The sequence below is a fragment of the Amblyomma maculatum genome, chromosome 1, assembly GCF_055883805.1.
Source record: "Amblyomma maculatum isolate TAMU_Amacu chromosome 1, ASM5588380v1, whole genome shotgun sequence".
NCBI classification, from domain to species: domain Eukaryota; kingdom Metazoa; phylum Arthropoda; class Arachnida; order Ixodida; family Ixodidae; genus Amblyomma; species Amblyomma maculatum.
This window is the reverse complement of record NC_139344.1, coordinates 378,113,419-378,185,507: the sequence shown is the minus strand read 5'-3', so window position 1 is coordinate 378,185,507 and position 72,089 is coordinate 378,113,419.

The following is a 72,089-nucleotide window of genomic DNA, read 5'->3' as shown; positions in this document are numbered from 1 at the left end:
CATATTGAAATGCAGTTGATGATCTAAGACTAGTGAAAAGGATAATCTAAGTCTAAAACCGACCCTTCAGGACGGGAGGCTTGAAGGCCGCTTGCACTGGACAAAGATGGGGATATGCAGGACCTGACCAAATTCATTAGCGAGAGCACATACGCGCCAGCTGAGGCACGTGACAGCGGGGTGCCGAAGTGCAGTCTTCATTCTGACATCCCCGCATCAACAGGGTTCCTTGTCACTTTGAGGAGATCAGGCAGGAGGACACCAAATGCGCCCTCTGAAATGTCCGGTCTTTATTTCGAAACGCGCCTGCACGTCATTTAGGCGGGCATCTCTTGGAAGCCACGTATAGGCTCCACTACGCTGTCTCGTCACAGCGTTTTTGCGTGAGTTGTATTTTTCTTGTCCACGTGGCCTGACCGAACAAGCATCCCCTTACCTCTGCCCCCCGCCAGCCCAACTAACCGGTCCAGTCTCCCACTTTCCACATACAATCCGAAATTGCAACTCCCCGGCCCGAGAAGATGAGAGTCCCTCCCGGCCGGAACGAAGGATACTAACTCGTCGAAGCGAGGTCTCACAGCGGGATCTGTCGTTTCTCCTCCGGTGCAGTGGGCTTACCAGCGAAGCTTCCACTGGGGTGAGCTACTCACTGCTAGCCGGATGCCGCTTCCATAGCCGACACTCACATCGTCTCTCGCTCCCCGCAGGACTAATCAAAATGCGTTTGCTCAGGCATATTGTGACAAAGCCATCAAGCTCGCGAGAAGCCTGTAATCCACAGTGCTTGCGTCGTTCTCCACCGAAGTCGCTTCCTATGTGCGTCTGTCGAGTGACGTTTCCGTTATGTTCCTGACGGTACTCTGCACCTAGAAAAGGCAGTGCTGTAGAGTTCGCGGAAACGAAAAGGTACGGCAGAAGTACTTTGCACTCGCTTCAGCGCTTTGGTCAGAAGCATTTCTTCGTCGGCACACTCCTTCTTCGAAAGCTTCGCGAGGAGATATGTTCAATACATTTTTTTTTCGTATAGACACTAAACGTAAACACAAAAATATTAGTAAGTAATCAACTAACTCTGTGCCGCGGATTTCTACAGAGAACATGTTAACATTTTTAAACCAATGAGAACCAAGGTGATAAGCAGTGGAGGGTAGTGGCACAACAAATACCCAACAAACTCGGACAGAAGGATGGCTGGCACATGACAAGTATTGAGAGCGCTCACCGAAATCAACACTAGGAAGTTAGTGGATTCTCAAACAATACACATACATTGGTTGGCTTGAATGTCTGCTTCATATTTTGTATTTGATGGTGTATTGCCCTGAAACCACGTTTTCCGAGGCAGATAAAAAAAGTTATGTATACATGCCGCAGATATTGTGCAATGCAATCGATGATGACTTCGATGCGATACACTGAGCATCTAGAACTTAAAAGCTGTTCCTGTAGCGACTATTAATTACAGTTGAGTTAACGATGAATTACGCCGCAGTGTAGTGCGAGTAGGGCGCAGCCGCTACATTTGTTGATCTTGATGTGGAGCCATGGACGAAGGTATGGAGCCAAGCATCAAGGAGCTGAAAATCATGCTTGCTTTTGGGGTCAGGTGTGTGACCCATTTTTTATTTACTCGCTGTTGTATTCATTGTTGATCTATAAAAACACGCTCGCAAAGCTTGCTATTTATCTCCTTATGCAGAAGCATAGGCGTGACACAGTAAACGCCTCCCGCCCACCCTCCTCTTCCCCTGCCTCATCAAACTCTACCGCTTATCCTAATTCACCCTTGTGAATTACGGAGGAGCTCAGCTGTTGAGCTGTTATATATTAAAATATTGATCTATAGAAATACAGTATTTTTGCTAATCTAACCGCCCCTATTTAACAAAATATGTTTGAAAAATAGAAGTTTGCATGTGAATTTAGGCATCCTTTTTTATGTCCAAGAAAAGAGACGTATCCTAGACCGCGAAGCGTTCTTGATCCCTCTGTCGTCAAGCCGGATTGTCAAAGCCCCGAAGTGGCGCGGCCTCATCTCCGGCTGTTGCTGTGTTCTCACACTACATGACAGATGGCGGCACAGAACGGCGAAACCCGGCCGAGAACAACCTCATAACTGTATCAACCTGTCACGTGCGTCTGGCATGGGCTGCGCTTGGCAGGTCCCACGACCATTGCCGGCGTGCGCTGTTTGCGTTTGGTGAGCCGTAACTTAAGGCGGAACGCGTTTGTAGATGGCTGCCTAGAGCCTGAATTTAAGCAAACTTTATTGTGTTTGCGGAAAACGTTTGCCAAGCCGCACAAGCGGGCATGCAGGTCCTTTTAAGTACCGTCACTTACTCGCCACCTTAAAATCGACTTTTCAAATTCTGACCAAAATCGTAGAAAGTCTTCCTTGAGAGGAAATTATTTGCATTACAAAGTTATATAATTCGGGCTATGTTGCAAAGCCGACGCTGCCAGCCGGACACCATCGCATTGCTCTTAAACCGGAGCCTTTACGCCCACGTATTAATACAATTCGATATGACAATCCAGATGATACATTGTGACGTAGTTGTGACAATGTAGTTGGTGAAAAATGATCAGGCTTGAAATTCACTGGCATGAATTCTTTATTAGGCTGATTTGCGCCCGCAAGAGAACTAAGCAAGCGTGCGCGGCGGTCGGCGATCTACGAATGTCCGTCTCACCAGTGAACGCTCACCTTAAAGGCGGCGAAGAAACATCTAGAGAAAGCCGCTAAATGTGACTAGCGTAACCGAGAACATTGTAGAAACACGTGCGAGTGGCTGGAATCTTCCAGATATAGCTCGGGGCACCTTGCGGGGGAAAGAAAATGATAAGGCTGCGTCTAGCGACAATGAGCATGAACAAACAATGAATACATAATTGATTCGTGCACTAAAATCACAGTTGTAACGCCGCATGTCAGCGGCTGTCGAAGAAGAACAAATAAAAATGTGAATGGTTCTTGGCAACATGGTACTGCAGAGAATTCATACAAATTGTGACAATATTAACCTGTTGAGATTGTTTTTACTAATACTAATACCACTGACGTGATCATCATCACCAACCTGACTATGCACACTGCAAGACTAGCTCTTCTTTCATATATTTAAGTAAACAGGTCTTCCTGCGTTCTAAGATAACTCTACAAAAATATACCTGCCACATTCGATGTATCATATTTGGTGTTTCGATACGTCGAAAGCACTCCCCTCAGGATCTGACGTGGAAGACGTAACTAGTATTGTGCGGAGCTTACTCGAGTTCTTTAATTCAGTACCCACTCTTCGATAACATTCATTTCGGTGAGAAAGAAACTGATTGTTAAAGATTTCAGAATTGCAAATATTAGTGCGAAGATTTAGTGTCCGGTTGGAAGCGTTTCATTTTATTTGACGACTCGTGATCGCATCGCACGGCGTTCCCGCGTTTAACTGAGCTTAAGGTGTGAAAAAGTAGGCCTCGAAAATTACACCTCTGTGAAAAGCACACCTCTTTTCACATACAAAAACCACAATCTGCGGTAAAAAGCGTGAGAGGCGAATTTGAAAGACGTATACGGTCAGAAGGAACTTCGCTGGCAATAAACTGGCAGACATGGAGACCAGCTATTCTGCCGAAAATCAGTTCCCCGCATTAGAAGCCCTGAAACCTTAACGAGTCTAATGAGTGCCATGCTTGCCCGATTCTTCGGATTTTAGGATATTAAACGTTCCATGAGACTGCGAGGAAAAAAAAAGATGAGGAGGGACCCAACAGAAAACCTGTCGCCCGGCGAAAAAATACTAGCAGGAAGCGGCACGGAAGAGGCGGAAATGGCAGCAGTGCTGCACCGCGCAACATTACAATTTTTAGTGTGCTGGTTCTTAAGAGGGAAGAGCAAAATGTCCACAAAACGGCAAGTAAAAAAGACAATCGCAGACTTCTTAAACTATATTTTTTTCTGATTACAAAACTGGATTTTACGTTATTGGAAGTATAAGCAACTTATGGTCGCAAATGACACATTCGCCTTCGATCTCTGTCATTAGCACTTCCTAGGGAAAACAGTAGTTTTTTCCTTTATGCCACATTTGTGTGGCCAATGCATTATATAAGGCTCACAGGCCATGAATACTGATGTAAAAAAATGTACCTCGGGCTATGAAAGCCTCTTGCACTCATAGCGTGAACAAGCGATCATGTGGCTGCTCTCGTCGAAGTTACAGTGCGTCGGAGCAGGTCGCGTGTCAATGAAAAGTACCAGCCTAAGCAGTTAGGGATAAGGGTACATGGATAATGCCTCAGTAATCTGCGATTTGCTGACGACATTGCCTTGATAAGTAACTCGAGCAATTAACTACAAGTAATGATTGATGACCTAGACAGGAAAGGTAGAAAGGTAGGCTTAAAAATCATTATGCAGAAGACTAAGATAATGTTCAACAGCCTCGGGAAGGAACAGCAGTTTACGTTAGATAGCGAAGCAGTGGAAGTAGTAGGCGAAGATGTGTACTTAGGACAGGTAGTAACCACAGATCCGGACCATGAAAAGGAAATAACAAGAACAATAAGATTGGGATGGAGCGCATTTGGCAAGCACTCGCAGATTATTACTAACAGCTTACCGGTATTGCTTAAGAGGAAAGTATAAAACAGTTGCATCATACCTGTACTCATTTACTCGCCTATGGGGCTCAAACGTAGAGGCTAACCAAGAGGGTTTTACTTAAGTTGAGGACAACCCAGAGGGCTACGGAACGAAAAATGGTAGGGGTCACAATAGATAGGAAGCGTGCTAAGTGGGTCAGAGAAATAACTGAAGTTACTGACATTATAGTGGAAATTAAGAAGAAGTAATGGGCATGGGCAGGACATGTAGTGCGAAGAGAGGATAACCGATGGTCGCCGAGGGTAACAAACTGGATTTCAAGGGAAGAAAAGCGTTGTTCCTTTCCAAAGGGAAGGAAGATTCCAACTCAGGCATTGTTCTATCAGCGGCGTCTCGTAAGTGGATGCTGCGTGTTCGCAAGCTGCCTCTTTCGGATACGAAATCTCGTGGTACCAGGACGAAATGTAATTACGCGCCGCCGCTTCGCTGGCGTTAATACCGATCGCCTTGTTTCACTCTGGCCGATCGGAACCAAGGCATGACGAAGAAAGGAATCTGTCGTCTCGGAGAGCAAGGAAAGTTGCGAGGACGAGGGAAGAGGAACGGGAAACCAATAGATCTCCACGTGTCCAATGATCAGATTGAGCCGGTCGAGCCACTGCGTCGATATACTTTCATGTTCTGGGTTTTAAATATATATATATATATATATATATATATATATATATATATATATATATATATATATATATATATATATATATATATATATATATATATATATATATATATATATATATATATATATATATATATATATATATATATATATATTTCCGGCAGTCTTGAAGCCATAGGTAGCGCAAGAGGGTTCTAGCACAGCTTTCGCCCTCGCTCTTGATCACGTTCCACGTGACGCTGGCGGTGCAAAGGACGTTCCACGTCCGCCGCTATGTCTGAGGGTGGCGCTGGTGAACACTCTCAAGGTTCGTATACACACAACATAAATACCCAAGAAAGTAGCAGGGGGGACAGCGGCCGATGTAGCTCAGTTGGAAGAGCACCGGACGCGTTATTCGGAGGTCGTGGGTTCGGTTCCCACCATCGGCACGTTGTTTTTTCTTCTACTTTGTGTTTATTTATCTTTCCCCTAAACAGATTACATTACTGATTTCTGTGATTTGCCAAGTAAACATAAAAAAAAGACAAAGTACCATCCCCAACGCTTTCCTTGGCCTCGCCGACTGTTGGCTTCTTTCCTTCATATGTATATATATATATATATATATATATATATGTGTGTGTGTGTGTGTGTGTGTGTGTGTGTGTGTGTGTGTGTGTGTGTGTGTGTGTGTGTGTGTGTGTGTGTGTGTGTGTGTGTGTGTGTGTGTGTGTGTGTGTGTGTGTGTGTGTGTGTGTGTGTGTGTGTGTGTGTGTGTGTGTGTGTGTGTGTGTGTGTGTGTGTGTGTGTGTGTGTGTGTTGGCTTTCTTCTTATTGTGTGGTAGTACATTTTGCGAACAGAGTGTAGTTGGTGTCTGTTCACGTTTGTTGGTACTGGTGCAGCTAACCGTCCTCGTGTCGCTGGGCGGCATTTACAGCCACGCGAGGACATGTGCCGTTCAAGAAAGGAAAGCATTCGATGAAGGAAATCAGGAATACAAAAAAAAATAACAACAAATATGATATAAAAGAACATGGAGCAGGCGCCGTGGGGGATTTTAGAAATTAATCTCCCGGAAGACTGTGTCTCTTTGAGGTTGCAACAACTTCAACACAGGCCAGCCTACTAGAGCCTCGTGCGATTGGTTGAAGCCCAGTTTAGACGGCAGGTAGAATCGTAGAGCTGCTGCTCAGGTAGGGATATTTCTTTTACTAGATGCTATTATTGAGCAGTCATCCGTTCACGTTTGCTTGTGCACCAAACGATGGAAAAAAATTGTAGCAGCTTTAAATTCAGCTTAGCTAAAATTTTGTTTCCAACAAAGTTCGTAATAGCATTCCTACCGGGGAATACTATCCCGAAAGGGTTGAATATGCTCCGGACCTTTACAATGGACCACTATGATGGAAACCGAGCACGTGATAAAGAAAAAATATGTTGATGCGTTGCCCAGTTTTATTATATTATATTAGCTTGCAAGCTACGCTCCCTGATTCTACCGCAGAAGCCAATCATTACTTATAAATGGTGCTGCTATCAGAACGTGACTTTATAAAAACTAATAAACCCGAACTAATTTCTTTTTTGCGTAATAACTTGAAGACGAAAAGAAGTAAAAATGCATCAACAATGCAAAACCTATGATGATATATGAGAAACATACATGCACTGCCTTTCTTGCGAAGGCGCACAAAAGGTCATTTGTTATTCATTAATGTATAGACTCGATGCTATGTTCTATGTAGATAATCACAAGCGGTGGTTCACACGTCGGCGTGAGGGAATTGAGTATCGCTGGGATAGTCTCTTGGTGAATAGTCAACTGTTTTCGCTAGTGATGATGTCGGTAGCGTTTTTGCGTAGCTGCGTATCTAGGGCAAAAAAGTTTTCATTCTGATTTTCGAGCTTTAAACTCATTCAAGACATATTTGCATACGGGAAAGTATGCAAAGATGTTTTGAATGAGTTTAAAGCCCGAAACGTGATTGGATGCTTAAAGAAATGAACAGGAAAAGACTGCTTTGTTGCACAGTTCTCAAACGCTAATCGTCGTGTTGTGCCTCTGCGGTCCTGCCGCCAAAGATATCTGACGTCATGCAATGAGCAACTTAAAAGCAATGCAGAAAACCTGTGTAACAGCATGCAAATATATGCGCATCATAGGCAGATGAACGACAAACCGAGAAAATATCGCGAAGACTGGGTGACTTCAATCAGCGAAGAAAAAGAAAAAAGATGCCCCTATCAAACCCCACGCTCACTTTATTAGAAGTCCATGAATAAGACACAAATCTATCCCAAAAATGTCACCAACGCTACGAATGAGGGATCGCGCACAGAATTTTGTAAAAGACAGAAGTTCCTCAAATTTAGGTTAGTGGTTCTCGTCTTCTATTCACTGCACATATATAACGAGCTCCTGGAATAAATTCCAGACACGTCTGCAGTGAGCGTTAGATAGCAAAATAACAACCTACGAAACACTGATAACTCTCTCTCCCCCCCCCCCTCCCCCTCCCCGCCTACCTTTACTTTCAATTAAAGTTTTCTTATATTCTCAACCATTGCGATGACGAGAGCACGGCAACTCGGAACTGTTTATCGTAGCACTGGCGATTTAATGCACTTATTTCATTAAAGAAGTGTCTCAAATACTTTCTAACCCAGGAGACGATGTCCACATCGACGGCTCGCCGTCACAGTAAACAGCATGTGCTACGGATTTGGTCCACAAGAACCATCTAGCAGTTTGCTACTCGTTCCTCTACAACACACTCTTTCTCCTTGGGACACAAGCTATATATAAAGGGACATATACGTCCCTTTAACTATGTTAACCACGTTGACGGCTACGGCAGGGTGACGAAGAAGACAGAAATACGGTAAAACGTGTCAAGGTGTAAAGGAGACAGGGAAAAAGAAAAAAAAACCGCATCTGTCTCAGCTTTTCCCATGGCATTGCCAGGATGTTAAGGAAGCCTGCTCAATTTCCCGTACTCGCGTCGCGTCCCTGAAGATCCTACCTAGCGCTTTCTCAACGTCCGTCTGAGTGAAGGCCGGCGAGGGTTGTGTTACAAGGCTCTTGGGCAACCCCGCCGTCTTATTTGCGTCTCCTGAGGGATTTCTCAACCTCGCAGACACCTTCTTCGCCGGCTATTGTGAGCACACACCTTCCGTAGCACATTTTTATTTTTTGTCCCTTGTGGATGTGATACCTTGTTGTCTCGTGACTGCAGTTACTCCACTGAAGGCGAATAGTTGAAAGTAGGCGTATCGTGACCAGGACGTTTCTTCACGCTATAATCTGGCTCGGCGCTTTTAGTCTGAGGAAAGTTGCAGCTAAGGTTCCAGGCAATGACAAAGCCAAACCGGGGAATGCGCGATATGACTATGCATCTCTTACGACCATCTAGGATTATAAAATCAGGTTAGCTCTTCGTGATTAGTATATTACAAAAACTGCTTCCTGCTATACAAGTCAAGAAAGCTGAAGAATGCTAATGGCTAAGGTCATCCGGCATTATGTTAAATCGCAAGGAGGATGTCAAATCGCACAAAAAGTTTTCAAATCCTAAAATATCAGTGTCAACCCAACAAAACAATTGCATAGATCTCGCGTTCCGCAAAAAACGAACAGCCAATGTTAACACATTTGTTTTGGTTTCTCTCGTTCCAAGGCTATATGTCTTTTATTTACACCGATAATGATATTGTTATGTGGTGTACCATGCTGGCCTTCAGCAAGGGAAGAATGAAGTGTCTGGGTGTGTGGACGAAGACTACGTTGAGTGTTGAGTCGTGAGGTTAAGCGGTGCCCATCGATTCTAGAATGGTGTTGCCCACTGCTGCGTGATTTCCACTCGTAACAATATAATCCTGAACCATACCATAGAAATGCAACGTTTGCGCATTGAGGCCGTATGAATCTAATTAGTGTTTGTAAAGATTTTTTTTTCATTCTTTCCTATATTTCTTCTTTTCTTTCATTCCTTCTCAATTCGTTTCCTTCATTTTTTTTATCCCTATCTTTATTACCTTCATTCTTTCTTTTTTTTTTTCATTGTACGTAGTGCACTGCTGTTTTTGTGGCGTTAATGCAGGAAAGCTTATCCCTGTTAGAGATTCATTTCTCCAGTGCCTACCAGCAAGCATACCCATTCCAAGATGCATTCACTTTGGAAATATGTACCCCATTATTTTTGAAACAAGTATCAAAATTTAATCACGAACCTGCAGGATACATCGTTGTGTGATATTAATGAAACCACCCCAAATTATTTAGCCAATTATGTTGAATATTCTTCCAGCATATTCTAATACCTATATTCGCAATCATATAATTCTGGCTCTCACCTTTGGTTATGAAACAGGGAAAATAATACCAATAAATTATTCCGGGGCCTCTCACAATCATTCTAATTATAGACCGATTTCTCTTACTTCAGTGCCTTGCAAAATAATTGAACGCGTCATCTACACTTATAATGGCTAACTTCCTTAATAAAAGCGCTTCTCTACTACAAACCTGCCCGGATTTAGAAAAGGCTAATCTTGCGAAACTCAGCTTCTCAAACTTAGCACAAATCGCGACGCATGTTTTCTGGCGGTCTATGTACTTCTTCGTTTCCCCAAGTCATTTCACAAGATTTGTCATTACCTTCTCTAAGATAAATTGAGCATGTTAAACATTGACCCCACTTTCTTTAACTGGATCCGGAGCTTTCTCACGTCTCGCGTTCGATAGATTTTTTTTTGCTTCTAAGAGTCTTACTCCTTCCTGCTGGTGGCCCGGAATCTCTCAAGAGTCTGTCTTGGGCCCAGTTTCGTTCTTTTGTTTTTTGTATATATTAAAAGCATGCTTACTAATATTTTCTTAAAAATGTGTTTGTTTGCTTATGACTGCGTCATTTATCCAACAATCTTTAATGGATCAAATATAGTAGATTTACAACTTACCTAAATAAACTAAGAGTGATGCCATGAGTGGAAAATGGCGGAGAGGCAGCGACACAAACCCCGAAAGGTTGCGATGAGTGGAGAAGCTCTAAGGAAAGCAAGGGACAAAGCTGAGAGATGGCAAGCACTGCTTGCTGTGTATCGCGTATTGATAAGTAGATGCGTATAGGCGACCACACGTGAAGCGGAAACCTTTCACACAAAACGACATGGAAATCGCACAGAAAGGCATATTTCAAATCCCTCACATAACTAAAAGAACAGAGAACGGAAGAACCCTATCTAGTCATGCGTGTTCGCTCTTTCGACCTATCACTCGTCAAAACAAATTAGAGGCGCGTCGTCACGGGCTCTACAAGGAAACATTAACAGCTTAAGCGGACTAGCGTGCTGGCCAACGGCTTTCGTAATTTTCTTACTTATGCCATGACCACCGATGTCCACGTACTGTTCTATTCTTTCTTCCTTGTTTAGGTCTGTAGATTTCATCTGAAACCCAACACAATCTCAAGGGAAGCCACAGTGTGACTTCTCTTGTGATGGCAGTAACAGATCATCTGTCAGTGACTGAAGCCTTATTTCTGTTTCATTGGGTGTAGGTCCTTTATTGTGCTCTCAACGACGCTTGCTGTTGCTACGATCAGTGAATAAGTGCGAAAAGAGCGCCATGCAAATGGAGTTTAATTAAATGCCATGATGCAATTATTCTAGTGCTTCATGAACGATGACAAAGAGATGCTGTGAGAAGTTCAGGTAAGTATAGGTGCTTAAGCTCGGCTGTCCACCTTTAAGGAATGGTTAGTTTGGGAGACGAGCAGCAGGTAAAAAGCCAAGAGCGACTCCTACAGAGCTCAAATGCCGTGAAGGATTTAACAAATATAACCTGAACGAGGTATACGACATCAAGCAAAAATATTGGAAGATCTGCTATTTACAGTTTCAACAGTATCTTATCCACAAGTGTTATTATTCTGACTCTAAGATAGCAACATTAGGACAAAGCTTTTATGATAAAGCAAACATATCAGTTATTAAATGCATCGAAGGAAAAATAATGAGATTAAACACGTGTTTTATATACATTAGTAAGTACACAGTATTATATGATACGAGCATTGTGCGTCAGTACATGCATTGATAAAGGTGTACCTAGAAAGTTGAAAGCAAAGAAAACCAAACATGTGATCAGTGTTATTTGTGATGAAATGAACGTGATATATCGAAGAAGATAATTTATTTTGTAAATACACACACCATCTAAGAGCCGTGAGATAATAAGTAGACTTTTAAAATTGTTTATCCACACGGGTCTGTTTTATGCAGTGGAGGTACATCGGATAAGTGAAATACCCTTCCGACCATCAGGAGAAAACTCTGTTATCCTTCTACTGTCGTAGTGATAATAGCCGTGCTATTTACGCTCGCCGGTTAACAACTTATGCTACCAGCAGGGTGCGTTTCACTTTGCCTGATTACAGTGCTTGTGCCCAGGCGTGCACTAAAGGGAACAAAACAAGCCAAACGAAAGCTGCAGCTCCCTTGCTCTATCAACTTAGGGCCTTTTTGTATCCTCCTATTTGTATGCACGCGTTTTTCGAACGCATGTTTTAGGAGGGCGTTGCTTTATTTACAAGGTATATTGCGCACCCGTCACACTAAGATCGTGAAAAGGCCTCGCAAGAAATAAACCCATTCGTATTTGTACAGCATTCGTCTGTATTCGTATTTATAGGGATGAAAAGCGTAGCAGGGGGCGGCAGAAAATTAGGTGGGCGGATGAGGTTAAGACGTTTGCAGGTGTCAAGTGAATGCAGCTAGCACAGAACAGGGTTAATTCCAGAAATATGGGAGAGGCCTTCGCCCTGCAGTGGGTGTAGTCAGGCTGATGATGATAATGATGATGATGATTTGTACCGCGCTTTCAAATGCACGGTGTAGGAGACACCGGTACGCGAGTTATACCCTCGGAGCCCATATTAGTGCACAGCCACCTTCGGCCGTATATATTGCCGCCGGCATAGCTAAGGCAGGCCTGAAAACCCTTTCACATCCGGCCATCGCAGAGCCCCGTTCTGGCTTGATCTTCGTAATCAATTGCAATCTATACGGCATGGACGTCACTGAACGGCGAGCAGGAGGGGGAACCAGCGAACGTTAAGACTGAGTACGTGCCCAATGTGAGCACAACTATCGCACACGCAGATGTTTGAAGAGGCATGCTTTGGGTTTTTAGGAACTCTCCTGTCTTCGCAGAAAAAATACACAACTGCATTCGCAGGCAAATGTTCGCTGTTTTCATTTTCGTATTAACACCTCCAGTAATCAATTTTCTTTTGCGTTACAATAGCCATCCATGATCGACGCCAAAGATTAATTACAATACCAGATGGTCTTCAGCGTATGCTAACATGCCTGTGTATGTCAAACTTCCTATGTTCTTTACTAAACGAAATTGCCTTTATTCTAAAATATAATACCAATTCGTGTTTTACATTTATTTCTTAATAAACAAAACTGCCGTGGTCTCATAACAACACACGTATTCATTTTTTCCTCCCCGCATTTCTCACAACAGGGGATGATCTTTAGGCTAAGCACACAAATCTGTCAATGTTTCACTCTTCGCATATTTTTTTTTAAACGACAAGGTAACCGTACCGGTATGCGTCAGGAAGCTATCAATGCTCGACTCTCCATATTTGTTCCACTACAGACCATGATCTTTCTCGTGCTTGGTCGTACCTGGCCATATTTGGTGACCATTATTATTTACTAATTGATGTGGGCTTAGGTCTACGTGAGCATACCTATTCATATTTGAATTCCCATATTCTGTTCTTGGGATGGTAGCCTTTCACTATGGAGTGCATATTTCAACCGCGCGAAGTGACAGGGACGAAGAAAAAGACACACACGACAAAAACGCGTTTGTGACCTGTGCTTTCTTTTCTTCGTCCCAGTCAGTTTGCGCGATTTCAGTATGTACTTCATAGTCAACCACCAACTAGCCCACCTTCGTTTGTTATATGAACCTTTCATTCACGTGAGAATACTGGAGCACATATGCATCCCCATAATCCCTATAAGCAGGATGGTGCTTCGCCAATATATCCATATCTGTACGTGTGTAACATTCTATATCCGTATTAAGCGAGATGCTCCTCAGTCCACTTGAGAAAACCCATAAATACTTGACTCCGCCTATTCTCTACAATAGAGGATGATAATTCTCCAGGTGACCCAAACTATTAGTTTTACACCAATGTTTCCCTAAACGGAATGATTTTCGGCATTCATTATCCAACCTATTCTAGCTTGATACCATATGACCTTTATTAAACCGGATTGTCTTTGAGCTACATGAGAATACTGGTTGATGCTTAACTTCCCAAGTTCTTTGCCATAATGCATGATCTTCCGCTTGCGTGAGTATATTCCATTCATGTCTGACTGCAAAGATTCTTTTCTAAACGAATGGTCAACGTCGGGTTCACTACAACTAGAGCATGCTGAGCACGCCAGGACGATTACGTAGATTCCTATTTCTAGAGGTGTGTTACTTCGAACTAAAATGAAAAGAAAAGTGTGTGCCGAAAACTAAGCAAGAGGTGTGTTTCTTGTAGAGAGGAGACCCTCCTCCTGCCGACTGGACACAGGCAACGGTTCGGAATGGTAACCTCAAACAACACGTCAAGAAAAATGTAACGTTAGTTTGGGTGGGCGTAATGCCCGTTTAGATCCCCAAAGAGAAATCGTTAAAGAAACAGAGGATAATGGGCTCACAAAACAGGAGAGGAAACCAAGGTTAAGAAAGAGCGCAGGTGTTATAAAGAGCACGAATGTCCATGCTCTGTTATAGGCCGTTTAGCGCGAGTCGTGCTATCAGCTCATATCACAAGCAAGCACGCACCGTTCATTCTCTGAGTATGGCTCGTTAAAGTGAGTCCTGTACGTCGCGACGACCACTCCATGGAAAATATTTGGGGGCTCATGCAGTCTTCCACTGAGACATTCCGCGACTTTGGCAACTGAATCATATATGTGGCGTGAACGTCACGAGCTTCAGACAGCTATAGAACACCTGGAAATGGGCACAGAAAATGTGGAGCTGGAATTTCGTGACGACCTTCCATCTGATTTCATTCCCGGGAATACAAACCGCTCTTTTGACAGTTCGCAAGACTGCGAGCTGTCAGAAAAACGAGATTAAAAGGGAGGGGGTGGAATGAAAAATAATTGGGCGGGGAGCCAGCGAAAAATGGCGTGAAACTTCACAGTTGGGGGAAGGACGTTAGTAACGGAGCATTGAAAAGCTTGATGACGAGGGATCGAAAAAGTATTCTTCTTCGGGGGAATGCGTCTATGGTTTTCGTGGGGCGGGAGAAGCAACAGTATAAAACTCGGGGCCTTTTCTTCTCCACGCAGCTGCTGCTCTTCCCATATGAACTTTCCATCAATTCTCGTGCGCCACACCGCTACGCGCAGTATTGGGCGTGCTCCTCTTGCCGGGTTCCACCCTACCACTGTATGGCGTGTACTCCTTTCTTTTCTCGTTTTTTTTTTATTTTTCTAGCTCGCGCAAGTCACTTCATGAGGAGCAAGTCACCAGGCAGCAAGTTTTAGGTGTACAATACTTTTTTCCCCAGTAAAAGGGTTTTAGACACGCTCTAGGCAGCGATTAGTCACCATAAGAGAAGAGACACCGGGACCGGTATGTAATCAAAGTCATATATGTAGACTTTAAATACGGGCTTAAGCCCCACTGGGCATGGCAGCGCATTTCAAGCGTGTAATGAAATTCCAGTGATTCGGCACTGCTACAGAGCATGGGTTAGGCATTCGTAATTTTCGTTTCCGCCACGCGATTTTTAAATAATATTATTCTTAATATTCTGTAATATTTGGCCCTTACACTTACAATTACAAAAAGCTGCTATTGTGCAGCTTTTTCTCCCATCCCCTTTTTTCACCATGTATTTTTTGTTTCGGTGAAAATTGATTGATTGATTGATTGATTGATTGATTGATTGATTGATTGATTGATTGATTGATTGATTGATTGATTGATTGATTGATTGATATAGCATAAATGACAATATTCTGATAAGTTTCGGCAGGGACTGGTTAAAGCTTAAATGACAACTAAACAGGCCTCAGTATTTCGTATAGAGAAGCACAGTGTATAAAACTTTCTCCCGAGTAACCACGCTGAAATGTTACAGCTACAAGGTTTACAGTGAACAGATTCGCTGAAAAATTGAAGCATGCCAAATTTACCGCGTTTTCTGTGGCTGCTGCATAAGGTGACTGTGACACGGGAGGCCGTCTTCTCCTCTTGTGGACATTGTGCACCTTTTGAAGCGAAAGGTACACTAAGCCAGGTAGTTCGAGCCGTTGGGTACGCATGCTTTTCACATTGAGGGAGATTTAGAGTTCAAACGTCTGTGTTAAGTCTGGTGGTCGCCATGTGACTGGGGCATCGTCATGTAGGCCATCAAGAGGCCCGTGACCACTTTCAAGGTCAAGGTCATCTGAGGTGACGCCAATGTGACATGCAAGTAGAGGGCGCTAGAGGGGTGATACTCTCAAGATGAAGGTCGCGTGAGGTGACCTGAGTGTGAAGTGGAGTAGAGACGCTGGAAGGGCGATAAATTCAAGGTCAAGGTCACGTTAGGTGCCATGAATGTGACGTGTGCGGCATAGTCACGTAGGCCACCAAGTGGTCCGTGACCAATGTCAAGGTCAAGAATACGTGAGGTGACGTCAGTGACATGAAATTAGAGAGCGCTGGAGGGGTGATGTCAAGAGCAAGGTCACGTGAGGGGTCGTCATTGGGACGTGGAAGTAGAGGGCGCTAGAGGAACGATATGTATATAAATTGGAGCCCCCGGATTTCTTCCTAAGTTACAACACTGCGCGAGATGGAGGAGGACGAACACCCTGCTACAGTAGCTCGTCGGAAAGAGAAAGAAAGCACGCCGGAATGAGGTCCTGAAAAGTCGGCTTGCCGGAGAGACCGATGAAGAACGGGGGTTACGTTCGGTGAAACGCAACATGTGTTTAATCCAAACTTCGCAATGAGCATAGTCCTGTACATGAAGCTTTCGCTTCCCTCCAGGGTTAACGAACGTTAAACCACCAGCTAATGTTTTTTCAGAGCCCATACTTACGGATTAAAGATAATGAAATTGTTTGCTTACATCTCATGACAGACGTGAATATTAGTACGAAATGAATGCGTAAACGAGCAACACTCACGCAGAGAATAAAACAAAAAGTTCGGAGAACTTCAGGTGTGTGGCTGACGCAAAAAGGGTGTGGTAGCAAAACTGGGAAAGAGATCAGTTGCTTGAAACTCATCTGAACTGCAATTGTGAACTAGGCTAAAATCAAACACTAGAGGTTCACGCGTTTTTCAGCAGGTCAAATTGCAATGATTGTATTTTATAAAAAAAAAGTCGCTTAAATCCGTAATGCCCCGATAAATTCACAAAGGTCTACATCCTAGCCAGAGGACTATTTAAAAATTTAGTTTCGCGTCTGCGTTACATCGGGCTAGTTTTCAAATATATAGTCAGGGGCTTGTACACATAGCTCTCGGGCTGATGTCGGAACCAAAATATGGACTACGACACCAGCGGATGGTGAAAGTACAATATACAGACAATTAAGTACACAACCGGAATTTTGCTACAACGGCACAATTGAATATGTATAAAAATCGATTCAACGCCTTCACGAGGCCAATAGGCACATCTTAAAAAGAGGATAAATTCTGTGTTTTCTGGAATTTAGAAATGACGTTTCAAAATTAGAGACCATAAATATGTACCATGCTTTACCTGCGCATGTTATTAACCGGGGATGGAAGGGTTGCTTTAGGCTCATTTGCTTTTTGTATTAGTTTTATTTTCGCACCACTATGGTTCGCGCCCCTATGATACGATTTAAATTCGCGATCACAGCAAGCACTTTGTCACCATCCAGTAGCCCAGCTATCTGTTTGAAGACACTTTATGAGGAACGGATGAACTTAAAACTCACCGGGATACTTGAAATTAACACATATGTCTGATTGCTAACAGCGCTCAAACGACGTATATTAAAGCACACTTTTCAGGTTGATACTGATGCTTTGCAGTCGAAATCACCTTATATATGTGTGTCTTTATTTAAGCAGCAGTTTTCCCCAAGATACCTACTTTCTGATTTAAAAGTTCTACTTCCTATAGAAGAATCTCAGGTCCATGTAGTTTCCTCCGTACGCTTTAAACGACTGCGCTAGTGGTGCAGACACAGCAACTATGACCAGTCTTAGCCCTTGCAGGCACATACAGCGCACTAGACTTAGAAAATAAAATTGTATCTCTATATTATCTCGCTCTCCCGCAGTGTCTCAGTGTCGCGAAGTGACAGCTAGCATTCTTCAGCTTCAATTGACGGTATACAAAGAAGCTGTATCCCTCAGGACGCAACTGCTGTGTAAAGCCCGCGATGATTGCCCAGGGACATCGGCTGTATTCACGCCACTTGGAGCGTTGTTGGCGTCGGCAAAAAGAGCGGCTAAAGTGAGAGGGAAGGAAAGCATTAGGGAAAGCCCAAGCTTCGAGCCACCACGTCGATCTGGGTGAGTCACTGCTTGCTGAGTCGACAAGATCGTCTGAAGGTCCGAAACACAACCATGACAGCCCTCCCGCTCGGCATTCCAAGGTTACTTCTGCGGTGGCTTCAATCACGACATATCTAGGGTTATATCCTGCGGGCCTGAACTAGTCCGCACACGCCGGAGTGGGTTCGGAGGTCAGGGGACCGGGGATCATTTATTTCGGAATGGGGCGTCTTGGGGATGTGCCTTCGGTGAGCGGAGTAGGGTCATTAGGGCTGAGAGTATATTGAGTTCGCAAAACAACCAAGAGACTGAACGCAGCTTTCAGGCGCACACTATCGCTTGCCCTTCAATAATATCCACCCTACATAATATCCGACCTTTATGCCAGTACTATAGTACCGGCGTAAAGGTCGGATATTATGTGGTACTGTACGAATTATGTCCTCCCGGAGTGGCCACTGAATTCGGCAAGGATTGCAAGAGTGGCTATGCTGGCTAGACTTCCAGATTGCAATTTATGAGACTAGAGCAGTTTAATTTCTAAGCAAACTGCCTTTGTAAGCAAATCTACAATCTTGACATGCATGCTTACATCGGGATAATCGGAGAAGGCGTGATGCGTTCATTGATTAGCGTGCCAGGACGACGTCCTATGAGGAGCGTGTGCCGGTCGGTAATGTGATTTACTGTTCGTGGCGTTCTAGCGCGATAGCTTTAAATGCCCCTTACTCTAGAAAACCCAATGTTGGCTCCAGCGCTGCGTGAGGAGAATGATAGCATGCCCGTGGCTGGTGAAACTTAGCGCAAATTGATTGGTAGGCGGACAGTCCGACTTCACGTGACATCACCGAGTTGGCAGTGCTTCTAAATCGGGAAGCTCATTTTAGGTGAAATGTTGAGGTAGGAAACGAACCAAGACCCTTGAATCCCGTGTCAGACCAATGCCACCTAGTTAAGAAAGTGGGGTCCGTACTTTGGGGACGTACGCAGTGTGGCTGGAAACAAATCTACTCGCATCCAAGGAACGACGTCATGACCTGGCGCTCTAGCGGGCCAGTCAGTATCTTTCGGGTGTAGACCGAATCGTTTACTGCGTTCACACTTTTATTGACTATTTTGTTTTCACCGAAATGCTTTGTTTTCCGAAAATATGCTTTTTATCATGAATGAACGAGTACCCAGGGCATCTTTAGGAATCGCCAAGAAGCGGCATTTCATTTCCTCACAAAAAATATCAGGGCAAGTATTATCCGCGCAATATACGTACGGGCGAGAAGCGAAACAGCCTGCCTGCATCAGCGTCTATCCTCCGGCTTCGGCTGGCGTATACAGCGTAATTGAGTGTAATATTCGATATCATGTGCATTTACGGATCGCTCAGGCGTGAATTTTGTTGAGTACTTTCTATTTTAGAGTACTCTGTTTGTAATGCTTGAGGCTTTGAAACCGCACTGGGCTACTCATGAACCATGCGACGAAATACAACAACGTATACGCGTGATGACCCGTACGCAAACTAGATATTCTTTTCCATGTGTTGCGCTGAGAAATTCGCAGCACGTGTGCAAGTTCTTCCTCGCCTGTTAAAAAGAAGAAAAAAAAAACAGGTGAATAAATATTGTCGCCGTGACAATCAAAATCTCTCAAATTTCCTGCACGTATTCGTTTGTCGCCCAAGTAAAGGTAATTCTTAACCCTCATTGGATTTGTTTACCATCTGCTTTGCGGGTGGTGTTATTTTGCCTTATTTTTTTCTTTTTTCACCTCGTCTGTCGAAGTAGGCATATCTGTGTAGGCGACATGAACGGTAACAATAAAAAATATTATATTTATAGATATATTGATTACTTCGACCTTCGAAGCAGCTCTTGAAGCACCTATACTGACCCTGCGAAACGCTAGTTTTGAATTTTTCATGCGTCGAGTTATTTTCAAAGCTTTGAGTGCATGTATGCTTATTGAAGTATTTAGAAAGCGCTGGAGCATGGCTAATTCTGTCAGTTATGTGCCCTGTCGCTGTGTCGTGTTTGAAATAGGAGTGATTCATAAACTGCTTTCCTGACGAGAGTTCGCATTAAAGATACCTGATACGTACAGTTCATGAGCGTCGATAACAGCTCATGAACTGGCTGGCTCTTCATAATAGAACAGATCGCGTAGACGGTGAGGTGTGTATCTGCACGAAAAGCAGGCCAATGACTTTCTTCAGATGTTTAGTGAGAGCATAAGCTTTACATTCTTGAAACCAGGTCCGTATACACAGTTAATAGTCTTCCGACTATTGTCTCGTTGTGCGCCCTTATACCTAAAGAAAATTAGCTTGCATATTGTATTTCATGCACGACCGGCTGATTATAAATGCATTTGTATTACAGCGTAACGTTCTAGATCTCTCTTTGAGATCAAGAAAAATGCTTTTAACTTTATCCCATGCTTGCCTCGTTGGTGATGTTGACTGCTTGTCTCTGTGTGGGTGCACTCGACTGTTTAATTTTATTTCATTTCGTTGTGTTTTTTCATGTAAGGTGCTGGCTGTAATCATGAAGGGTGAATCGCATAAACTTCCAACTGGAAACCAACTCCCTAATCCATCATTTGTTATACCTCCTCCATTCGTGTGTCGGTGCGCCACTAGGCCACAAAGTATGTCTTCACATTGGCCATCAAAGTGATTCGCCTGGTAGAAACACGATATTGGCTTCGCATTCTCTGTTTTAGTTCAGCAACTTCAACGTGTTCAGCGCCATTAAAAAAACGTGTGTTGAACACTTTGTGTCACGGGCATATTAATGAATCATCGACTGCGCTCCAGCTCCGCATCTGGCGACAGAACGAGCGTTGTAGCATTTCTTTGGAACCGCTACGAGTAACCCTCAAGGCAAAATCATTTAGCATGAAAAGGTGAAACACGCTGCGGATGTTAATTTTAGATTCATTATTGTTACTTTCAGCGCAAGAGCAACCGCTTGCAAGTGCGGCTCACACTCGAGACGTAGCCACCACACCGCAGAGGCGACCACCTGTGTTACGTCACTCGTTTGGAGATGGCATCGATGAGACACGCAATCCCTAGGCGACGACAGTACTTTCGTCCAACTTGTTTAAAGGGAGGCTTTGCAGCTATGCCGGCCGGTCCTGCACATAATGTGCCTTGTGTGGCCTAGTCGGATAGCTAGACTGTCTGGATAGCAACAGAAAGATTGTGGATTTTAATACCGCAAAACTTTCTCTATATTTTTTAAGTGAAATCAATATACTTATAAAGCTAAAAAAATTTAAACACCTCATTACAAACCATATTTTTGTTACTTTTATTCCAAGCGACGTCCGCTTAACGTGAGCATTGTGGGGTGTATAAATCCTTTCGAGGGATGACGTGGCTCTGGCGTCATGAGACTCTCAATCAATCAGAATTTTATGCTCATAGCCAACTGCACCAACGCCAGTTGTGGGAACAAGCGAGCTTCATAGCGACATCGCGGCAATAAATATTTACGATCTGGCATATTTATTTCTAAATGGCACTGAATACATTCTTCTTTGCTGGTGTGTAAAGCCAGAACTCAAGAACCGTCAACAGCAGGCCAAAGAAGAAGTAATCATTCTGATACTGTCTTTCATCTCCAAGCAAGACTTTCTTGCTAACTCTGCGTCTGTCCAGCTCCAGTGGCTTGCCGCCCTGGATAAAACGCGATCAGAGAAAAGCTACACCTATGGGCCACCTGTAGCATTAACGAATGCCCTCGGAAACGACAGCTGTTGGCCCGATATCGTTGCTTGAACAATTCTTATTTTGTTTTGCAACGCTTGTGACGTGTTTTACAAGGTGGTGAAAGTTGCATACGGTTTTCCAAAGGTGAGCTTCTCGGGAAGTTATGTTGCAAATTATTTCTGAACTGCATGACCCAAAAAGTGTCGGATTAGATCTGCACTATATTCCTGTTGCTTTCCCAACGTACACATGTTTTCAATCAATGCATTGTGTTAAAAATGACGCTTGTTGTATTTGTTTTGTATTTTCCCTTCTTCATATTATTGTATTCATATGGCAGTGCATTTATTTCTTCCCTTCATTCTGTTGCCTACGATTATTGTTTTCCCGCAATGTTGTATTACCACCGTGCTAAATTTCCACGTGGACTGCAGTCTCTGTGAATGAATAAATAAATAAATAAATAAATAAATAAATAAATAAATAAATAAATAAATAAATAAATAAATAAATAAATAAATAAATAAATAAATAAATAAATAAATAAATAAATAAATAAATAAATAAATAAATAAATGTGCATATATTTCTTAACCCTGCTATTCTAACGAAAGTACTATATCTCTACGTGCAGTTATGAATAAGTCACGAGTCTGACAGTAGCGGTAATTGAGAGGCAGAGAGGTCGTAGCTCTCGGATCACTGCCCGATGATATGTTAACCTTGCATCATTGAGGTACGTTGGGACCACGCCCTCCGCCCTGCCATCTGCCTCCCCTCCGGCGAACGCTATCAATAAATGACACTGGTTAGTCCTAAAACTGTCCCATCAAGGTATTGCAAATGAAAGATTTCGGTAAACGAAAAGATAATAGAGTCAGTGCCTACCAGCGGCGCCAATCGATTAGTTGGAGTCGTGCCCGTAATGGTCGGCGCGTGCCATGTTTTATGTGCTTTGGTTCAGGTGGGACAGATGTCGTGTATCAAAAATAGCCCTGAGGGGAGGAGATGGTAAAGGCATGGCCTTAACAGCTCGCACAGATGCTACCTCAGTGGCATTCAGACAGAGCACTCATTTGAACAATCGCATTAAGTTCTCCGCTTCATTTTTAAAACTCTACACAATTATAAGCCCACGAAGGGAGTATACCTCGTATTTCACTTCTTTTCTTAAAATTTCTGACTACCTCGCTGCATTGCTTGAGGACGTTTGCTTGATTTTCATCTATATTAACCGAATTGGAAAGGCGCTGCAGCCTACAGGACAAACTCCGCAGCGGTTCTCACTGTCATCTTTCTTGTTTCTATGGTCGGGAAGACTGACATAAAGCAAACGCCAGTTTAATATATTATATGCAAGTGTGCAGCTTTTTGGCGATTTTTCCTTTTGGCGATTGGCGATTTCTCCTTTAGGCGCTTTTTGGCGATTTGTACTTTTGGCGATTTGTCCGCAGAGGTAACCTTAAAACTGTGCATTTATTTTTACAGATGTCATAGGTAACCCATAATTTTCTAGATGCTCTTGACGGGCAATATATAAATTTAAGTTTCATATTTCATCTTTTGTGCGGACAATAGTGCAGCGCCGTTTAAAAACACCGTTTTTATAAGGCGCCCTGCCGAGTGCAGTTCACACAAACCCGTGGCATTCCACACTCAAATTGGCGCGGTATGTACGCGGTATTTACGCGGCTCACCTTGAAGCAGTTCAGAGGTCCTACGCGCGATTAGTAGCACTAAAACCTCTCTCTTCGAATAATTTTACGCTTGTTTTTTGCAAAACCTACACTGAAGGCAAATCATGCAGATAACTTTGGCGGGATGGATTCATAGGATTTGCGTGTACCCTTTCTTTTACCAGAAGCGTTCAAATCTTTAAGGCGTTGTAGCATAAGAGCAAGAAAATAAATATTCTGACTCAATGCTATCGATGTCTGCTCTTGAAAAAAAAAAAGTCGTAGTAAAGCAAGAAATGATAAGCCTTGTGGCGACATCTAACTTACAGGAATTGTGATCTTCCGTAATCATTTAAGGGCTGCTCGCTTAAGAAATTTCATATTCGCCAAGGAAAACGAAACAAAAAAACATTGACATTTAGGCGCCTTTTTGAATTCGACGCCGGTATAACCAGCTTCGCCGCAGAAACTTATAAATAGAAATTATTTTATCACCGAAACTTCAGGATATGCACCATATCCCACGGTGCTCATATGTGTCTCAAAATTATGGTAATCTAATTAGTTTTGCTATTCAGTTCAGTTCAGTTCAGGCGTTCAGTCGTGTCCGACTCTTCGTGACCCTATGGACCATGTCACGCCACGCTTTCCGGTCTCTCACTATCTTCTTAACATCACATAGCTTCATCTGCAATGCCTCGAGAATGCCATCTAACCATCGCGTTCGCTGCCTACCCCTTCTCCGGCGACCCTCAACCTTTCCCAACATCAAATCTTTCTCCAGCGACTCCTCTCTTCTCATCAGATGACCAAAGTAGCTGAGCTTTAACTTTAGAATTTGACCCTCCAATGAGCAGTCAGGGTTTATGGTCGACAATATCGACAGATTTGATCTTCTGGCAGTCCATGGAACTCTTACGAGTCTTCGCCAGCACCACAATTCAAACGCGTCAATTCTTCGGCGGTCAGCCTTTTTCACAGTCCAACTCTCGCATCCATACATCACAACTGGAAAGACCATAGCACGGGTTATACGGATCTTGGTTGGTAGACTAATGTCTCTGCTCTTTACTAGGCGGTCAAGGCTAACCATTGCTCTCTTTCCCAGAAGCAGGCGTCTCCTAATTTCATGGCTGCAGTCTCCTTCCGAGGTAATCTTGGCGTCCAAGAACAGAAAATCTGTCACAGCTTCCACTTCTTGTCCATTGATGCTCCAGGACTTGATAGGGCAAGACGCCATGATCTTCGTCTTTTTAATGTTCAGTTAAAGCCCAAACTTCTCACTCTCCTCTTGTACGCGCATCAGAAGTCTCTTGAGTTCCACTTCACTTTCTGCCATTAAAGTGGTATCATCCGCATATCTAAGGTTGTTGATACGTTTTCCTGCAATCTTCACTCCAGCTGAAGACTCGTCCAGACCGGCCTTCCTCATGATGCACTCTGCATATAGGTTAAATAGGCAGGGCGACAGTATGCAGCCTTGCCTCACCCCTTTCTCAATCGGAAACCAATCAGTAAGGCCAGTTCTGACTGTGGCCTCTTGCCCTTCATAAAGGTTCCTGAGGAGACAGATGAGGTGAATTGGAACTCCCATCTCTTGGAGAGCTTGCCACAATCTGCTGTGATCTACGCAGTCAAACGCTTTCGCATAATCAATAAAGCAGAAGTAAATGGGTTTCTGGAACTCTCTTGCTTTTTCCATGATCCAGCGAAGGTTGGCAATTTGGTCTCTAGTTCCTCTGCCCTTGCGAAACCCAGCTTGCACGTCTGGAAGCTCCCGATCCACATACTGCTGCAGCCTACCTTGGAGGATTTTTTACATCACCTTGCTAGCATGCGAAATAAGCGCGATCGTGCGGTAGTTGGAACAATCTTTGGCACTGCCTTTCTTTGGAATGGGGATGTAAACTGCTATTAGTACTTTTCAATATTGTGCCAGTACGTTCATTGGCACTGGCACAAAGCAAACAAGATATGATCGTCAATTACTGATTGGTTCGCATGCTTCTACTGAAGCTATTTAATGTTTTCTACGGTATAAAAAGTAACGAATTCTCGAACAAACTTGTAGAACCTTCAAAGTATAAGAGGAAGTGGAGTATACCGCCACAAAGACTCAATGGCTAGGACGCTCAGGGGCTCAGCTTAGAGAACCACGCAGATTAGTGACGCGGCAGCCGCGTTTTGATGGAGGCGAAATACTAAGCCCCCTTGTACTGCATAATCTCTGAGAGCAGTAAATGAGGCTAGGTGGTCAAAAGTGCCCGGAATCCACCACTATGGCATCCCTAATAGTCTCAATCGTGTTTGGACCACGTAAAAACAAAACTAAACAAAATGATGTATGCAGTGTTTGAGCCAGATTCTGACTCCTACTCATTAAAGGTAATAATTTTCATTGCACACTGGGCATCATAACAGACGAAGTCTGCCAGTATATCACAAATCAACTAACTATCGACTTCGTTTTTTTAAGTCGTAGTTACAGCCTCAGGAATGGCCATCACTTCGAGAACGATAACAAACTTCCTTTTTCAAAGTAGGCATGACTGTGGTCTCACCGTGGAACATTTGCGCGATATATTGGCTATTGTTGTTATTTTTTATCCGAAGAAAAATATTCGGCTCCATTTCAATATGCCCTATGAGGACGTCTTTAAGGTTGTAGAGTTTTGTCATACGCAAAATTAAAGCATCGTTTCAAGCAATGCAGTAGCAGCGAGTTCCTTTCAAGTTATATTTATAATGTAAATATTTGATTGGGTTGCAGCATAAATTCAGTATTATCGTAGAATAAAATAAAATACAAAAACTTTCGATGACATGTAATCTCCATTTCTTGTCATTTTTATGCTACAGAGAAAAACAGCGATAGTCTCCCTCGTTCACAGATCTGCAAATTGCAGGCATAAGACATTACTCGCGTGGTTTCGGGGATTTTTCCCTCAGCGTCGTTTTAAAGACGTCGGTACGCTGAGCTCAGCGTAGAATAAATAGGCTTTGTCAGGCGAACAAGATTACTAGCGGGCTCGAGTTGTCCGCGGTGGGATTGAAGCCCTATTAACTGCCACTCGAAAAGGTAGGCTTAACTGCGCTTAAGATTGCGATCCGAGCGCCACGGCTGCGCTGTCCTTGGCTTTCTCAGCCGACTGTGCCAATAATTAGGTGCGCATTTATTGTTCTCAATGCGCCGACGGCATCTTGCTCGATCATTCGTTGATATCAGTTATCAGTCATTTAACAAAACTTGAAGTTGGGCTAGATGGTGCATTGCAACTTGATTGAACATAAAGCGCACAGGAAAACACACACAAGAGAAGAAGACTTTATCTTCAATCAAATATCAGTCATTGCATTTTCAAAATGCAGTGAGCTACGCAGATGTACACAAAATGGGTTGCGGCGTCTAGGTCACATGCTTTACAGTCATGCACCTCTCTTGGTTTCAAACTCCAGTGGCGACAAATCTATTGTATTGAATACTATATATTTTTCGGCATGTTTCTTGGTTTAGGTTCTCAATTCTTTGTTACCGCGATGCCTTTGCAGCTTAACGAGTCTTGTACGCTATCGCGTCAAATTTTCTAAAACGGGAATTGAAATTTTCGAGCTAGAGTACATGGAGTTTGGTATATATAGGATGTTGTGCTGTTGTGAAGAACACAGATATTTTAAGCAATCCTCTCACGCCAGTGTTCAGATCCAGCAATTGAACTGACAGCACAGGCGTTCTTATAATGCACTAAACGTTTTTAGGCATTGACAGCAACCGTTAGCAATAATTTGATAGTATAATACCTGCTATGTCACCAAGCCGAAAAGGTGTTATGTCTAACATGACATTCATTTTTCTAAGATACCATCTCAGAAGCAGTGAATAGGTTGTGGAATTTCGACTTAAAAGCTTTGCATGCAAGGCTTCAAAATGCTTTTGCTTCTGTATATCCATAACTTTTATCTTGCAAGCATTGCAAGTAAGTCACCACTGAGGGACGACGTGAAGTTTTCCTAAAAGGCCGTCCCAAACACCAGTCCACACCACCTTCTAGTCGAGTGAAAAAAGTGAGTCGAAGAAAAAAAGGAACTGCGCCGTTATAAATGCTCGAAATATAAGCTGGCGCCAAGTGTGAAAAAATACAGCCTTGCCTTTTTCATCTCCGATCTCACATACATAGCAATTTACGGTAGTCTCTAGGGGAATGTTTTTGAACGTAATTTTTCGGGTATTGTTTACCATCACAATAGCGTTTAACATTTTGATTAGTAATTTGAAAATGCTCCAGACTAGAATTTTGTTAGTATAGCCTTAATTAAGCTGTGAGCTGAGCGCAAAGTACAGGAGGAAAACGTTGCTCCACTTCATCGTCGCTGATGCTTCGACTATTTTTATCATTACGTTCATAAAACAATAATCAACACTTACAATTATCAACACTTTACATACAATAATTTTCCAAAACGCACAGCGTTAGTTTACTAATCAAGATTTAGGTGCTCGCTGCGAGCGTAGCAGAGAAATACCAAAACAACTGATACTTATTGGAAACGCAGACCATTCCCGTCAACATGACTCACTAGCACCTGTTCTAATTGCTCCAAAATATTTTGTAGAAAAGAGTATTATGAGTTCTTACTCAATAAATATTATTTGTAAATTAATATAGGTTCTGCAGGGAGCTTTCTACAATCACGCAGTTTACAAATGATGTACATAATGTCTCCTTGATTCTTAATTCCCGCATGCAAACAATGTATTTCTTGACTTCGCGAAGGCATTTGATAAAGTTTGACATCCTTAACCATCACCAAATATCAGTTCCACATGTAAATAACAAACGGCCACGAAATTGTTTATTAGTAACTTTCCTTTCGACTGCAATTACATTCAGATCAAGGGTACAATTTTGGTGTTAAGTCAGCCAACTATGATGTTCCAGGGGCCAGCTTTGTGTCTCTTCTACTATTCTTGGCTTTTGTCCTTGTTCGAGAGTACAAGCAACCATGTAAGGTTTATTTATATGACGGTATCAGTTACCCATTCAGCCTAGAAAGATTTGGTTGAACAAAACCTATCACATAGAATTTCAAGCAAAATTTGTAAGAAGTGGCGCAAGGTATTAAATTCAAATAATTTTCCTTTTATGACACAAAAAAAAAGAAGGAAACCCACACCGCATTAGAGTTACAGAATCACTGCCAGATTATTTCTAGAGTTTTATTTCTATATAGTTTGAATTAACTTTGAATTAACACATGGTTTGTCATGTACTGAAATATTTATATGGGTATTATATATGTGCTTTAAAGGCACCGAAGTACCTGGGCCTTAAGACGCAATATCTACAGCGCTACCCCCAATATAACAAGTTTTACTTTCTAAACAGCCGCAAGACCAAACTTCCCATGTTTGCGGAAATTGTCCGGACATTCATAATGCTTCCAATTGCAGTAATCTCAACGGAATTAGAGCCTAGGAGCAAGGTTTATATTCAATAGGTTCCGGGAATCTGACTCACCAACTTCCTTGTGTAAATGTGCTCATTTCTAGATGCTTGGTTCTAGCGCAAAATGTAACTGGCTGGTTTTTAGTTGTCAGTAAAAAAATCGCAAGGTGAAATAAATCAAACATAATGCTTAGATATAAAACAGGAGAACCATCGCGCTATGATTGCTGATTGTACTGTACATTAAACATCCCACAGTTCGTCATGACTGACCTAAATTTGGTTCTTTTTTTTTTGCGTCAATCAATAATTAATGTATTTTGCTTAATTTATAGGGTTTACCGCCCCAGAGCAACTCAGGTTATCATACACACCACTTAAAGACAAGAACGCTAAAAAACTAAGCAGTAATGGGGTCTAGTTGGTTTACCATTTCAAGAATTTTCGCGCTACGATATACACAGATACACAAGAAAGCAGGAACCACATATAAACCTTAGTTGTCAGTGCGCACTTGTCCTGTGTACGTGGTTCCTGCTTTCTTGTGTATCTGTGTATATCGTAGCGCGAAAACTCTTGAAACGCTAACAAGCTTTAGCGCAATTTCACAATTAACAAATATTAAGAATAAAACTTTTATAGGCTCATGGGTTGCTAAAAATGTCTGCAGGAAATTTTCGCAGTAAAAAATAGTTAAAGAACATAAACCTTCCCCCAAAAGGAATCCAGCCACTAGCTCTGAGGCCACTGACGAGCGTGCAAACCACTTGGCCAATTTTCCTTTTTTTTTTCTTTATTGCCTTTATTTCACAGTCAACACAGGCTGGTTGATTTGCAAAAATGAGAAGGCTTACATGCAACGCTCGTAATTATAAAGGTTTCAAATTTTTCACTTTTTCAAATGCATGGATAACTCATGTAAGCAACACTGAGTTTTCAAAACATCACTTATCTGCTGATAGAACCCCTAAGATACGCTTGGATTGATCTGACATTGAGATCAACATTGTGAACCGCTATTCTTCGTTTTTACGCGCTGTGCAAGCCTAATAACCTTATCAGACATTCTTTTAACAGGTTTCAATACATTATGCCCCGGCCCCGATGAGTATAACGCCAGTACACAGGGATCAGGAAAGATTATTTCAATACATCTTTGTACAACCTTTTTATGATGACATTGAATAAATATTCCATTGCAACTCGCGTACATAAGAGCCGTGTTGCTTGAGCAATTTCTCGAAAATAACCACGCGTTGCACCATCGAAATGAGAAGCATTTGACACCACGAATACTGGCAAAGCAATTGCCAAGCGGAATTGAAAAACGGTTGGTAGAAAAAGTTCTTTTACATTGCGTAAGAATAAGAAACGGTTACTAGGACAATTTGTTTTTACTTGCAATATTTACACAAGATCCGTAAGCCATATTTGACTGAGGTAACAGGACCAAATTCTTTCAATTTCTTTAAAGTTTCAATATGCAGGAGTCAGTCAGGTGCTGGACCCACAAGTTCAACAACTTCACAATGCCTTGCAACGTCTCCCAGCGGCAGCGCCAGGCTCTTGAAAAACCGATCGTAATTCTCCTTTTAGCGTGAGAATAATAGTAGCAACGACATCGACAACGTAGTCAGTGGCAATGGACTGAATTGAATTAGTTGGGAACTTTCGCCGTTTCTAACGTGTGGCCAATAAAAGTCATAGTCAAGTTCTGACAATGACGGTGCACTTAGTTGGCAGTCATTAATGGTAGCGATGTCAACGACGATGCAGTCAGTGGCAATGATAATGATGATAGTAGCAATGACAATGGCAGTGCAGTTAGGGAAAATAACCCTTTAATGTGAATTTCGCCCTTTTCGCTCCTAAGCAGACTTAAGCGACATCGTGTAACTTTTGAATAAGCTTCCCAGTCTTAATATTTTAGCTCATTTAACGTCTATATCATCGCATATTTTTTTTATAAGTGGCGAATGTATCGTTATAAAATTTAGTACCGGGATCATAACTTACGATGATATTACTACTTAAATTTAGTGTTGGCAACTTATTTCGCTGCTGTTTAATATTTCATCCTCAACTCTTGTAAAATCCCTTGGCTAAGGCCGACAGTACGAAGAAGTAAACAAATAATCCTCCTTGCCACACAACTAGGCCAAGGTATATAACTTGACAACACTCCTATAATTCCCTGCTATTGCCTTTTCTGCTCTCGCTCACCCTTTACCTATCCTTACCCTTCCCAACTGCCCCTACGCTCGAATTGTGCCTACCTAGCTACATGCTAGACTGCTGAGCGCGAGCAATTATCTCAGTGACATCCTGTAACCAGCACCGCTCTCTGACCGCCTCTCTCCACTGAAGCTGATAGTCGCCCTCCGCCCAATACAGCCACTCTATCTTCACTAAATAATTTTCTTTCTTTCAGCAACGGGACCCAAAAACGCACAGAATACTCCAAACCAACCGCCCGTACAAGTTCCAGGAATCGACGCTATCCTGTGCGAACTCCAGGCGGGATAGAAAACCTGCTAGTCACGCGAGCCTCGCTCCTCGCATTGTGCTTCGAGGTTGGAGCAGATACGTGTCACGTTTACACTCCGTATCCCTAGGCGGGCGCCACGTCATATCTTGACGTGAGGAGCGCGCGAAATGCACAGGTGCGTCGTACTCCAGAATGCTCGGGGTACGCGTGAGAGGCTTCATCCTTTGATTGGGGGTCTTGAAGCTCCCCGCCCCGTCGAGCTGTCAGACTCAGCCCGGCCCATTTTGGGCACGCACGCCGAGGAAGTCTATTCATTTTTGCGTTGTGGAGAAGCATCCGGCAGTCCCAACTGAAGAATACTGCATGCCCACTTTTAGGGACGTTCTAGCGTCCCGTGAATAACATCCATCCTTTATCTTGGCCCCAGCGTGCCAGCATTAAAGGACGCTGAATCTAAAATTGCTAACGAAAAGAGTGCAAACATACGCATGAATAGAAGAAGAAAAAATAAAAGTCGATATGAATTTGTTGTGAAATTATTGTAAAAACAAGCAGTTTCAAAAGAAAGCAGCTGGGGATCTTATTTTGTATTCGTTTTCGCGGTCAGCAAAACAACTTTGCTCCTGCGTTTTGACTCACTTGTTCAATGCTGCCTAGCAACGAATTGTTTTCTAAGCAGCTCACAAAGTAACAACGTCAAGAAAAGATACGCTCCTCACAAAAGGTCTGAATCACGCATCTCGAAAAGATGGATATAGGCATGTATTTACTAAAAACGATTTCGGCTTTCACTACCAGTCTATTAAAGTTGTTTCATCATGCGCAACATTTTTAATTCGTTATATTTTGGCATCTTTGGTCTCAAGGCATAATGGTTGACTGTCAAGATTTTTATGCTTGTTTATTCGTTTTAGTAGATTAGTACCTAATAAACAAATTATAAAAAAGGACTGCCTCCGCCATAATTGGTCGAGAGTAGATATAAGCATGAAGTGGTTGCAGGGATAGCACGGTGTAAGCAGGGGTGAGCAATCTTTTCCTGTCACGTAAAACTCACAAAGTGACCGCTTTTAGCAAGACGTTTTTCCTACATTTCATTTCATCAATCTACAAAACTCCCCTTAATCAGCTGTGGCGATGGCGGCGTTGAAATTCGGGACGATGCAGAAGCGTACGCGGCCGTGAAGACACGCTAGCTAGGCAGAATGGGGAAGTGGCGGCTAATGAGTTAGGGTCTATACTTTTGGCTAGATATAGAAAACGGCAAGACATTTTTGTTGCCTACTTGTGCCGTTACGCTCAACGCATAGGGCGCAAATTTTCAAAAACTTTTCAGACGCTATATTGCCATGAAAAAGAACCGCATCGATGTTTTGTCCACTGGCGTCAGTGTGAAAAATGGTGGGCACTGTATTGTGAAGATGGCAGAGCATAGGAGTTGAACTGACTACTTGGAAGGCCTGTTCTCTATCAGTTGACCACGCGTAAACTGCTTCAAGAGGTCGTGTAGTAGAGTCGAGTAGTAGAGTAGAGTAGAACAGTAGAGCTGTGGAGTTTAGAGTTTTTTTTTTTTTTTGACGTTTGGCACCAGAGATGTAGGACAGCTACATTTTTTTTTTAAGTACTGGACTGTATTTCTGCTACGCTACCAATATGGCCGATGACTCTGGTGGTTTTGATTAAAACTAGTTGCTGGGCGTTTTGGTACATCAGGCTTTCATACACCACAGCGACGCTTTGTCAGCGGTTTTTTCTATCTCTTCTATTTTGTCGTTTTCGTGATCCCGCTGGTTGTAAGGAAATTTATGGTTTTGTTGGCAAAATTGCACTTATTGGTATTGAGCTGAAGGCCGGCCAATACAAAGGCGTCAGTACGTCGTTTCTGTCGAAGGAGATAACCAAGACATATCTTGCATTTTATCCCCAAAGAATGGTGTTGACTTTGCCCTTAATTCTGGTGTGAGTCCAAAAAGTATCGCGTGAAGACTCGTAAATACATCGGGTACGGGAAAGGCAGTCTCGTCCTTGTATTTGCGCATAAGAATTTTTCAGTGTCCCGAATGTGAATGAAGTTTAGGCCACACTGTTCTTTCTGCTCTCCCGTAGAAAGGTTCTCACCATCAAATTTTATATTGTTACATTAGGCGTTGCATGCACTGATATGCGCATAAGGAAAAAAGAACACTTTCGGGAGTTTTAGAGAAGACGACGCTCGAGCAGAGACGGCTGGTGCCTGCCGAAAAGTCTGTTGTTTGAAAGCCTTGTCTTCTGTGTACGCCCTCTGCTCCAAGCTGAACTACCCCGTAACAATATTTTGCAGCCAGGAGGACGACATACCTTTCGCTGCTGTAATCACAATTGTTTAAGTTTTGAAGAGAATACAGTCAGTCAACAAGGTTTAATAAAAACATGAAACTGTTGTACCTTTCCCGCCTATATAAGACACTGAAAATGTAACCTCGATAGTTGCCCAAAGCAGAGACTATAGCTTGAGAAGTATTTTATGGTGCATACCTGGCCCAAAGTCACACTGAGGATATTCCATCGTTTTATTTCGAAATACTGCAATTGAGCTTGAACTATGGTCTAACCTGTACTACTTGTAACGAACAATTTGCTGTAGAAAGCCGTAGGCATTTCATTTGACTTCTTTTGCCACTAGACAGCTTACTTCTAGGCTTTTCTATGCCCTCATAGGGCCCTACTGTCCACAAAACAAGCCATCGGTTCCCTCCGTCGGCAGTTTGGCACCAGGCAGCTCTGTGTGTTTGAGTTGGGCTGCCCGTGTGTACAGAAAGCCGTGAGCCATACTCTGACATTAGCGCTGTCAGCTCGCCGACTGTTTGCGCTGTCCGCCTGACTGTCCAGCTGGTTGCGCAAAGCGAATCGAGCAGCTTGACTTATCCACAGCCACCTCTCATCTTCTTTGAGCATTGAACGCCGGTGCCGCATGCCACACATGACAATTTCGGCATCACTTCGACCTATTGCTCAACACTCCTATGCTAAGAAACCAAAATGCTTCCAAACTAAAAACCTCCACGCGTAATGAAAAAAAAAAAAAAAAACACTTTAAAGGGACAAACACTGGAATTTAGGTCTCGAATTTTATCGGCGCAGAGGAAAGATTGATGTCTAAAATGTTCGATTCCATAACTTTGTTATAAACGCTGTAGAAAAATTTTACCGAGCACATTTCGATCATTGCATGCGCCCAGAAAGGTGGGCGGATGAGGTTAAGAAGTTCACAGGGGTCAAGCGGATGCAGCTAGCACAGAACCGGGTTAATTGGAGAAATATGGGAGAGGTCTTCGCCCTGCTATGGGTATAGTCAAGCTCAGTGATGATGATGATGATGATGATGATGATGATGATGATGATGATGATGATGATGATGATGATGATGATGATGATGATGATGATGATGATGCATGCGTCCATTTTTATGTAGTCCGATGGTGGAAATCATGAGCAGCGACCGCGATGACGATTGGTGATCGACAAAAGAGACGTACCGAAAACAAATATAACTTTCCCTCGCAAGACAATAATCAGGCAATATTTTCATAGAGTAACGTCCTTTTCAGTTTCACACTCGATGCTGTTAAGGCACAAACACGCACTCATCGTCAACGCAAGTTTAATAGGGGCACATTCATCGCTTCATTCACGGAGTCGCAAACACTGTGGCGCCATCTAGTGGCAAAACCTGAAAGCATATACCTCTCACGGTGCAAAATGAGGTGTGGTTTTTATTTAGGAACGCATTAAGAGAGCGCAAAATACAAAAAATTATGACAAGCACTCCTAGACGAAAAAAGAACAGTGTGCAATAACGAAAACCAGCGATATTTTGCTGGCATGCAGTCAGGGGGGTACTACACTGAAAGTAATAGGGCTTCTCCGCTAGATAACGCCTCAGGTGTTTTTATGCCATTTTCAATGGCAAATTAAAATTGCAAGGCCTCTTTTCTTTGATATTGTAGTGCACGATCCGTACTATATGAGGCAAGGTCCTTTCATCTCCACTATAACCTCATGATATATTTTGGCCGGTGTAATATTCTTTTAGGCTTTTGTCAATAACCTGGCGCTTGTCGAAATCATAGAGGCATTGTCAGCATTGATTTCCTGACTATATTTATTTGCAATAATAATTTTGCCAGCCACTGCCAATCTAAACTTAGCTTGCATTGGATATCGAATTTTTGGTGCCAAATTTTGCGCTCTTTGGACTTCTTTTAACAAAGAAACTTTGTTACTTAGCTGTTTTGCTCCTTTCTTTAAAAAATGAAGTTTTTTATTTCATGATTCTTATGACAAGAAAGAATTTCGCTTGAGTGTCTGTCGAACTGGATCTTCGCAAGTTTAGTTTTAACTATGGTTTACCTACGCTTCTAGACACTATGGTTGTCAAAGCCCCGTACACCACACCAACCTTAGGTAGCTGTAATTATTCAATGGATTTTAGTAGCTTTCAGACTCCAATTCTTCGTTCAACCGGTGACGTGTCAGGACATGGCACATGCTGTATATTCCCCTCTTTAAAGGGCGGAAGTCAACTTTAAATCCTCTAGCCATTCTCCACGCTGATGGACGACCGATCACAGCACCCTATAATGTCTAAACAAATCAGTACTGACAAGACTCATCTTGTTGTCGGCAGTACGGTGGTCTACACTAACCTTGTACCTCATTCACCCTCCTGCCCCACACGGCACACAGTTTGTAGGTTCCAGCCTCAAGCTACTCTTTTCTTTCTCTTTCTCCATTATGCCTTTCGACCCTTCCCCTATCCTTACTGTAACCGAGTTGCTACGCATTTTTCGCGCTGAGAATAAATTATTATTGATTGTTTATTTTATATTTATTACTTATGCATAAAATATATTTGAACCATCATTAACAACTTTTGTTTCATTTTACAGTAAAACTTGCTGTCTCTTGCATATGAGCCCAATCATAACAGAAAATATAAACTAGCCAATCAGGAGCGTCCGACAAGCCTCCAATAACTGTGTCAAACATGCCAGCCTGACTTCAGATAAAAACAAAATAGTAATCATTCTTGTTTTGGTCCCATTCCTGGGTTACCTATGTTACCTTTCTTCGTTAGGCTTCCAAGAATGTTTCCATGTTTATTATTAACGCCGGCGAGCGTGTAATATGCTCGCCACATAAGGATTAAATGTTCTCTCCTAGGAACGAAAGTATGTTTTTCGGTCACGCTACTATGGAAGGAAAATAAGCAGACAAGGAGGCATGGCAATATTACAAATATATACAAACTTGTGCCTGATGTAACGTGCAAATAGAGACAAAAACATGAAACCGCTGCAGCGTTTCTTCACCTCATGGAATAAATAAATTCGAAATAAAACGCTTTCACAGCATACTCATCTGAGCCATATACGCAGTATAGAGGTGGCAATAAGTAATAAAGAGCACTGAACAAGGGTAAAAGGGGAGCCTCAGCTCGCAAGTCGAGACAATCTTTCGACAAGGGGACTTGTCTTCGTCTTGGTGCCGAGATGAAGACAAATCCACTTGTCGAAACGCTAGCTGGACTTGCAAACTGATGCTGCCGCTCTACACTTATTCAGTGCTTTATCGTACTGTGCAGCCAACTTCTTTCAGTTCTCAACTCGAGCTAACGTTTTGACAAGTGGACTTGTCTAAAAGTTAGCTCGACTTCCAAACTGAGGCTCCCGCTCTACTCTCGTTAAGTGCTCTATCATACTGTGCAGTCATCATCTCTCAGTTCGCAAGGCGAGCTAACGTTTCGACAAGTGGACTTGTCTTCTGGGCGCAAAGTCTTCGTCTGGGCGCCCAGACGAAGACTTTGCGCTTGCTCTAAGGAGGTTTCACAGTCACCTTGGGGACATGCAATAATACGGATAGCAATGCTTTTGGAATAAAAAATTCCTATGCACGCTTACGTTTCTTTCGTAAAATTGATTGGATATGGACACACACGCATTTCGTTTCAATGTCCTTTCTGCGTTAAACAAACTTCATTGCCGATAACAGTTATCGGTCTGAGTTTATTCCATGACTTATCGATTTCTATTTCCCCTCACCATTTTTGTACCGTCGCACGTTTGCTGGCTTTAGGTTCGAGAATGCTGTCGCCTTTATCATTCCCCCAATGGAAAAAAGACATCGTTTTTAAAACTGCTTAATCGCTGCGTACTTAAAAATCTCTAAATTCGGCGTCAAGTCCATATTAATCTTGCTAGAATTGAGATTCCAAGAGAACACGATTCAGGTGCAGATTACGCAAGACTTACAGTCAGGACTCTCTCGTAGACAGAACTACTCGGATTGGCACAACGAATGATCTGACGTGCCGTTTTCTAAGCGTAATATTTTAACAGAAAAAATTTAGGCCAGCGATCCTGTCTACCTTCGATCAAATAAAGTAGGTCATTCGACTAAGGATCCGCATTGAACACGAGTTTGACTGCTTAGGACGCATAACACCTCAAAGTTCACTTTGCGAATAAAGTTAATGGAGGGCAGATAGGGCTCAATGAAGTCAAGTATATTGAATGTGTCAGCCGCAAGTGTTGCAGTGCGTTTTGACAAAGACCGTATTTTTTGTAGTAGCAGCACATGGATCTGTGCACGACTCACCTAGTAAGGGGTTGATGATTTTAACGAGTGTCAATAAGTTGAGCTGGGATGTTTCCGGGACATTTGCGTTGTGTTCTTCGAATGAAACTATCTGTGCGCAAAATCGCAACAAACAAAATAAAAGCGAAATTTATTGAATACCCTTTGCGCATGATGACCGTGCTCGCTGCGGCGAAGTGCCAATAAATCTCCCGTATATGTGCCTCTACGCGAGACTTCGTACCTGCTGTTACAACAGCTGGAGCACACACACCTAACACTGTAGTGGCGCCTTGGCATAGGCAGACACCATGCGAAGCCATGTATAGTGGTAACACATGCGGTTTCGGACACCAATCGCTTGACTTGAGAGTTCGAAAAAGCGCTAGTCGTATCACCTGTCTCATTGTAATCAAGAATCGCTAACAATTTTGTTGCATAGGGCACCACAAAGGAAGGAACGTACAAAAGAACGACAGGAGAAAACCCAAGCCGCAGCTGCAGGAAAGCTGCCGAGGGAGAAAGCAGCAGAAAAGACATTAAGATAGATGGATGGATGGACTAAACTTTAATGTCCAACAGATAAGGTGATCTACCCACCCCCCGACACGCAGGTCAAGGGGCGGGTGCCGCCGCCTCAAAGGCAGGCCGGGAGGTCTTGGGTCCCAGCAGCCTCTTCAGCCAGTTGGACGAGTAGGAGCTGGAGCTCAGGGTCCGAGCTGCGCAGCAGGGTCTCCCAGGTGTCTCTACAGCCTATATTGTTCGTCCTCCTGGGAGAATACGGGCATTCCCATATTATGTGGTCGAGGGTCCCTCTCGCCCCACAAAGATTGCACTTGTCACTCCTAGCCTCAGGGAACATGTGGTTCGCCATAACCGGGTGCGGATATGTATAAGTTTGCAGTCGCCTCCACGGCACTGCTTGTCTGCTGTTTAATTTCGGGTCTGGTGGGGGTACCAGTCTACGATCCAATCTGTAGTGCTGCGTGATCTCCCCATATTTTAGCAAGCGCTCTCCGCTTCCTCGGTCATCCAGTGGCCCTGTAGCGGCTCGGCGGTAGAGATCTCGAGCCAGCTTGTGGGCCGCCTCGTTGCCGGGGACGGCTTCGTGCGCAGGAGTCCAAATCATTTGAATTTTCCTATCCAACTTTTTCTGGCCTAGGATTCTGGCTGCTAAGGGCGAGATCCTGCCCTTGCTAAAATTTTGTATGGCAGTTTTGCTGTCACTGATGACAAACTTCGCTTCCGTTCCGACGCAAGCCAACGCGATCGCAGTTTCCTCGGCTATTTCTATGTTCCGCCCGCGCAAAGTGGCAGCTGTCACGGGATTGCTCCGGCCGCTGACGACCGTTGCTACCGTGAAACTGCCACCACCTCCCGCCGCGTCTACATAGGCCACTTCATGTTCCGAAATTTCGCCGAATCTAATTTCTAATGCTTCGGCTCGTTTTTTCTCCTGTCTTTGTTATATTCTGGGTGCATGTTTTTTGGCAGCGGGGGAATCACAAAATTTTGTCTGAATTCTCTACCTACCTCCACCTTGACCGTGGGACCTCTATCCGGATTTATTCCAACTTTCGTCAAAATGACTCTTCCTGTCTTCGTGGTGCTAAGTCTCTCAATTTGAGAGGTTCGCACCGCTTCCGCAAGTTCTGCCCATGTGTTGTGTACCCCTAGAGCCATCAATCTCTCTGTGGATGTGCATATCGGCAGTCCCAGCGCTCTCTTTACGCATTTTCTAATTAGAGACTCAATTTGTTCTTTTTCCACCGCTTTCAAATCTAGATACGGCGTTGCGTAGCTCACTCGGCTGAAGATGTAGGCCTGTATCAGTTTCATCAAATTTTTTTCCTTTAACCCTCAGCCTATGTTGGCCACCCGCCTAATTAGGCTCAGGGTCTGCATCGCGTGATTCTCCAGCCTCTTGATGGTCTCGCCATTATGTCCGTGTGACTGGAGAATCAAGCCCAAGACTCTAATTTGCTCGACTATTGGTACCTCATTACCCGCCACTTTAATTTTTATCTCCGACGGTACCTTGCACCTTAAGTGCTTCGGATTGTATATAAACAATTCTGATTTCTGCGGCGAGCACGCTAGGCCTCTCTCTGCCGCGTAATCGACTATAACGTCGGTGGCGGCTTGGAGCAGGTTTTCGACGCACGAATCACTTCCCCGGTTGACCCAAAGGGTGATATCATCCGCATATATACTAAATTTTAATCCTTCGAGCTTTGCCAATTGCTCGCGGAGTTCCCTCATAGCCACGTTGAAGAGTAGGGGGGACAGCACTGATCCCTGGGGCGTACCCTTACTCCCTAGCTCTATTGCGGGGGATTCCAGCGTCTGAACTTCATGCAGACCGTTCTACCTGTCAGAAAGTCCCTGATGTACCGATATGTCCTGGTACCTACATTAATCTTGTTCAGCCCTTCCAGGACCGCCTCATCTTTTACGTTGTCGAAAGCCTTCGTGAGGTCGAGCCCCAAAATTGCTTTCGCATCTTTAGAATTTGAGTCTATTATGTCATGTTTGATTTGGAGCATGACGTCCTGCGTACACAAGTGAGGACGGAACCCGACCATCTCATGTGGCCACAGATCGCCCTGCTCCATGAAACTCATCAGTCTGGTCTGGACGACGTGTTCCTTCAATTTCCCCACGCATGAGGGTAAGGAAATTGTCGTAAATTTGCTAGTTGAGGAGGCTTCCCTGGTTTCGGTATTAAAATAATGCTTGCCGTCTTCCACTGTTGTGGGAGCTCGCCTTTTTTCCAACATTCCTGCATATACTCCGTTAGATACCTAATGGAGTCATCATCTAGGTTCCTGAGCATTTTGTTCGTTACTCCGTCAGGGCCTGGAGCCGACTTCGTTTTAGGTCTTACAATCTCCGCCCTCACTTCCGCTTCTGTGATGGGGGCGTCCAGCGCCTCGTTAGGCGCTCCACCATAGTCAGGAAGTGGGGTTCGTGAAGTTTCTCCCACATACGTCTCAATTAATTTGTTCATGAAATCATCATCGTTCCCTTCGAAAGCGTGCCTCACTTTTGCCAATCTTATACCAGATTGCGTCTTCGAGTTTTCTGATTCCAACAAGTGCCGGAGGAAGCTCCACGTCTTTGAAAGGTTCATGCTCCCCTCCATTTCGTCACACTTGTTGTCCCAATTTTGTTCGCATAATTTGAAAGTATAGTCTTCGATTTCCTTATTATGTCGCGCAATCCTTCTTCTGTGGTTGCGGTTCCATTTCTGCTTTTTGAGACGACGCTCCATGCTCTGCTTAGCTTCCCACATATGCAGAAGACGGCTGTCCGCAATCTCCGGGGCGTTATCACCTTCGAACAATTTTGTTGCCTCTCTAACGTCCGATTTGAGCGCCGTCGCCCATTCCTCGATGCTTCTGATGGGCTCTAGTTCCTGAGCCCTCCTGATATCTCTAAATTCATCCCACTCAACGACGGCCGGCGCGCGAGCCCGGCGTGTTTTAACGCCTTTCCTAAGTGTGGAGACAATTATGTAGTGGTCGCTGCCAAAATTTTGATCCGAATTATGCCATTCTAGACCTTTTACGTTTTTCGAGAATGTTAGGTCTGGGGATGTATCCTTACTGACGCTATTGCCCACCCTCGTTGGGCTGTCGGGGTCCGTGTGCAAAGTAAGCCATAGGTCATGCGTATCCTCCCACAACTGTCTACCTTTTGGGCACTGGTGCGGGTACCCCCATTCCTGGTGATGTGCATTAAAGTCCCCCACTATCAACAGTGGCTGGTTGTTTGAAATTTTGAGGGCCTTGCGAAGCAGAGCTCTGAACCTCACCTTCCTTTGCCTGGGTGAGCTGTATAAATTTAGAATGAATAGACTAGGGTCTTTCTGTTTTCCGGTTAAAACTTCTACAAACACGTTCTCGATCTCTCTCGACTCTAGATCGTGTTCAATGGCTGCAATGTTTCTTTTCACGAGTGTTGTGACCGAGGATTTCTCTCCCCTGCCACTATGAAATGCCTGATATCCCGACAATTTTGCGGGCCCCCGGTTTCTTGGAGAGCAATTGCCAATGGAGTCTCATCTAATAGCAAAAGGTACTGTTGCAGAATCGGCCGCTTGCGCCGGAAGCCGCGACAGTTCCACTGCCAGATTTGATTTTCATTTGCGCGCCTGGCCATTTTGCAGTTGCGAGACGACCTGTTCTATATTTTGTTGCCACCCGTTTATGGCGGCCATCTCATTCCTTAACCTTTGGCATTCCTCGGCCTGTTTCTGAACTGCCCCGAGGACAGCTTGAATTTGGATGTTGATATGATTCATAAATTCACTAATCTTGGCATCTAACCTTTCCAAATTTTTCATCCTTTTCTCCATAGCCTGAATAGGGTCGGTGTCTTGAATTTTGCGTTTCACCGGTGGTGGGAGGGACGGCTCTGTGACCATCTTATCCTGTCCCTGCGGCTGTTGACGTACCGCTTGGGAGGTCGTTTGTCTAATGGGTTGTTGCGGAGGTGTTGGCTGCCTCTGTGATTTCTTTAAGTTTTGGATCTCGGAACGCTGCGATTCGACTATCCCCGTTAAGTTTTCGATCATTTGCTTTAATTTCTCAATTTCCTCGTCTCGTTTACCCCTGTGACTATTTTCCTGGGAGACCTTGCCCGCAAAACTCACACCCGTACGTTCCTTGCTCCTACCTCGTCTCCATGCGTTGGCAGTATCCCTTGAGCTTGAGCGTCCCCTGGACTGGCTCCTGGCACAAGAATCGGAGCGGTCTCTGGGCGGCGGCGGTGATCTGCCTTGTTTCGTTTCGAGAATCGGGAAAGAGTCCTCGCGGAATTCGAAGTCTTCTTTTACCTTCGGTTCGCTTTTTCGACTCTGATGTCCCCCACCGCATGTTCCCCCACCGCATGTCGCTGCATGTTCCATCTTCTCCCAATGTCGCTTCTTCACTTCGTAGGGAGTGTGGAAAAGTTATCGACTCTTGGGGTCTCCTAGGGCATGGCCTTTGCCGCAGAGCTGGCATGCTGGTTCACATTTGTGTTCTCTTGACGGGCTCTCGAGGCCGCAGCAACGGCACTTGACGTTCGTCGGATCCGGGCACACGTCCTCGCGATGACCGAGTCGGCCACAGGCGACGCATACTTCGTATTTTTTGCGGTACAGCTGGCACCTGTGCGGCGTCCCGTTGAGATAAATCCATCTTGGCACTTCTTTCTCCTTGAAGAGAATGAAGATCGACTTGGAATCTTTGCCCAGCCTGCGGACGCCTCGAATCTCGGGGTTGTCCTTGCGATCTAGGCGGTATAGAATTTCTTCAACAGAATATCCGAGCGGAACCCCGTGGATGACTCCCTTGCCGCAGTGCTCGGGGGTGGCCACGTAGGTAGAAGTATCCACTTTTTCACCGTCGAACATGAGGTGTTTCACGCTCACGTACTTCAGCTTCCTCTCCGCACTTGTAGTGATGACCAGAACGGAGTGCTGCTTCATATTTGGAATTATTATATCTTCCTTCTCTTCGCGTGGATTGATCCCCGCCGACATTTTGATGATGTCAGTGAGATGTGCTGTTCCATATTTGGTAAGCCTAAGTAGGCCTCCACGAGGTCGGAGAACAATTTTCTCGGCGCCATCTGGAATGCGCGTCTGCTGACGCTCGATCGACTTGGCCGCCATTTTCCTGCGTGCTTGCTTTTCCTTGGCTCGCTGTTTCGCAATTTTCTGCCCGCTCTTCTCTAGCGGCACGTACCTTCCTCCTTCGCTCGTGAACCATTGTCCTGGTTCCGAAAATTCCTCCGGTGTAATCGTGGTTCCTTCCACAATATCCATGATTCACAGCTTTCGCACGACCACGAGCGGCAAACGATCCCCCGGTAGGGACGCCGTGGGCCCGGTCGGCCGTTTTAGGCTTAGCGCCGTTAAGCTCAACTCAGCTACGTGCTGCGTCGAACAAACAAAGTCAAAAAACGGCAAAAAAAGGCCCACTTGCCGAAAAAATGGTATCCTCGTGGTCCTCTTCTCTTCTGCCGTCGATTGAGCACAAAAGCCAGGAAAGCAAGATCGACAGGCTGCCGAAAAAGCCAAAATTCGCGGAGCCCATGTGAAGCGCGTCCGCCCGCTTCGGCTCCAGAAAATTACAGGCACATTAAGATAGAAAACTTTTTTCGATGGTTATACTTTTTTCGATGGTTAGTCTTTAAAAAGGAAGTGGCGGCATTACGTGGTGACTTGGGTGACTACCTGATGAATGCAACACTTCTATCTGTTTCAAATATTTTAGCTTTTTTTGAGCAACGTGTTCTATTGGCCTTAGTTTTTGGCAGGTGAGCCAAAGTTGCTCCGCTACCGTGGCTACCTTGGAGAACAAGCGGCAATAACTAAAGGTAACTAATAGCTCTTTAGCTGACCAACTAAATCTGTGCAACCAATATGGGTCTGATAAAGTGGAATCCTGAAAATTAAAGAAAAGTATAAAATGAAATAATTTCAATACCGCCTATTTAGTCGCTGAAACCATTTCGTGTTTTACATTGATAGGGTGACACAAAAAGACTAACCCCACGTGTACAAACATTGCGCAGATATCGAACAGGAATGAGCGACATGTATATTGCGGAGTGTAAGTGAAGAAAATAGAGCCGAAAGAGATAACGGTGGAAGTTGTAGAATGCTTGAAATGCGCGCATAAGAAACTGGAGTGAGAATTCTCTCTGAGTAGCATTGCGCGTCGCTCTTTGAACAAAAGAATAAAACCAGGTCAAGTTATTGGGGCTTAGACACAAAAAAAAAAAAAAACTGCTCTATAAGCAGAAAAACACTTTGAGGAGAGCACATGAAAAAAAAAATAGATTTCGCTTTTTTGATTGCAAGCGGTACAAAGTTCAGCAGTCACATATTACCGGCAAAAGCGAATTCACGTAGCCGTTTCTAGCCGTCAGAATCAGTCTGCGGAAAATTGAACTTTCAGGAAGAAAGCATCCGAAGCTGCATCGCCACTTCTGCTTTCAGAACACTTCCCTCAAGTAGAAAATGCGACTACGACGGCGGAAAACATCTTCCTATGACTCTGAAAGGCGCTGATGGAGTTTGCGTGTAAGCTGTCTTAGATGTAGGTCGCTGGTTCCGCACGTGTGTTCCATCTCTTAGCAAAGAGAGAGGGCGCCGGAATTCGAAGCGAATTTTATAAGCTGAAGGCAAAGTGGGTGTTTCAGAAAGCACAACTTGAGGTCACAGAGCACTTTCCGCAGAAGGCCAAAACAAAACATCCAATAAGTACTGATAATAAAAGGCGCGGCAAGCTAGAGGCAAATTGCGGCGATGTGAAGGTAACAATGCTACAGAATTCTGCTTTGCATGTTTTCTTTGAAGAGTCGCGGAATCCCCTCAAGCTTTCATGAAGAGGTTTGACTAAAAACCAAAAGCTACGCGCAAAGAGATGCGGCGTCAATAACCTAGGCTTGAGCAACGTCTGAACCATCAAATGTGACGATATTATCCAGGCTGAAATAGCAGTATAATAATAAAAATATGTAAATGAAGGCTCGAGGGCAACAGTAAAAGACAGCCTGTCGTTTTCAGCTAAGATGGGGTTCGGGAACCGCCGAGTGCGCACAAAGCCTAAAAAAAAAAAAAAATAAGAAGAAACCGGGCACTTATTCCAAACCTCATTAGCATAGGGCACTTTACAAGGAAAAAAGCGCTGGAGAGAGTATGCTTGCCCAGTTTCTTTATATCGATTCTCAAATTTCTTTCGCATGCTGTTATCCTCACTTTTTAGGAGAAAAGGAGAAAAGCAGGCATGTTTCGACCAAACATGCTAAGGGCTGAATGCTCATCTTATGGCAAACATTGAGCTCAAGGTTAAGGAGGCTTTTATATCGTTTTTCTGTATCCTAGAAAGCGCAATATACGTGCTGTCAATCATATTTTGAGCACAGCTCAGTTCAGCCTTTAAGGACATGAAAGGACAGTCTTACGTCATGTCCGACTTTCCTCGCGTAGGCTCTTTAGCGCACAGTGTGATCCACTTCTAGCCATAACACCGTCACTGCTTTCAAAGCATCACTGCGTCCGACCCAGTCATTTCATAGAGCTATGCGGCAGCCCAAGCGAAGTATCATCTCCGCCTCCCATTGTGCACAAATCGCTTTGCTTCGATAAGCGCCTGCATCCGACGCAGTGCTGCTTTGAAAGCAGTAAGCGTGTTATAACTAGAAGTGGATCCCCCTCTACCCTGCACTTTCTTACTAACCCTTTATTTTGTGTTTCTATTATTGCACACACGCTCATCAGCATAGAGTCCTAAGCTGGCACACAAAAGTACTTGAGTGGCCTGCCTAACGGTAGGATGTTTGACTCGGGATCCGAGAGTTTCGGGTTAGATTTCCATCTCACCCTTCTTTCTATGCTGAGCTGTCAAGTTGGCACCTCCTGCTAACTTTGCCATGCCGAGTGGTACCATAGCGTCCCACGACCCAATGAGCAATCAGTGCTATAGCCATGTCACTTTCCAAGTACAAAATACGATCCGATTTCCCTGTTTTGCAGACTGAAAATTATTGGCGTAGTAGTTCTGGAAGATCTAGGCCTCGTAGAAGTGAAAACAGCAGTGGTTTCTATCACATCACAATTATCTTTAGTTCTGACTGCATTGTAAACATCATTTGCCTTTATAACCTACAGTGTCATGTACCCATGTTTTTTCCTCCCCTCCTTTTTTTTTTTTTGCCAAGTCCCAGTCCCCTTTATAATGCCCACTGCGTCAAGAGGGTAACTGAAATAAATAAATAAAAATGAAATTTGTTTGGCAAGTAGAGTGTATAAAAACAAACATATTGGGAAGGTTACTAGAATATGAACAAATGCACAGGAAACGCCCTGATTTTTCCTAAGCGAAGATATAACAGAAAAAGGAACTGCGTTTGATGTGTATGTATACTGTTTACGATGATTATGACGTGCATTTATGGCCACTAAAGTGTGCCACTCATCTTTGAGCTTAACCACAATGTGGAAAGAAAAGAGCACATGAGTAGAAAATCTACGAACGAAAAAGATATAAACCAGAGGCCTGTGTTTCAAGTCCAGAAAGCTGCCTGCCGCGAAACAAGATATCACAACAACGCGAACTTCAGAGATAAAATTAAGAAATGTAAATTAAATACTTTATTTTTGAACAAGCAAACAGAAGAAACCTGAGAGTATTTTTTTTTCAACGAAGACACGCTGTTCACTTATAGTCCAACTCTCCCGACTAGGCTCACACCTTGTTGTTTACCGAGAAAGAAGATGCAAAAAAAGAAAGAGGTTGGCGTGCAAACCAACATTCGTAACTTGAGTCGGGGACAACTTTTCTTCTTTTATGCACGCCACCTGGCACGATCACGTTTCCGCGTGCGCACACTCGCGGGTGCTGGAAAGCGAATGTTTCGGATAACACGCCTTAGCTCGAGGAAGGAAATGTTACTTGTTGGTGTGTCTTCACAAGCAGTGTTTCTATTTGCTTCCTGCTATTGTTGTTTTCACTCATTCGGCCTACATTCATCTAGTTTGGTCTGCATAATATTCGCACCGCGCGCATTCCACACCAAGAAGATGTTTGTGTTGTTTTTTCACTCACCCAACAGAAGTCGGAACTCTGATTCGTTCCGTCTCTTCATATGGCGCTTCTTCTTACCCACATTTCAAACTCTGCTTTTCGTCGTACTGCCTCTTTTCTCTTAGAGATATGTTGCTCAGAACTCTCGCAGGTGATCCGATTGATAGCAGTGAGGCCAAACAACGAATTAAACGCTAACTGTTTATTACCACTTAGGGCAGGTTGTGAAGTATCTGCAGAGCGCTTCCCTGAAAGGTGTACTGGCGCGTCTCGTTTCCTCCGTATCTACGCTTCGTCTCGTCTCGTTCCGAATGCCTGCTCTGAGACGTCGAACTTAGGTGATTCTTAAAAGCGCAGAGTTCGTGGGGAGCGAAAGCATAACTCAGGCAGGGTTAGCCGCAGAGCCTCCACGTCAGCGGAGCCGTAATGGAGGCATAGGGATAAACAGACCAAGCTGTACACCCTTTGTTAAAAGGTTAGAGCCCAGGGGGTGTACTTCTGAGCCATACTATGTATCTTGTAATGCATTCCCAGGTTTGCAGACTTGCTACAGGCAAGAAGGTTTTGCGTCCTACCCTCTACAATGACTAGGACTTCCACGATTGTGAAAGAAGTCATAATATATGGCATAAAAGCAAACCTTCTGAACTCTAAACTTTGGCCAAAGGCTGTACATACCTTCGCTCGCTTCATCGCGTGGTGAGGTTTTCTCAGGTCGCGGCGACGCCGAGCGAGTTGGGTTGTATATCGCAAGATTAAAATACATGTGGATACCCTGGAACTGGCTTTAGTCCTAGTCGGCCATGGCATAAGATGAATGACTGGCAACTGCTGTTTAACGTTGCGGTACTGTAAATGAGCCTGTGGGGCACGCTTTACTAGAGAGCCCTTTTATTATTCGGCGACTTTCGTTACAAGGTCACCTCCGGAGGAGTACGTGTAGAATGCCAATAAAAAGGTAAAGTTAGCTTACTATTTATTCTAACCGCCAACAACATCACAGTTTCTTTAGAGACGCTCCAAGAATGCAAACCAAATAATCTTATAGTTTGTGTCGGTTGCATTTCTCAGGCTTCCTTTAGCCGCGCTAATTTCTTCGATTAAAGGCGATTTACTAAGGATTTTACTTAATTGCGGAGCATGCATTCGCTGAACTGCGTCCCACTTCCACGTACTCCATCAAATTTTCACAGCTTGTTTTTCGTGTAGTCTTATCCAATTCCTGGCATTTAGCGCTCTTAGAGCCTGCATTAAGAAGGCGCTCTTTCAGTGATACGTTAGAAAGTTTTAGGCACGCCTGTCCTCCGCTACGAAACGTGACTCCTTTTCGTGGAGATGTAAACTAGTGATTTAGCAGGGTAGATGTGTAGGCCAGTTGGTGAGACATAAGGAAAATAAAACCGCAGCAGACACAGGACGGAGGCTCGAGACAACACAGGGCGGTACTGGCAACTGAAAAGTTTATTGAAAAAACAGGGGCTTTTGAACACAGATGGCACATGTGACCTTACAATCAGGTAGATTGTTGTAGATTGTTCAGATTATTTTGTGATGATTTCCTCTTTTACAGATTATGTTTATTATCACCCTTTTATCAACTTCCACGTGCTGATTGTTGTCTTTTAAGTTTCGCCGAAGTTCTTGTTTCGTTTTCAAGTTTCAGTCCACTTCACTTTACCTGATTGTAAGGTCACATGTACCATCTGTCTTCAAAAGCCCCTGTTTTTTCAATAAACTTTTCAGTTGCCAGTACCGTCCTGTGTTGTCTCCAGCCTCCGTCCTGTGTCTGCAGCGGTTTTATTTTCCTTAAACTAGTGATGTTGTCTCTGAAATGCTGAAGAAAAAGAACTGCTCTCTGAATCTGAAAGACTGCTGTCGGTTAAAGTGCTGTGATTCCGAAATGAAAAGTTTTATATATTTTTTCTTGTTGGAAAACATTTTAACCGTGCGCAGCATTTTTAGCCTTGTTGATCTAAAAATGCGTAGCTATTTTGACCACTGAATATTAATTGTTTTCTTTATCATTTCTTTATATACGCCTAAGATGCCGTTTTTTTTTTAGTTACGATGTAAATAACAAAGCTATCAACATGTTATTTGTTAGAGTAGTATCTTAACCAGCAGCCCACCTCCGAAAATGCACTTCCCATTCAAAACCTAAGTGAATTTATTCAAGATTAGACTATTTTACTTTACCGTGCGACTTGAGCCTTAATACCATAAATGAGATTCTTTAACTGGACTGCTCTTTTAATTATTTCCTGGATAAAAACGCGCAGTACCTCTGTGACGCTTCGGGAACATAGGCACCCATTCAGTCATTAGGATCTCGCTCTAATATAGTCTGCTTAGTTTGGCCAGCTGCATAATTGTTCTGATAAGCTTAGGCACTGGTACGATTATGTTTGGGGGTTCACATAAGGATAACATTCATTTTTTTTACATTAACACTATGAATTATTCTTTCTAACTAAAACAATGTGATGCGTAGATTTTTTTTACCAACCGATATTAATACTTTTTGGGGCAGTTCGTGCAGCATAAGTGTCTATTCTAGATAATAGTGCATATTCATGACCTTATATACCCTAAAGGCACGTACGTTTAAACATGCATTTTCCCCCTGTTTGCATTCTTTAATCCGCCTACTCTACAATGCCGCTGTCTTCGAGATAAACGTGCAAAATAACAATAGAATCGTGGGTGGCTACCTAAGGTGCTTTTTTCGTGCTTCTCGCTATGACGCCTGCAGCGTTCCCAGGAGCGTGATGCGGCCATGTGCTTGCCTGTTGTTAGTTTTCAAGCTACAATCCAGGACCAACCGCATCAGCTTAATCTCGCTCGGTGTTTTTCTCGAGCTAACTGCACGTAGCACTCGCACCATACAGCGCTCAATAACTTAGAGTAAAAATCTTTCTTTATTCCCACCTCGAGAAGGTCAAAATAAATAGAGGATAGCCATGACGTCAGTGCCAGTTTTGTGTTATTTGTTTTTATGGCTTAACCAGTAAACGATCTACAAAATACAGGAAACGGGGAATTCCCTCTTCTGATATTTTTGCTGAAAACTTTAAAATGTTTAACAAAGTTTAACACTAATGTGCTTCTGTCCTGCCTTTACCTCTGACACATCAGATTTGTATCTCCCGACCTTTTTTTCTATGCCCAGCTAAAATGTTTGAGCCGGGTCTCTTTTTTTGCACCTTGTCGTCTTCAGAATGATTATACAGTGCAGGCAAGTAGGGCCGCGTTCTCGCGCCGTCGGGTGGCACCCCAGTGATGTCAATGGCAATGCTTTGCCGAGATAGCCAGCAAGTCGGAAGGTTTGGGTGAAGACAGTGGCGCCCTTGCCGCGCGCATGACTCCCGGAAGAAGGAAACAGACGGGGTAACGACTGTGGAAGTGGCAATGAGAACGGGTGGGCCGAGCGCCGCCTGGTCCCGGCGTCCCACGAGATCAGCGCTCGGAGCGCCTGTGTTCTTTCGCATCCCGACCGAGATTTGAAACCTGCGTCTTCGGGGAGCTGTAAACTTGGAATAGGCGCTGCTCGAGCACTGCAAACAAACACTTCCTCTTTTTCATGCTCCTCTTTTTTAGTCAACGATTTCATTTAACTTTTTCATTTTACTTCGTTCATTCAACGCCACTGTTGGAAGCATTGAAGATGCGATGTGCCTCTGATCTGCCAGCGCTGGCGGCACAAGCGAAAAAAGAATTCTGTTCGAAAGAACTTGTGAGCGGCCCCTCAGTCCAAACCAGTCTTCCTTTTTGACTACTGTTCAGCTTCAAGCGCTTGCTTCTGGTTTTCTTGGGTCAACCGCTATTTCTTTTTTTCTGTAGATATATCACGTACTGCAAAGTGCTTATGATTCCTGGTTTGCTTTCTTGAGGCAGCGCCTGCAGTTGTCTGCCACAAAATACAATATTACGCTTAAACAGCTGCAACTGGCTGAATCTACCACAGAGCCAACCGTTTGTGCATAACGCTGAAGTCCTGCTCGCCCTTGAATAAAAAACAGATAACATTATGTCTATGCCGTAAACATCAGTCAGTTGCTCCTTCGTTATGTGAATAAAGGGTGAATACTGTTTTCTTGGCATCTCTCATAGCCTAAGTCGCTTTAAGACGTTCAACCTTAGAAACTAAAACAACCGTTTTCATGATTCGTTTACTATTTGCGTTGATGGTGCAATGGTAAGGATAAGGACTGTGGATTCAGCAACTGCATTCTATTCATATCACAAATTTGAAAGCTCAATTTGGATCAAATTGCCCAACAAAACGCTTCTGAAAAACTTCGTGATAGCAGGGTTTTGCGTTAATAGGCAGTTCTAACATCCCGTTGAGGAAATAAATAAAGCAAAAAAGCAAGAAATTACGATTTCAAACTAAAGCCTGCAAGGTGGCTTTTCTGCAGATTGAGTCTTGTAGAGGCTAAGCCAACCTCGAATGACGCAGGGTCCGTCTGGATGTCTGGATAAAGGGCGATAATACCGGGAATCCTAGTTTTTTTCAGCAAGATTTCAAATTTATGGGGCCCACTTAACAAAACCTCGCAAAAACTTGAACCCATGCTGCTGAGCCGCTGTCTCGCAGGGAGCAGTGACTTATGATTTCAAGCGTAAATTTCCTTTTTTTTTCGCTCCGTCTGTTTCTACGTCCCGCACATGTACGTGCTGCTGCTCTGTTCTTGGCCACAGGGACAGTATACTATAGGTTGATAAAATTGCTGCATAGAAAAAGAAGCGAAAGTTTTGAACGGTTGATTGTTTCGTGGAAATTTCAGGATACCCTAAGAATTGCTCCGCTATAACACAACAGAAATAATAAAGATTGCAGGCAGTTCTTGTAACTTGAGTTCCTGCACTTAGCAAAGCTTTCCGCTGAACCTTGCGCACTACCAGCAACTTTTATGTTAAAATGCTGCATAAGGCCTATTACATTGGTAGTAACGTTTGCAATGTTATCTTCCTCATGCGCTTGTCGCATTTAAGGGCACCTCTTAGAAACGGTGTTGTAGTTTCACCGGCGTGCTCTGTTTTTAGGATGCTGCCGCAAAATAGTGCTGGAGAGTCATGGCGATAATATTAAGGCATTTGATCGTTTAGCGCTTCTGCGGATCAACGCTATGATCTGACATATGAGCCTAAATATCCTAAGTACAGGCGGGACGCTCTTTTGGAAGGCGCCGCTAATTTTACAAGGTGAAGTTTATTAATGAACACTCTAAACGGCTGTGCACGGGTTACTTGCCTTTCACCACCATCGAAGTACGGTAATCACTGCCAAGGTTTATTTCGCGTACTCAGAATTCACAGTCAAACGCCTTAATCCCTGAACATCCGCGGCCGTTTTCTTAAAGAGACGTTAAATACTTTTTTCTTGCTTCGCTGTGTAATAAACGTCCCAGACCAGAAGGATGAAATAAATAATCACCTCCTATTGCTAACGGCGTAATAAGAGCCAGATTTTATTGATAAGATACGGGATGACGTCGTCACGCGGAGACAGAACCACGCCCTACTTTGTTTGGTGAAAAAATCAGGCAAAACTTCGCACAGATTGTGCCATAAACTAGAACTTCATGTGCCATAAACTAACTAGAACTTCATTCTTACTAACCGATGAAATTTCAACACCTGAACGATTTCTCACATGCAGTCTGGGGTGAAAAGAAGCACCTTCTTTGAACAAAACCACATATAATGCTATTTCTTCAGTTTTTAGAGGTATCAGGGAGAAAACTTTGTTGAAACGCAAAATGCCAGAACAGAAGAAGCTTCAGGACATGCGATATTCTTTATACTGGTGGAGCAATAGACCGAAATTCCATTTTTGACATTTTTTCTGCTTCGTTATAAATGAAATGTCCGGTTACTTACTCATAACGGTTACTTACTCATAACTTACTCATAACAATAGCATACACAAAATACACTTCTTATATTGTTCTCTTTGTAGCGGCAAGAAAGTTACCCGCGTTCAAAATTTTTGTGCATAATAGAAAGTACGACTGAGGTGTAGCGCATATGCCCACCGTATTTTATCCGAGCATTTGACATTTCGGACTTGAGGAGCGCAGACAATTGATGTATATTTCCTTCAGCACTATAAAGATACACAGGTAAAAAACAGATAAAAAGAAACAGATATACAGATAAAAAACTCTGTTATATTTTTCACCCAAAACGAAAAGTTCTTACGCGCGGAAGAAAAATGGAACCACAAAGTAATACCACAGTAGCCGAAAGCTCGAAATAAAAAAAAAAATGGTGCGTTGCAAATAAAGATATAAACGGTAGGAATCCCAAATTACACTCAAAAAACACTCAAGCTCCTTTTGCTGGACTGACCTGGAACAACTCAGTTCCAGAGAGATTACACACTTTCATGACCCACTGTTTAGCACCTCTTCTCTCAGATGCTTTTCTCAGAATTCTTTGCTCTCTAAATATTTTTTGAGACGCTTTTCTGCTCAGAATATATCTTGCTTGGTTAGGTTCATGTGTGTGATCAAATTCGGTATGAATGTCGTTTGGAAAAACGTGGAGATATTTTGCAAAGTTGGGTGTTTCCTTGATCCTTTGGTCATGAAATCATGATTATTGTCTGCTTCAGTACACTTGTCGTTAACCTAACGTCGGTGTCGTAGCGCGCCTAGTTGCGAGACCAGCCGTGATCGCGTAATCAGTCCCACGGTGCAGATAACCTCATTGCCGGCACCACGACATTGCCTTTGTGAGCACTCCTTATGCGCCGCTCCCGCCGAAGGACTGTCAGGCGCGTACGGTACCTAGCCGCTCCTGCGATCTCTCCGTGAAGAAATGGCTGAAGAAATACCTCGCAACGAAGACAACAAAACGAAAGTACGAATTATAGAGGACGTAAGAAATAATCGTGTGGACAGATGGATTTAGAAAGGCAGTACTCTCTGAAAGCGAAGAGTGCGTTCTTGTCAACCTTGCCTCACTGTAACTGCTAACGATGAAAATAACTGCGGGCTCCTTCTTGCGGAAATGTGAAAATGCAATCGATCTTTTTTCATTTCTCTCCCTCTTTTTCCTAGCATATATGGGGGGTTTTAGCCTCAGAAGTCAAACAACTTTCTACACAAAGTTTTATTTTGTGCTGAAACGGAGGTCAAAATTTTCAATTTGTTATTGCCAGTGAATATAAGTTTCTTGAAGTGCGAGGATGTCGATCTTTTTGGCGCGGGCTATGTCTATTGTTTCAGCTTGTTTCGCAGCTTTAGTAAAGCCGCGAATGTTTAGCGTTGCGAGAATGAAGGAAAAGGCCAGGATGTAGCTAAAGGAAGGAAGAGGGGGAATGCGCGACCACCTCATGAGGAGGGAGCGGTGTCATGAGCAGTGGGAGAAGTGGAAGGTGACTCCGCTGTAAAGGGTCGTGTTTGATTAGTATTCATGCAAAGCCTTGATGATAACCTAAACAGGCGAAGCAGAATGGTAGGCTTGAATTTAATGTGTACATAAGTACAGAGTCTCGAAAGGAAACAGTAGTTTGATATGTAGCAAGATGCGTACGTTTAAGAGGAGTACATCTACTTAGGGCCGGTAGTAGGAATATATAATGAACACAAGAATTTATTAACAAGAACAAGGAAGCTGAGCGGAGAGATTTAGCTGCGATACTCAGATCATAAAACGCAGTTTACCAGAAATCCTCAAGAGGGGTTTATATAGCAACTGCATCTTCTCGGTATCCTAAGGCTGAAAGGTGAATGCTAGCGGAAAGGGTTTAAAATAAATAAACAGCACAGATAGTTATGGAAAGTAAGATTATAGGTGCAAGTTTAAGAGGCAAGCTGACAGTGGAGTGTCCCAAACAAAAAAGCAGGTGCATCATATTCTGCACAATATCAAGAGAAGATGGCCATGAACAGGGCGTGTAACGCGTAATGGACTGGCTTCGGAAGGCTGGCAAGTGTAGCAGGGTTGGTAGATAGTTAAGAAGATTAAGAAATTTGGGGAGTAAGGTGGCGCAGATCGTACAGCGCCGAATTAGTAGGAAAGCTATGAGTGATGCCTTTGCCCTGCAGTGGGCATAGTTACGCTGAACAATAAGTTAAAATGAATTTGTCGTCCAATCCCTTTGCGTCTTGTTCATGTGCTGTCGCAGCCCTATGCAATATTTATGTGGTCTCAAACACAGCTCACAGAAATTTGCAAGTTAGAAAGGTTATTTTTTACATCCTATGTCACCACCACTTGTCACGGTCTGTAACGTTCCCTATTGAGAATAGAGGCTGTACTTGTTTCCTTCGTTGCTCTGCCTGCTTTCACGATGTTAGAAAGTGCTCACGAGCAGCTGAAACAACTGAAACGAAGGCAGTACGATATCGCTTCGTCTAAGTGTCTTTCAGTAAAGTCAAAATAACTGGCTCTATCTTCATGGCGTAAAAGACTATCTAACTCCGTATTAAGAGTCAATTAACTTGGCCATAAAATACGGCGATTCATGTCGCGCATACAAAACGACAAAGTCTAGAATATACCGCTCAGTATGCGAGCCGATGGCGTCCAGGTGGTAAAGAAAGCAATGACTGCCAATGGCTACCGCAAGGGGCGCTGCTAACAGAGGGTATGCGGAAGGCTTTTACAGCGGCTTTAGAAGTGTACGCGACTGCCAAGAAGTCGGCCGAGGCGCTCGCAATAGAATCACAAAACTCCTTAGGCATGCCTGCGTCTTCCGTCTGCCCGCCTAATGGCGTTACCCAGTATACAAGTCGTGAAGCGTAAACCGGGTTCGTGAACAAGAACGCTTTTCCACTGCGTAAAATTGATCCACTCAACACATTGATAATAGTAATGCCCGTTCTTTTCAGGTCACTTTACCTGGACATTCTTGCGATGCGGCGTTTTGATGAGCAATCAATGTCACAAATGAATCCGCATTACATAAGACACGCATCAGAGAAATGGCATCTACCAATGAAATTTGTGCACTCATGCACACGGCAACGTCAGCTGTACAAGCGATTCTGTCTCCTAAGAAAACGCGTCTGCTAAACGGGATCGTCTGCTAAGGACCGAGGCTGATGTAGTCCTTTTATAGCGGGAAATTGTAAAGTTGTCAACATAAGCGACGAAAAAAAGAAAGCAAAAAGAAATATAAAGCCTTTTAAGCCAAATGGGAGTTGACATGAATAATGATGATGCTGTTTCAACACACCTACTCTGTGCAGCGTCCTCAATTGACTGGTGGCAGTCATTGCAAATGGCGTCACCCCTTTCTCTGGGGAATCGCCGCCGCATGACACACTAGCCGGTATATTCTAGGCACTATAATAAAACGCATATGATAAAACTACTCGCACAGTATAATCACTGTTGAAAATACCTATGGCCACCAACAGCAGGACATTCTTAACGCGCTGCACTTTCGCCATCCCCTGCGTTCACCATCGAGATCACAAGCATTGCTTGCTCCCAAGTTGGAAACCCGGTTACTTTTCCGGAGTGGCGCTTCCGCCTACGCGCAACTCGCTTTCAGATCTCGTTGGGCTCTCCTCACTCCCCTAGCCTCCTTCCGCTCCTCGTGCATGTTTTAAAAGCCATTCCCACCCCTTCCTTCCGGAAAGGGCTTCCCTAGCACCGCCTGTTCACTTCAGGCGAGGAAAGACACGTTTTTCCGTTATGTAATCGAAGTTTGTTTTATGCACGCATTCCTCCCTGCCTTCCTCGCCTACTGTTAAATTCATTCGCTTATTTGCGTTGCTTAACGTGTATAGAGCTTTTAAAAAGCAAGAATATATGTGTGCACATAAAGAATGCAAAATATTTTCGTGAACCGCAGTCAGTTAACAACGCTATATTAATACTATCAGCAGAAACATTGCTGTCAACTCTGCAAAGCATTTTGTGTTATTTTTATTTCAATAACCCAAATGGCACTCATTCCCTTGCTGTAATGTTTGTTAACTGTTTTCATTCTAGACCAATAATTATGTTTCTGTCGCAGTAAAACATTTGCATATCTTATTCTGTGTAAAAAACTCTGGAAGATACGAAGACTAAATATCGCATGATCCTTGTGGCGAGACAAGGAAGTGAGGCGAAAAGAAGAAGCTCAAAGGGGAAGCAAGTAAATTATTTTTGGGGCAAATAACGATTCCATCCACCACGAAGGTCTCCTAATCATCAAATGAAGAACATCTGTAAATGGTTCAGACATCAGTGCTGGATACATGTGGGAAACTTGGTCCTCTCTTTAATAAGCAAATTAAAAGTACAAAGTGCCAGCAGTATTACACCCAGCTCGTTTATATTTACGCTTTGGTTTGCGCAACACACCCAAATGAAGCTTTATACAAACATACGGCGGAATAAAGTACAGAAAATGAAGTAATGACGGCCGATATATATATATATATATATATATATATATATATATATATATATATATATATATATATATATATATATATATATATATATATATATGAAGGAAAGAAGCCAATAGTCGGCGAGGCCAAGGAAAGCGTTGGGGATGGTACTATAGGTCTTTTTTTTTTTTTTTTTTTTAATGTTTACTTGGATAATCACAGAAATTAGTAATATATTCTGTTTAGGGGAAGGATAATTAGAACACAAAGTAGAAGAAAAAACAACGTGCCGATGGTGGGATCCGAACCCACGACCTCCGAATAACGCGTCCGGTGCTCTTCCAACTGAGCTACATCGGCCGCTGTCCCCCCTGCTACTTTCTTGGGTATTTATGTTGTCTGTGTACGAACCTTGAGAGTGTTCACCAGCGCCACCCTCAGCCATAGCGGCGGACGTGGGACGTCCTTTGTTACCGCCAGCGTCACGTAGAACGTGATCAAGAGCGAGGGCGAAAGCTGTGCTAGAGCCCTCTTACGCTACCTATGGCTTCAAGACTGCCAGAACCGAGACCCCCGTAAGCTACAAGCAGATCAATCAAGGGGAAATGAGGGTGCTCGTTATAATACATGAAGGAAAGAAGCCAACAGTCGGCGAGGCCAAGGAAAGCGTTGGGGATGGTACTATAGGTCTTTTTTTTTTTTTAATGTTTACTTGGATAATCACAGAAATTAGTAATACATTCTGTTTAGGGGAAGGATAATTAGAACACAAAGTAGAAGAAAAAACAACGTGCCGATGGTGGGATCCGAACCCACGACCTCCGAATAACGCGTCCGGTGCTCTTCCAACTGAGCTACATCGGCCGCTGTCCCCCCTGCTACTTTCTTGGGTATTTATGTTGTCTGTGTACGAACCTTGAGAGTGTTCACCAGCGCCACCCTCAGCCATAGCGGCGGACGTGGGACGTCCTTTGTTACCGCCAGCGTCACGTAGAACGTGATCAAGAGCGAGGGCGAAAGCTGTGCTAGAGCCCTCTTACGCTACCTATGGCTTCAAGACTGCCAGAACCGAGACCCCCGTAAGCTACAAGCAGATCAATCAAGGGGAAATGAGGGTGCTCGTTATAATACATGAAGGAAAGAAGCCAACAGTCGGCGAGGCCAAGGAAAGCGTTGGGGATGGTACTATAGGTCTTTTTTTTTTTAATGTTTACTTGGATAATCACAGAAATTAGTAATATATTCTGTTTAGGGGAAGGATAATTAGAACACAAAGTAGAAGAAAAAACAACGTGCCGATGGTGGGATCCGAACCCACGACCTCCGAATAACGCGTCCGGTGCTCTTCCAACTGAGCTACATCGGCCGCTGTCCCCCCTGCTACTTTCTTGGGTATTTATGTTGTCTGTGTACGAACCTTGAGAGTGTTCACCAGCGCCACCCTCAGCCATAGCGGCGGACGTGGGACGTCCTTTGTTACCGCCAGCGTCACGTAGAACGTGATCAAGAGCGAGGGCGAAAGCTGTGCTAGAGCCCTCTTACGCTACCTATGGCTTCAAGACTGCCAGAACCGAGACCCCCGTAAGCTACAAGCAGATCAATCAAGGGGAAATGAGGGTGCTCGTTATAATACATGAAGGAAAGAAGCCAACAGTCGGCGAGGCCAAGGAAAGCGTTGGGGATGGTACTATAGGTCTTTTTTTTTTTTTTTTTAATGTTTACTTCGATAATCACAGAAATTAGTAATATATTCTGTTTAGGGGAAGGATAATTAGAACACAAAGTAGAAGAAAAAACAACGTGCCGATGGTGGGATCCGAACCCACGACCTCCGAATAACGCGTCCGGTGCTCTTCCAACTGAGCTACATCGGCCGCTGTCCCCCCTGCTACTTTCTTGGGTATTTATGTTGTCTGTGTACGAACCTTGAGAGTGTTCACCAGCGCCACCCTCAGCCATAGCGGCGGACGTGGGACGTCCTTTGTTACCGCCAGCGTCACGTAGAACGTGATCAAGAGCGAGGGCGAAAGCTGTGCTAGAGCCCTCTTACGCTACCTATGGCTTCAAGACTGCCAGAACCGAGACCCCCGTAAGCTACAAGCAGATCAATCAAGGGGAAATGAGGGTGCTCGTTATAATACATGAAGGAAAGAAAGCCAACAGTCGGCGAGGCCAAGGAAAGCGTTGGGGATGGTACTATAGGTCTTTTTTTTTTTAATGTTTACTTGGATAATCACAGAAATTAGTAATATATTCTGTTTAGGGGAAGGATAATTAGAACACAAAGTAGAAGAAAAAACAACGTGCCGATGGTGGGATCCGAACCCACGACCTCCGAATAACGCGTCCGGTGCTCTTCCAACTGAGCTACATCGGCCGCTGTCCCCCCTGCTACTTTCTTGGGTATTTATGTTGTCTGTGTACGAACCTTGAGAGTGTTCACCAGCGCCACCCTCAGCCATAGCGGCGGACGTGGGACGTCCTTTGTTACCGCCAGCGTCACGTAGAACGTGATCAAGAGCGAGGGCGAAAGCTGTGCTAGAGCCCTCTTACGCTACCTATGGCTTCAAGACTGCCAGAACCGAGATCCCCGTAAGCTACAAGCAGATCAATCAAGGGGAAATGAGGGTGCTCGTTATAATACATGAAGGAAAGAAGCCAACAGTCGGCGAGGCCAAGGAAAGCGTTGGGGATGGTACTATAGGTCTTTTTTTTTTAATGTTTACTTGGATAATCACAGAAATTAGTAATATATTCTGTTTAGGGGAAGGATAATTAGAACACAAAGTAGAAGAAAAAACAACGTGCCGATGGTGGGATCCGAACCCACGACCTCCGAATAACGCGTCCGGTGCTCTTCCAACTGAGCTACATCGGCCGCTGTCCCCCCTGCTACTTTCTTGGGTATTTATGTTGTCTGTGTACGAACCTTGAGAGTGTTCACCAGCGCCACCCTCAGCCATAGCGGCGGACGTGGGACGTCCTTTGTTACCGCCAGCGTCACGTAGAACGTGATCAAGAGCGAGGGCGAAAGCTGTGCTAGAGCCCTCTTACGCTACCTATGGCTTCAAGACTGCCAGAACCGAGACCCCCGTAAGCTACAAGCAGATCAATCAAGGGGAAATGAGGGTGCTCGTTATAATACATGAAGGAAAGAAGCCAACAGTCGGCGAGGCCAAGGAAAGCGTTGGGGATGGTACTATAGGTCTTTTTTTTTTAATGTTTACTTGGATAATCACAGAAATTAGTAATATATTCTGTTTAGGGGAAGGATAATTAGAACACAAAGTAGAAGAAAAAACAACGTGCCGATGGTGGGATCCGAACCCACGACCTCCGAATAACGCGTCCGGTGCTCTTCCAACTGAGCTACATCGGCCGCTGTCCCCCCTGCTACTTTCTTGGGTATTTATGTTGTCTGTGTACGAACCTTGAGAGTGTTCACCAGCGCCACCCTCAGCCATAGCGGCGGACGTGGGACGTCCTTTGTTACCGCCAGCGTCACGTAGAACGTGATCAAGAGCGAGGGCGAAAGCTGTGCTAGAGCCCTCTTACGCTACCTATGGCTTCAAGACTGCCAGAACCGAGACCCCCGTAAGCTACAAGCAGATCAATCAAGAGGAAATGAGGGTGCTCGTTATAATACATGAAGGAAAGAAGCCAACAGTCGGCGAGGCCAAGGAAAGCGTTGGGGATGGTACTATAGGTCTTTTTTTTTTAATGTTTACTTGGATAATCACAGAAATTAGTAATATATTCTGTTTAGGAGAAGGATAATTAGAACACAAAGTAGAAGAAAAAACAACGTGCCGATTGTGGGATCCGAACCCACGACCTCCGAATAACGCGTCCGGTGCTCTTCCAACTGAGCTACATCGGCTGCTGTCCCCCCTGCTACTTTCTTGGGTATTTATGTTGTCTGTGTACGAACCTTGAGAGTGTTCACCAGCGCCACCCTCAGCCATAGCGGCGGACGTGGGACGTCCTTTGTTACCGCCAGCGTCACGTAGAACGTGATCAAGAGCGAGGGCGAAAGCTGTGCTAGAGCCCTCTTACGCTACCTATGGCTTCAAGACTGCCAGAACCGAGACCCCCGTAAGCTACAAGCAGATCAATCAAGGGGAAATGAGGGTGCTCGTTATAATACATGAAGGAAAGAAGCCAACAATCGGCGAGGCCAAGGAAAGCGTTGGGGATGGTACTATAGGTCTTTTTTTTTTTAATGTTTACTTGGATAATCACAGAAATTAGTAATATATTCTGTTTAGGGGAAGGATAATTAGAACACAAAGTAGAAGAAAAAACAACATGCCGATGGTGGGATCCGAACCCACGACCTCCGAATAACGCGTCCGGTGCTCTTCCAACTGAGCTACATCGGCCGCTGTCCCCCCTGCTACTTTCTTGGGTATTTATGTTGTCTGTGTACGAACCTTGAGAGTGTTCACCAGCGCCACCCTCAGCCATAGCGGCGGACGTGGGACGTCCTTTGTTACCGCCAGCGTCACGTAGAACGTGATCAAGAGCGAGGGCGAAAGCTGTGCTAGAGCCCTCTTACGCTACCTATGGCTTCAAGACTGCCAGAACCGAGACCCCCGTAAGCTACAAGCAGATCAATCAAGGGGAAATGAGGGTGCTCGTTATAATACATGAAGGAAAGAAGCCAACAGTCGGCGAGGCCAAGGAAAGCGTTGGGGATGGTACTATAGGTCTTTTTTTTTTAATGTTTACTTGGATAATCACAGAAATTAGTAATATATTCTGTTTAGGGGAAGGATAATTAGAACACAAAGTAGAAGAAAAAACAACGTGCCGATGGTGGGATCCGAACCCACGATCTCCGAATAACGCGTCCGGTGCTCTTCCAACTGAGCTACATCGGCCGCTGTCCCCCCTGCTACTTTCTTGGGTATTTATGTTGTCTGTGTACGAACCTTGAGAGTGTTCACCAGCTCCACCCTCAGCCATAGCGGCGGACGTGGGACGTCCTTTGTTACCGCCAGCGTCACGTAGAACGTGATCAAGAGCGAGGGCGAAAGCTGTGCTAGAGCCCTCTTACGCTACCTATGGCTTCAAGACTGCCAGAACCGAGACCCCCGTAAGCTACAAGCAGATCAATCAAGGGGAAATGAGGGTGCTCGTTATAATACATGAAGGAAAGAAGCCAACAGTCAGCGAGGCCAAGGAAAGCGTTGGGGATGGTACTATAGGTCTTTTTTTTTTAATGTTTACTTGGATAATCACAGAAATTAGTAATATATTCTGTTTAGGGGAAGGATAATTAGAACACAAAGTAGAAGAAAAAACAACGTGCCGATGGTGGGATCCGAACCCACGACCTCCGAATAACGCGTCCGGTGCTCATCCAACTGAGCTACATCGGCCGCTGTCAGAAGAGCACCGGACGCGTTATTCGGAGGTCGTGGGTTCGGATCCCACCATCGGCACGTTGTTTTTTCTTCTACTTTGTGTTCTAATTATCCTTCCCCTAAACAGAATATATTACTAATTTCTGTGATTATCCAAGTAAACATTAAAAAAAAAAAAAAAAAAAAAGACCTATAGTACCATCCCCAACGCTTTCCTTGGCCTCGCCGACTGTTGGCTTCTTTCCTTCATGTATTATAACGAGCACCCTCATTTCCCCTTGATTGATCTGCTTGTAGCTTACGGGGGTCTCGGTTCTGGCAGTCTTGAAGCCATAGGTAGCGTAAGAGGGCTCTAGCACAGCTTTCGCCCTCGCTCTTGATCACGTTCTACGTGACGCTGGCGGTAACAAAGGACGTCCCACGTCCGCCGCTATCGCTGATTGTGGCGCTGGTGAAAGTAGCAGGGGGGACAGCGGCCGATGTAGCTCAGTTGGAAGAGCACCGGACGCGTTATTCGGAGGTCGTGGGTTCGGATCCCACCATCGGCACGTTGTTTTTTCTTCTACTTTGTGTTCTAATTATCCTTCCCCTAAACAGAATATATTACTAATTTCTGTGAATATCCAAGTAAACATTAAAAAAAAAAAGGCCTATAGTACCATCCCCAACGCTTTCCTTGGCCTCGCCGACTGTTGGCTTCTTTCCTTCATGTATTATAACGAGCACCCTCATTTCCCCTTGATTGATCTGCTTGTAGCTTACGGGGGTCTCGGTTCTGGCAGTCTTGAAGCCATAGGTAGCGTAAGAGGGCTCTAGCACAGCTTTCGCCCTCGCTCTTGATCACGTTCTACGTGACGCTGGCGGTAACAAAGGACGTCCCACGTCCGCCGCTATGGCTGAGGGTGGCGCTGGTGAACACTCTCAAGGTTCGTACACAGACAACATAAATACCCAAGAAAGTAGCAGGGGGGACAGCGGCCGATGTAGCTCAGTTGGAAGAGCACCGGACGCGTTATTCGGAGGTCGTGGGTTCGGATCCCACCATCGGCACGTTGTTTTTTCTTCTACTTTGTGTTCTAATTATCCTTCCCCTAAACAGAATATATTACTAATTTCTGTGATTATCCAAGTAAACATTAAAAAAAAAAAAAGACCTATAGTACCATCCCCAACGCTTTCCTTGGCCTCGCCGACTGTTGGCTTCTTTCCTTCATGTATTATAACGAGCACCCTCATTTCCCCTTGATTGATCTGCTTGTAGCTTACGGGGGTCTCGGTTCTGGCAGTCTTGAAGCCATAGGTAGCGTAAGAGGGCTCTAGCACAGCTTTCGCCCTCGCTCTTGATCACGTTCTACGTGACGCTGGCGGTAACCAAGGACGTCCCACGTCCGCCGCTATGGCTGAGGGTGGCGCTGGTGAACACTCTCAAGGTTCGTACACAGACAACATAAATACCCAAGAAAGTAGCAGGGGGGGACAGCGGCCGATGTAGCTCAGTTGGAAGAGCACCGGACGCGTTATTCGGAGGTCGTGGGTTCGGATCCTACCATCGGCACGTTGTTTTTTCTTCTACTTTGTGTTCTAATTATCCTTCCCCTAAACAGAATATATTACTAATTTCTGTGATTATCCAAGTAAACATTAAAAAAAAAAAGACCTATAGTACCATCCCCAACGCTTTCCTTGGCCTCGCCGACTGTTGGCTTCTTTCCTTCATGTATTATAACGAGCACCCTCATTTCCCCTTGATTGATCTGCTTGTAGCTTACGGGGGTCTCGGTTCTGGCAGTCTTGAAGCCATAGGTAGCGTAAGAGGGCTCTAGCACAGCTTTCGCCCTCGCTCTTGATCACGTTCTACGTGACGCTGGCGGTAACAAAGGGCGTCCCACGTCCGCCGCTATGGCTGAGGGTGGCGCTGGTGAACACTCTCAAGGTTCGTACACAGACAACATAAATACCCAAGAAAGTAGCAGGGGGGACAGCGGCCGATGTAGCTCAGTTGGAAGAGCACCGGACGCGTTATTCGGAGGTCGTGGGTTCGGATCCCACCATCGGCACGTTGTTTTTTCTTCTACTTTGTGTTCTAATTATCCTTCCCCTAAACAGAATATATTACTAATTTCTGTGATTATCCAAGTAAACATTAAAAAAAAAAGACCTATAGTACCATCCCCAACGCTTTCCTTGGCCTCGCCGACTGTTGGCTTCTTTCCTTCATGTATTATAACGAGCACCCTCATTTCCCTTTGATTGATCTGCTTGTAGCTTACGGGGGTCTCGGTTCTGGCAGTCTTGAAGCCATAGGTAGCGTAAGAGGGCTCTAGCACAGCTTTCGCCCTCGCTCTTGATCACGTTCTACGTGACGCTGGCGGTAACAAAGGACGTCCCACGTCCGCCGCTATGGCTGAGGGAGGCGCTGGTGAACACTCTCAAGGTTCGTACACAGACAACATAAATACCCAAGAAAGTAGCAGGGGGGACAGCGGCCGATGTAGCTCAGTTGGAAGAGCACCGGACGCGTTATTCGGAGGTCGTGGGTTCGGATCCCACCATCGGCACGTTGTTTTTTCTTCTACTTTGTGTTCTAATTATCCTTCCCCTAAACAGAATATATTACTAATTTCTGTGATTATCCAAGTAAACATTAAAAAAAAAAGACCTATAGTACCATCCCCAACGCTTTCCTTGGCCTCGCCGACTGTTGGCTTCTTTCCTTCATGTATTATAACGAGCACCCTCATTTCCTCTTGATTGATCTGCTTGTAGCTTACGGGGGTCTCGGTTCTGGCAGTCTTGAAGCCATAGGTAGCGTAAGAGGGCTCTAGCACAGCTTTCGCCCTCGCTCTTGATCACGTTCTACGTGACGCTGGCGGTAACAAAGGACGTCCCACGTCCGCCGCTATGGCTGAGGGTGGCGCTGGTGAACACTCTCAAGGTTCGTACACAGACAACATAAATACCCAAGAAAGTAGCAGGGGGGACAGCGGCCGATGTAGCTCAGTTGGAAGAGCACCGGACGCGTTATTCGGAGGTCGTGGGTTCGGATCCCACCATCGGCACGTTGTTTTTTCTTCTACTTTGTGTTCTAATTATCCTTCCCCTAAACAGAATATATTACTAATTTCTGTGATTATCCAAGTAAACATTAAAAAAAAAAAAGACCTATAGTACCATCCCCAACGCTTTCCTTGGCCTCGCCGACTGTTGGCTTCTTTCCTTCATGTATTATAACGAGCACCCTCATTTCCCCTTGATTGATCTGCTTGTAGCTTACGGGGGTCTCGGTTCTGGCAGTCTTGAAGCCATAGGTAGCGTAAGAGGGCTCTAGCACAGCTTTCGCCCTCGCTCTTGATCACGTTCTACGTGACGCTGGCGGTAACAAAGGACGTCCCACGTCCGCCGCTATGGCTGAGGGTGGCGCTGGTGAACACTCTCAAGGTTCGTACACAGACAACATAAATACCCAAGAAAGTAGCAGGGGGGACAGCGGCCGATGTAGCTCAGTTGGAAGAGCACCGGACGCGTTATTCGGAGGTCGTGGGTTCGGATCCCACCATCGGCACGTTGTTTTTTCTGCTACTTTGTGTTCTAATTATCCTTCCCCTAAACAGAATATATTACTAATTTCTGTGATTATCCAAGTAAACATTAAAAAAAAAAAGACCTATAGTACCATCCCCAACGCTTTCCTTGGCCTCGCCGACTGTTGGCTTCTTTCCTTCATGTATTATAACGAGCACCCTCATTTCCTCTTGATTGATCTGCTTGTAGCTTACGGGGGTCTCGGTTCTGGCAGTCTTGAAGCCATAGGTAGCGTAAGAGGGCTCTAGCACAGCTTTCGCCCTCGCTCTTGATCACGTTCTACGTGACGCTGGCGGTAACAAAGGACGTCCCACGTCCGCCGCTATGGCTGAGGGTGGCGCTGGTGAACACTCTCAAGGTTCGTACACAGACAACATAAATACCCAAGAAAGTAGCAGGGGGGACAGCGGCCGATGTAGCTCAGTTGGAAGAGCACCGGACGCGTTATTCGGAGGTCGTGGGTTCGGATCCCACCATCGGCACGTTGTTTTTTCTTCTACTTTGTGTTCTAATTATCCTTCCCCTAAACAGAATATATTACTAATTTCTGTGATTATCCAAGTAAACATTAAAAAAAAAAAAGACCTATAGTACCATCCCCAACGCTTTCCTTGGCCTCGCCGACTGTTGGCTTCTTTCCTTCATGTATTATAACGAGCACCCTCATTTCCCCTTGATTGATCTGCTTGTAGCTTACGGGGGTCTCGGTTCTGGCAGTCTTGAAGCCATAGGTAGCGTAAGAGGGCTCTAGCACAGCTTTCGCCCTCGCTCTTGATCACGTTCTACGTGACGCTGGCGGTAACAAAGGACGTCCCACGTCCGCCGCTATGGCTGAGGGTGGCGCTGGTGAACACTCTCAAGGTTCGTACACAGACAACATAAATACCCAAGAAAGTAGCAGGGGGGACAGCGGCCGATGTAGCTCAGTTGGAAGAGCACCGGACGCGTTATTCGGAGGTCGTGGGTTCGGATCCCACCATCGGCACGTTGTTTTTTCTTCTACTTTGTGTTCTAATTATCCTTCCCCTAAACAGAATATATTACTAATTTCTGTGATTATCCAAGTAAACATTAAAAAAAAAAAAGACCTATAGTACCATCCCAACGCTTTCCTTGGCCTCGCCGACTGTTGGCTTCTTTCCTTCATGTATTATAACGAGCACCCTCATTTCCCCTTGATTGATCTGCTTGTAGCTTACGGGGGTCTCGGTTCTGGCAGTCTTGAAGCCATAGGTAGCGTAAGAGGGCTCTAGCACAGCTTTCGCCCTCGCTCTTGATCACGTTCTACGTGACGCTGGCGGTAACAAAGGACGTCCCACGTCCGCCGCTATGGCTGAGGGTGGCGCTGGTGAACACTCTCAAGGTTCGTACACAGACAACATAAATACCCAAGAAAGTAGCAGGGGGGACAGCGGCCGATGTAGCTCAGTTGGAAGAGCACCGGACGCGTTATTCGGAGGTCGTGGGTTCGGATCCCACCATCGGCACGTTGTTTTTTCTTCTACTTTGTGTTCTAATTATCCTTCCCCTAAACAGAATATATTACTAATTTCTGTGATTATCCAAGTAAACATTAAAAAAAAAAAAGACCTATAGTACCATCCCCAACGCTTTCCTTGGCCTCGCCGACTGTTGGCTTCTTTCCTTCATGTATTATAACGAGCACCCTCAGTTCCCCTTGATATATATATATATATATATATATATATATATATATATATATATATATATATATATATATATATATATATATATATATATATATATATTTATATATATATATATATTGTAAAGAAGACGAAGAAGAAACAACCCTGCGGCATCACCATCGCCACCATCGCTGGTCTCCGGCGCCCATCTCTCTCGCGCTGAAGCTGTTCCCTGCGGCTGGTATTCCGATCCCTCTGTGCCCAAGTTACTGCCAGCGCTAGACGTTCAGGCCATCTATTAAATCCACATTTCACTTGGTGGAGGTCAAGCTGAGGTTCCCTGTACCCATCTCGCCCTGGAACTTCGAAGCAGAACGTTGACTACCCCAATGACGGAGCCTACTTCATCGCACCTACATCCGCCAGTCACCTGCACAGGTTCCCTTCGCCAACGGGACCCCGCTACCTTCAGCGGAAGCAGTGATGACGACGTCGACGATTGGCTGTCCACTTACGAACGGGTCAGCCGCCACAATAACTGGGACGACAATCGTAAGCTTAATAATGTCATTTTTTACTTGAGCGACGCCGCTAATCTGTGGTTTCGAAACCACGAGTCCGACTTTACCACCTGGGCGCATTTCAAGACCAAATTTTCTGATGTCTTTGGCCGCCCCACCGTCCGAAAACTCCGCGCGGAACAGCGTCTTCGATCGCGACTACAGCTGCCCGGTGAATCGTTCACCAGTTACATTGAGAACATTGTTGATTTGTGTCGCCGCGTTGACCCGACCATGACCGAGGCCGTTAAAATGCGTCATGTCCTCACAGGAGTTAATGACGGCGCTTTCAACATGCTCGTCGCCAAAAGCCCCACTACGGTCAAGGAAATATACGACCTCTGTCAAAGCTACGACGAACTCCGCAAGGAGCGTGTTTTGATTCGCCAGTCTCAAGCATCACTTGCTGAACTTGCCGCGGAGAGGGAGTCATCTAGCCTCTCTGAAGACATCAAGGCTTTTGTACGTCAGGAGGTCGCGCGACAACTGTCTCTGCAGCCATATATTAAGGAGTCGACACCAACTGGCCTTGTTCCGGAGCTTCGCCGTGCAATCCAGCAGCATGTGTCTGAAGTCGTCCCTAATCCTGTCCCTCAATCAGCTCCGGTCGCACCCTCAATGCCGTTCCCCACGCCCACAATGTCATCGTCCGGCGTTGCGCCACTGAGCTACGCTCCAGCATTCGCGCCGGCTCCTCCTCAAGTATTGAGTCGCACGTATGCCGAAGTCACTTCAAGTTCACCCCCTGAGCCAGCATATGCCTATGCTTCGCCCCCCATGCGGTCGGCACCAACAGCTTTCGCTCCCCCCTTGCTTCAGACACGATCTCCATGGCGCACTTCAGATAACAGGCCTATTTGCTACCACTGCGGCATCCCTGGACACACTACACGCTACTGCCGGCGCCGAATAAATATGGCCTTTGCTGCACGGCCTGCGCCACCTTATTTGGCCCCTCAGTTCCCCGTTCCATCGGGTCCTCCAACAGCATCCCCCGATCCTCCGGACTTCCTGCCTCGTCGTTCGCCATCACCACGTCGCCGCTCCATTTCGCCAATGCGCCGACGACCCGCTACTCAGCCGGAAAACTAACCGCCGCAGTTCGCGAGGCACGAACTGCGTATTCGACAGAATTTCAAAGTCCTCGTCTTAATCCCGCGAATGTTACTGCTGTCATCGTTGAAGGTGTTTATACTCTTTCGCTCGTCGACACCGGTGCCGCTGTATCAGTTATCAGCCAAAAACTCTGCCGCTCGATCCCTCCGAAAAGTGACTACGCCCCTCGAGGGACTATCGCTTTGTACCGCATCCGCTCACAGTATACAGCCGACAGCTGTCTGCACTGCTCGCGTCGTCATTGCTGCAGCCTTGTGCATCATCGAATTCGTCGTCCTCCCCACATGTTCTCATGACGTCATTCTCGGCTGGGATTTCCTGTCCAAGCATCATGCTATCATTGACTGCGCCAGTCCTCAAGTAGAGCTCATTGAATCGAGTGATGCACCGTCTGATGCCCTGCTCCACGAGCCGCGTCCTCGTTTTGCGGCCAAACTCCTCGTAGCTCATGACACAACCATCCCACCCGTTAGCGCTGTTCTGGTTCCCCTCACTGCCTCTTTTACCACCGCCGCGACAGTCCTCTTTGTGCCCTCTAACGTTGTCTGCCGCCGCCGCCACTTACCGCGCCCGTTTGCCGTCCTTGACATGAACAACGGCGCTAGCACACTTCTGGTAGCCAATCCTCTTGCGTCTCCCGCTATGTTGATCGAAGGGGAGTGCCTCGGCCGCATCGAGCCCGTGGACCTTCTGTTCGCCTTTGATGATTTGTCATTCCCTGTTTGCCAAGTTGACGCCTTGACTCCAACTCGTGTGGCTTCAGATCCGCTACAGCGGGATCTTTTTGACCATTTTGTGGACAGCGCTCCAGAGCCGCGCCACCGAGAACAACTTCTTGACCTTCTACACCAATTCCGCTCCTCCTTCGACATCCCGCAATCTTCCTTGGGCCGCACGACGACCGTTACTATCCTCATTGACACTGGCGCTCACCCACCTCTCCATCAGCGGCCGTATCGGGTGTCCCCGACTGAGCGCCGTGTTTTGCCCAACAAGTCGATGACATGCTGCAACGCGGAGTAATTAGAGAATCCTGTAGTCCATGGTCGTCTCCTGTGGTCCTAGTTAAGAAGAAGGATGGATCCATACGATTTTGTGTTGATTATCGCCGCCTAAACAAAATTACTCGTCGTGATGTGTACCCCTGCCAAGAATCGACGATGCTCCAGACTGCTTGCAAGGCGCAAAATTCTTTTCCTCACTCGATTTGCGCTCTGGGTATTGGCAGGTGCCCATGGCAGAGGAGCATCGCGCTAAGACCGCCTTTATTACTCCAGACGGACTATACGAATTTAATGTTATGCCGTTCGGACTCTATAACGCCCCAGCCACATTTGAAAGAATGATGGACACTGTACTGCGCGGCCTGAAATGGAACATCTGTTTATGCTACCTCGATGATATCGTCGTCTTTTCAACAGACTTCCCGACCCACCTGACTCGACTTCGCCAGGTCTTCACCTGCCTAACCCGCGCCGGTCTTCAACTGAACCTCAAGGATGAATAAATTAATAAATGAATGGAAAAAGGTTGGCTGATATTATGAAGTCCTGGGCTGAGCGAAGATGAGGTGCCTGCGTCCATGCGATATATAAGGCAGGATTGGTTGCTGAAAAGCAGCTATCGTCAGGTGCTTGATTCGTGTCGGTTTTAGTAGCAAAAGACTCAAGGAGTAAAAATGAACCAACCCCAAGAAAAGAAGTTGTCTAATGGTGCAGTAACAACGGAGGAAAAAGAAATAAGAGCTAAAAGTAACCGCTGGAACCACTGCATCTCGTCCACAGCAGCATATCGGCCGGTAATAAAGGAAAAGATCCTTACGAAACTTCTTTTACAAGGACCCAATTTTCTCTCGGCGTCCTGAATTACTCCCAAAACGGAAGTTCCTGGCACAGCGTTTACTCAGGCTGAGAGATGCAGCAGCAGTGCAAAGAAATAACTATAATTCACCACTCGAAAAAAAAAAAAGAACACAAAATTATTTTTGACACGTTGTTGTATCAAGCTTGAATCTGTGCTCTTGTAGTTTTTTTCGTCACGAGCAACTGCAAGTTTAATCCCGCCGTAGCCCGTTACAGGCAGTGCTCTTATGTAATTTGAAAATTTTAATTTCTTTGTAGC